This window comes from Chenopodium album, chromosome 10, assembly GCF_948465745.1.
Source record: "Chenopodium album chromosome 10, dcCheAlbu1.1, whole genome shotgun sequence".
Classification (NCBI taxonomy): domain Eukaryota; kingdom Viridiplantae; phylum Streptophyta; class Magnoliopsida; order Caryophyllales; family Amaranthaceae; genus Chenopodium; species Chenopodium album.
Window position 1 is genome coordinate 42,115,691 of NC_137843.1, and position 72,089 is coordinate 42,187,779.

Consider the following 72,089-nt stretch of genomic DNA (forward strand, 5'->3'; position numbering starts at 1 on the left):
GTAGTTAAAGGAATCAATAATAAACATTGCTTGTCACTAATAAATCAAGAATTGAATTGGAAACTTGGTTTACTTGATTGAATTGATATTGGATTGATTGTATCGTTTTGCAAACGAGTCATCACCAAGTCTAAACTTGTATATCACATAAAGTGCAAGATGGATGAGCAATAAAACTCTGGATTTGTGCACATCTAGAGTAATGACAATCAGGGGTTGGGGTACACGGCGTATTAGCCGTGCACTTTTCTAGAGACCGTCTGATCTACGAGTCTCTTGTTTCAAATACTTTTCAAAAATTATGAGTTAGATGAGATCTCATACTAGCTACGGTCACGGAGTCGCGCCCGTGGTCGTTGGATGTTTATTGATGTTTCCGAAAGGAGGCATGGGGTTTTCTTATATTAATGTTCCACATGGAGCATGGGGGGACAACCTTATTTATTGCTTAATCCGAAGATAAAATAAAATGATTTAACTATTATTAACTAATGAAGTCTTAGTGAAGTTGACAGTTGAGTCGTGTGTTGAGTTTATAATTTAATTGTGTGCGATGATTGAATGTTAGTAGCATGCTAGGGATTTCTTATTATTTTTCGTAGCTTGTATGTACTCAGCTTTGCTGATTGCGTGCTTATGTGTGTCTTTCTTTGGTCATGGTCTTCGCCTTTCAATGACCTTGTGACGATCCAATTTTTTACACTTGTAATATTGGGGAGCAGATTAACCACAGGTTCTTACACATTCAGCATTCACATCAAGGTTGTGGGATTTTGAGTGGAGTGTTGGTTACTTTGCATAATATAATTTACTACTTACATTTGAATTTATTTAAACTCGGTTTTATTTTCATACTACTTCTTCTAGTTTGGATTTTGAATAAGGGCCTTAACGGTTCCAAGTTATAAGACTTAATTTGGTTTTGTTTGTTGGTTTTGAAACTTATTTATAACTGAATTAATTTTTCCACTGCTAATTTCTGATATAGCCTTAATGTTTGAACATGTGGCGGTAGCACGCCAGTAATTCTCTTGGATTTTGTTCAGGGTACTCACAGGTTTAAAGAGAGAATTATTGGGGTGTTACAATGCAACATAAGGGGGGATGGAATAAAGAGAATGATTCGGTATCAGAAGATTAAAAAGGGGGATGAAGTGGTGGTGAAGATGCTTTGCAAATCTCCTCCGGTGTTCAAAGTGACCAGGGTATGAGACCTTGTGTAAAAATGAAAGTTCGTTTTGGTATGCTAAACTTCTGATGTGTCTATTCAACAACTTTTTCTAACTATTCAACCAAATGTGGCACAACTTTATGCCTGTGATAGCGTAAACTAATCTTTTGATGTGCTAATCTTTTAATTTGCTAAACTTGGTAACTTTTGATGTGCTAAACTTTTGATTTGCTAAACTTGGTAACTTTTGATGTGCTAAACTTTTGATTTGCTAAACTTGGTAACTTTTGATGTGCTAAATTATATCCAACTTGCTGCGTAGTAGCCTCTGGTAGGAGCTAGAAGCTCTTTTGACATAGAACTTGGTAACTTTGTAATTATGGCGATAGCCAGCTACTGTGTTTTATGTTAATCTATGGTCAGTTTCATGCGGAAAAAAAAAATGTCTTACTACATTTTGACTAGGTGTGTTTCACTTGAACTCTAGTATGTTAGTTCTAACTTGAAGACATGTTAATATGTAGGTTAGGTTAATTTAAGTCCACCTAATGGGCCAACAATCATTGATATATTTGTACACCCAAAATGAATTAGTTTAGTCCAATTAAATGTGCCTAAAATTTTTTTTACAACTGTATTGTACATATTGAATAATATGAACATGGTATTTCATCCAATAGGCCTAAAATGTCTTTATTGTTTGATCATCACAATATCTCATATAATATGAAACTATGAATAGGCTACTGCATTCAATCCAATGGGCTAAGGACCTTTAGATACTTGAAAACTTCTAACTAGACTAATAAGATGTATTGGCGCTTGTGTTTGGCCCAGTTTTTAATTGAAAATGTAGACTCAATATACAAGGCCATATTATATTTTTTAAAGCCCTATGTTAACTTAGAGTTTATTATTTATTAGTAGACTTTCAAACGGCTATGTACAACATATTTTTTATAATTGCAACAAGGTAAACTACACACAACTAATAAGCAATATATTTTGTTTATAATTGCAACAAGGAAACTACACACAACTATTAAGCAATATTTTTTTTTTATAACTGCAACAAGGTAAACTACACGCAAATAATAAGCAATATAGTTTCTTATAATTGCAGCAAGGTAAACTACACATAACTAATAAGTTTACTCGTACTACCTAAAACATATTGGCCTTTATCTTTAGGAGTATTATAAAAAGTGAATGAATGTGGATTTGGGTCAAAACATAATGGTCTAAATTCACAATCAACTGCCCATTACTCACAGCTAAATCTGGACCCAAAAATTACTCACAACTAAATTTGGCACAAAATATATAAGGTTTGACATACTGGGTTTCCCCTTTAGTGATGTCTGGCCCACATATCACCCAAAAATTGCCATATTGGAGTTCTTAAAATTCAACTACTCGTATAGGCACCCAGATATGTAATTGATTTTTTTTTTATTCATAATAACAAATAAATTTTTTTTCATGCAAATTTTTTTTAAACATTGGATTAAATACTTCTATAAAATTATTAACCAAAATCTGAATTATAAATATTGGTTTAAATAAAACATAGAAAAACCAAATCTGAATAATTAAAAAAAAAATTTAACACGTCAAGTAATAGTTTTATACAATTATTAACCAAATCTGACAATAAAAAATTGGTCTAAGTAAAACATAGCAAAGCCCATGTATACATAATAAAAGTCGAATACAAATGAACTGGATTACATAATACATATCAAAGCCCATATATATTCACAATAGCAGTTTCAAAATTAAATTGCTTCACAATTTAAAGTGGGTTAGGTGCATTGATAATTTATTGGGTATGGGCCATAGGGTAGCTGAAGACATAACGGACAAAATTGACGTAACGGTGCGAGACATATATTGGGGAAACGTCGTTACAAGCAAAACACACGTAGACGTGCATGTGTGGCAAGGTTGCTGAGTCAAAATACGTACAATTACCCAAATGCCCCAGGTTTAATGATGGAAAAGACGATTTTACCCTGTTGATTGACAGAACAAATTAATCAAATTGATCAACTTGTATTTTGCACAATTAAATTGCCTAAAACTATGTGCCGGTCAAACTGTAACACTTAAAAAAACACGGAGGGAGTATAAGCCAACTGATCATTTATATAACTTAACAAATTATTGATATAAGCCAAAAACAAAAACAAATACTTGTATCATATAAAACCCAAATATTATGTTATATAAACCAGCTATTCAATATCAGTCATCAATATTATTATACAAGCTATTAATATCCACGCATACAATTTCGGATCAGTCATCAATACTTAAATTTAATTATGAAACATAAATTTACTCACCAGTATTAGCTTCTTTGTCATAATTTTTTGTGTTTGTTTCTGATTTTTTTTCTTCTGTATTACGAGTACAAAAATACATATAATCAGATAATTTTTAACTGCTTAAAAATCGTAGAAAGAGTAATAAAGTAATTAAAATAAAATTACCAGGATTTTCAGACGTGATTGTAGATTAATTAGGTGAATTCGAATTTCTTTTTCTTGATTTAAATCAAATTGTTGAAAATTTGTTTCGTTTTGCTGATCAAGTTCTTCATTTTGATGATTTATTGATTTATCTTTTCGATTTTCTCCTTCCATTGTTTTAAATTTCAAAATCACACGATCGTGTTTTTCTCTTTTTCTTCGATTTTACGTAACAAAATTTCGAAATTTCTCGATCGATCTTGCGTAAAACGTAGTATTTTGCGTGACCTAATTCTGAGCTTCTATTTCCAAATTGGGTTTTAAACTCGCAAAGACCGTTAATACCGGGTTTAAAACCCACGTTCATTTTGGGCTTTTGTTTAGTAGCTTGTCCGCACGCAATAGATTCTCATAATCAAATACTCATATGAAAAAAACCATCAATCAAGTAACCCAGAGATAAAAGTCAAATCTTTTTTCACAGACCATAAAAAAAAAAAAAAAAAAAAAAAAAAAAAAAAAAAAAAAGAGAGAGAGAGTGAAAATGGTGGTAAGAGTAACTATACCTAGCAGCAAAATGAGGCATAAAATAGAGAGAGAAACAAAACTAATGTTATACCACCAGCAAGTAAATAACAACCTACAAGTTTCCCTAAAAAAAAATAACAACCTACAAGCCATTTCAAGCAAATATTAATTCAAATTTCTCATTCTATAACAACAAAATCGTTTCATTTGCAAAATCAACTTCACAATCTACAAAATTAGTTGACAATGCAATTCATTAATCTAACAAACCATCAACAAAAGTAGTTACCAGGGGCGAAGCCAGGATTTTCAAGTCCTGGGGGCCGGACTGTTTATAGATAATTGAAAAAATTAAAATGTACTAATATTTTGTTGTTACTAAAAAAAAATAGTTAGATTTTACTCTATGTTTTTTCATAATAGCAAAATCATCAATAAAGATTCAACACTAAAATTTACCTCAATCTCTTATTAACTTTTCTATATAAAAAAAATATAGTGTTTTTGATTTCATGATATCAATACAAAAACAATAATAATTATCAAATTAACTAGCATATAACCCTAAAAGTTTGATATTTTCATATTAAATGTAAGCAATTAGCCTAAAGTTCAACTCAATTGACAAAAAATAGCCAAATTTATTAAATATAATATAAATATATTAATCTTTATTTAAAAAAAAAAACCCATGCCCAAGTTGAATAAACAAAGCCTTAATAAATAAAAAAAAAATGTTTGGGATAGAATTTGATCACAACTCCCTTGTGAAAAAACACCACTCCTTAACCAACATAACAAGCTTTGTTTACTAAAATTTATGTCTCTTTAATAGTATATGTAATAATTTTATGGGGGCCATAGCATTGAAAACATGGACTGCAAATCTGGGCTAGGGAGGCCGGGCCCCCACTAGCCCCCCCTCCCTCCGCCCCTGGTAGTTACTAATCCAAAATATACTTGAATCTACAATGATTAAAGCAATAATCCTAAATCAAAATGCATTTGAAGCCAAAAATCACAAAATACAAACCAGATTATTAAACAAGCGAGATAGAAAGAGAACCTGAAGATCTTCAGGAAGGTATTCGTGCTTCATAGAAAAGTTCATAGCACGCAAAAGACGCTGATAACGAGCGTCAACAATCTCACGAGGAAGCCGATTTAGGGCTTCTTTGATATCATGAACTTCCATTGGATCATAACAATCTCAAACCTAAAATCAAATCAAATCAAAAAACACAAAATCAATCACAATAATTAGGTCAAAATCAACCAAAAAAGAGGAGAGAAAAAGGGGAACAAAACCATATTAACTCTTGTGCATAGCAGCCAAGACATTCTTCTTAGGATTAAGAATAAACCCTAGATTGTGAAATTGATATTCGACTATTACACAAAGATGCGAAAATATATTTACCTCAGTAGCGGTGTCGACGAAAAATAGATAGACATACCAGAAGCCGCTTCAATGGAGAACACGGAGGTACGCTTCCATGGAGGAGGCTCACTGAGAGTATGCTTCTTGTGTTCTCAAACGAACAAAATAAGAGGATGAGAGTAAAACCAGGTAAAACAAAGAAAGGAAGAGTCAATGTTTAGTGGCAAGACCGCAAATAGCATCCCAAGCCGAGGGTAATTCCAGAAGGACACTGTCCTACTGTTCATAAGGAACAATATTGGTGAACTTCTCACTTTTTAAAGATTGTAGATTTGCCAAACACATGACATCCATACATTTATGGTGGTAACTTTCCCCAAAAAAACATATTCCGTGCCTCGTTCTCGTTTTGCCAGCATAACAGTGAGAAATTATTAAATTGCTTTTTTCTTTTGTTTTGAGGATAGTACTTTGTGCGTCGATTCAATTGCACACTTTTGCCAAACACTATACGAGTATTAGAATAATAAAAATAAAGTGAACAAAATAAAGCTACCACAAGTTGAAAAATAAATAAAGAGAGAAGAAGAAAAGCTCTATTGAGGAAGAGGCTTGCACATTGCACTGCATAAGCTGACCGATCTGCTGCTCATTAAGATTGCGATGAGAGTTAGGAGGAACGGGATCGAAGCTCATCTCATAAACCCTAGCAGATCTTCCGCAATGAAACCCTTCTTCTCTCTCCACTCAATTTCAACTACATTCTCGATCACATTATTATTACTTGCTCATACCACTTCAGTGTTTGCTGATTCAATCCATGGATGTGGCGGATTTATAGAGGTAATCTATTGCGAATTCGTTCAATATTAGTTGCTAAACTATGTATTTGTAATTAGTTTTGGTCTGTTAATCGAATTGGATCAGTTAGTTGACTTCGATTTTTTTTCAGATGAAGTTTTCACTAAAATTCGAGTTTTTATTGTTCTGATTTTAGTTTTGTTGTTGTAGGCGAGTTCGAGTTTGGTTAAGTCGAGGAAATCAAGTAATGCGAAATTGGATTATTCACATATCACGGTATTGATTTGTGCCTGCTCTTTCTGTTGACTTGTTTTTGGCATATTGTGTGGGTTTTACCTGGATTGAGGTGTTTGTGATTGAGTCATTAATTCTCATCAGATTTTATGTTTAATCGAAACGAATTGCTAAGTAGGCGGTATTCGACAGTATGTGTATGTGTAGCGCTGACGATTTTTATTAGAGCTTGAATGATGTCCCATGTATTGCATATATGTGTTTGAGAACTATGATTTCATTTGAAATGCAAATGTTAGACTAACCAAGTGTTTGGATACCCAAGAATTTCTAATCTAAAATTTGGTATAAATTTTGAAATAGCTCAGTAGTAAGGGATTTGAAATTAAACTAGTCTTTGTTTCTGGGTTATTGTATGCATTTTGAAAATTAACATCTATTAGGTGAATATTAATTTAGATTGGTTACATCTATTTTGAGATGATATTTTTATAAAAAAGTGTAAAGTTTTCTCATCTTATGTTAGCTTATCTAATTTGTTGAAAATTGGATTTTAGTTCTTTATTAATAATAGATAATTTCATAAAATTCGACGTATTATGTGGAAAAATTAGCTTAGAAAAAACAATACATTTTTGGGATACATGTATTAAATAGCTATAGCTTAGCTTGTACGGCTATATGTATGAGCAAATGAAAAAGATAATTTTAATATTGTATTATTGTTTTTAACTTGTTATAGATTGTTGTTAAAAACATAGATGCATAAGTTGGACATTAAATATATAATATTTATGAACGTGATTAACTCTTTGTAATATGACTTAATTGACATAATATGTGAAGTTAAAGTGGTGGTAAAACTTAAAGGTTTAACCATCACAAGGTCATGAGTTCAAGTATTAATGTAAACAATAGTTATTTTTTTGTGAGGAAACAAATATGATTAGTAATTATATGACATGGCGCCATATTATTTGCCTAGTAATGGTGCATGTGGCGGATAGCATGCCTTGCCATTGAGTTTTAATAATATACAGATATTTCGCCATGTAATGTGTAACTACCAATCATCCCATCAAATTAATTCTCATTACTTATGTTCTCTTTCTAACAAGGCCCGTATTCGGGATTCTTTCTCCGGCCTTAGTCTTCAGAATTGTATACTGTCTCCTTCAATAACCTCTACTAAACCCCTTCTCTCTTTCCTTCATGCACCATTTCCACCAAAATAATTTGCCACCCATCTGCTGTCGCTGGAATAAAAGGCTCTTTCCTTTAGTTAGTGGAGGCAATAGAGGTAGCTATAGATGCCAAAGGTACGTATGTTTTCTCTACACAACACTTGGACAGAGGCATCTTATATGGAATGAAACATTCATCCTCGTCGGCGGTCTCTTTATTCAGATGACACAAAAAATAGCGTCAGCACATATGAAGATCCAAAACTTTAATTTGAGATTAATTAATACTATTGCCGAAATATCGAATCATTGATCTGTCTTTAGTTTCTTATTTTGCTTCTGATGTTCAATCTATCGTTATTTCAGAAGTAAACAGTTAAATTTATAATTATGGAATTGGAATTCCAAAGATTTTCCAAACTACATACTGAATTTTGAATGATGGATATAAATTCTTCAAATTTCCAAACATATAGTTTGGAACTGATGTGAGGAATTGTATTCCCAGGAAAAAAAATGAATCATTTGAAATTATATACTTGTATCTAAACTCTACCTAATCGAATTACAGGGTGCTCCTAGAACTGATTTTATTGCATTCTTTTTGTAAGTGGGATGTATGTAAATAGTTGATACTTGCATGCCTTATTCGGCACACTTATCCATGCTGTGTAAAATGTCGTGTACCAATTATATGCATGCATATATGTTGATTGTCTGGATTTTTGACTAGCTAATTGGTCATACTAAATATTCTGCTACAAAGGGAGAAAATGGCCTGTTTTATTTTTAATACTCCCTCTGTATTTTATTACTTCCTCCACTTTCCTTTTGCGGCCGTATTTTATTACTTGCTCCATTTCCTTTTTTGGAAACCTTTCACAATATTTTACTATTATCATACTTTATTCTTCCACCAACCCCACTTCCTTCATGTTTTATTACTTTCTACTATTTCTCCTAAAACTCCACGCATGGAGAAATGGAGCAAGTAATAAAATACGGAGGGAGTAGTTTTGAACTCTTGCTTCTACATTTGGTGTTTTTGTTCCCAAATGTACCTAAATAAATCAGGGCTTTTGCTTTTATTAGTAATGAACTTATCTTGAAATATGATACTTTTCATGTTCTCAATTTTATAATTTTACTATATTTACCTTTTTTTTACCTATTTTTATAGGTTACATACTTATATGAATGCTTACTTGACTTCTTGTTGTGATCTTTTAGCTTTTGATGGTGTATTATTGACCTGATAGGAAATTCTTCCTTTGTTTTGCCTTCTCAGGTTGAGCTACAAACTTTGGATGGGTTGGTGAAGGACAGTACTCAGTGTGCACCTAATGGCTACTATTTTATCCCTGTCTATGATAAGGTGAATTTAAAACAATTTTGTGATAGTAACAAGAAAAAGGGAGGGTCAGGGGGTGAAAAATAAAAACATTTGGTTCATACTTGGTAAATTTTGTACTCTTTTGGTAATTGCTGAAGGTAAATCTAAGGATTTGCAGATTGTTGGCAGCTAATTTAGTTATTCAATCTGAAGTTTGAACTGTTATCTAAGTTTCTTAGAAGAGTAATTTAGCTATATGGCTGTTTGTTGGAATTTTCTTCTAGAATTCTGATTTAGGGTTTGTTATTTTCACTTGAAAAACTTTATTGCATTTGTCTTAATTTATCTGAACTCAATAAACCTCATCAAAACTTGTTTAAATTTATTGTTGTTGCAAATTGGCCTAGGGTAGCCCTCATTGGAGTTTAGTCTCTTGAAATAAGTATTTATAAAGTGAAAGAACAGAGGCATAGTGTCTAATATTTCTAGGACTTTCTACCTGACTAAAAGACCAACTCAAAGACTAAGCGAGTTAATACTTTCTGCTTCTTATACTACACATTTCATGCAGGGATCCTTCATAATTAAGGTCCGGGGGCCAAAAGGATGGGCATGGGAGCCAGAAAAGGTTATCTAATTTTGATCTCATTCAAAGTGAATTTTGGTTGCAGCAGTTTCTCTGTTGTTTATTGATTCTTTAACAATCATCTTTCAAATTGTAGGTTCCTGTAACAATTGACCATAGGGGATGCAATGCAAATGAAGATATCAACTTTCGGTTCACAGGGTTGGTCCCTTTTTGGTTACATTGTTGTCTTCATCTGTCTATTTTAGTACTTCTCTTTTGCATGTATGAGCTTATCTAAGAGTTTAGCTGGAAATTCTTAGTGATTCTCTTGGCCTGTCATAGGTTTTCCCTATCTGGAAGAGTTCTAGGGGCTGTTGGTGGTCAGAGTTGCCGGTTAAAAAAAGGAGGTCCATCAAATGTTGTTGTGGAGCTTCTATCTTCAACAGATGATCTCATTTCCTCTGTATCAACATCAACGACGGGAGATTACTCTTTCAAGAATGTAATTCCAGGTTTGTACTTTTCCTATCTATGTGTAATGTTTTGTCTCTCTGCAACTGCTACCTATGTTTAATATCCACTTTTTAAGCTATAATATTGGCTTGCTAACTGAACATTGTTTCACCTTGTGTAATGCTATATTACTGATGCTCTAGCAATTTGTTGCATCATGGGTGTTGATTCTTCATGGGAATTTAAAGGGAATCATATATATTGTAATTGCCGACTAAATGGCCTTTTGTCAGAGAAGCACTTGTTTTAGTTATTCTTTTAATAGTTATAGTTAGCAAAGATTGAAGTTTATGAATGAGATATGTTATTATGTGAATGAAGTTTTTTGCATAAAAGTGTGGCAACTCTTAATGAGATGAAAAACTTGAGTGAACTATTCAACTGGCAGATGTGTTTGTCGTGAAGGAATTATAACATCTCTTGTGGATGATTATTCAGGAGTTTTGTAAAAGACTGATTGTAGTGGTTGTGGTGCTCCAATCTATTATCCCTAAATTGTAGTTTAGTTGAAATCACTATGTCAATAACTCATCTGCAACTAACTATCAGCAAATCCTTGACACTATTTTCAGCTTTAAGTTTACTGACTCTATTCTCTCCATTCGCCAGTATTTGTTTACTTAAGTAACTTATTCAATATTTCCTTTCTTTCCTTACACAGCAATGCTCTATTACTTTTCATTTTAATATGCCAGTGCAATACAATCTCTCTGTTTGAATAGCAACAAGATGACTAACATGCTCTTAATATGTGTGGATAACTTGCAATGACCCTTAAGAAAGAGGGGAGGGAGTGTATTTTAGATCTGCAGTTAAGGAGGTGCATCTTTTTGTTTTTTTCAATAAATCTTGGTTTTTCCACGCAAAACTTACGTGGAACAGAGTTTTTTTTTTTTTAAATTTATTCTTTATTTTTTTTTATTCTGCATATTAATCTCTTCATTTTAATCTGACATTCTTTCTATTCTGCATATTAATCTCTTCATTTTAATCTGACATTCTTTCTGAAGCTATTTCCAAATCCTTTTTGTTATTTCCTCTACAAAAAAAAAAAAAAAAAAAAAAAAAAACAAAAAACAAAAAAAAACAAATCCTTTTTGTATTTTGACCAATTCAATTGTACCAAAGTTGGTTCTTAGTTTTTCATATATTCTAGAAACCTCTATTATTATGTCATTGCTTTAAGTCGAAGGGTTTTAAAGTCACAGAATTGAATCTTCTGGTCATTTAAAAAATGAAAATATATTTATTCCATTGTTCCATATTTAAGTAACATAAAGCTCTTTTCTTTTGTGGCTGGAGATGAATGTTTTAGATCTTATCCTAAGCATCTTGACTATAAGACATCTTGCTCTATGACTTTAAACACAAATTTAAATGAACAAACTTTCTTTGTCTACAATGAGGTCAATGACCATATTGACTAAGTCACAATTTCAAATTATGTGCGTCTCTGGAGCAGGGAGGTACAGATTACGAGCTTCCCATCCTGATTTGAATGTGGAAGTTAGAGGTTCTACTGAGGTAATAAGCTTCCTCCTTAATTATTTGGTTCAGTTTTCCATTCCTTACTTCCAGTAGCCTACAGATAGAAGAGATCAGAAATAAACTTACTGAAGTCCTTGTCGTATGCAGGTTGAGGTGGGGTTTGAAAACAGTGTCATTGGCGATATTTTCTCGGTTGCTGGATATGAAATCCGTGGACGTGTTGTAGCTCAGGTAGATAATTTCTTCTCTGGCACTTTTAGATGTTCCTAAATTAGAAGTAACCTTTTGCTTCTTTAGTTGATGTTTGGACTCTTGTCTTCGAAACTATGTTACTACATTGAGGTATAAGTGGTATCATAGCAGTTGTAACAATTGTTGTTTTTAGTTATTATGAATGTCTTTTCTGAATATTTCTGTATTTTCTTTGTTTCTTGTCTAATTAACTTTTGCAATCTTATAATTGCATGCTTATGTCTGCTTCTAGGGAAATCCAATCTTGGGAATCCACACTTACTTATATTCAGATGATGTTCTGGAAGTTGAATGTCCCCAGGGTGCTGGTCATGGTCCTGGGGATAGGAAAGCCCTCTGTCATGCTGTATCTGATGCAGATGGAAAGTTCACATTTAAGTCTATACCATGTGGTAAACTTCGTGTTTCATGTTGTCTTTTATATGGCTTTGTTCTTTAATAGGTGCAGCACGTCGACTTTGCTTGTAATCCTCCAGTGATTTGTTTGAGCTCTGAAAATGCATCTTTATCATCTTTATTCGTGGGATTGAAATACCAACTTATTATTTCTAATGTAGAGGTTTATAAGAGATTAGAGTGAAGCATGCCTATTCTAGCTTTATTGTTGATGTTTCCCTCTTTCCTTTTTTGAATTTAACTTTTCTAATTGCTAGGTTTTTGGATTCTAGTTAAGCTCAGTGATATTTAATAATTCGTTTCCTAAAAAATTATTACAAAACAAATAGTATCACTCTTTCCACTTTAGTTGCCCCCCTTTCCCATCTTAGGATCTCACAATTAGTTTGCTCCATTTCACTTTTATACTTAGTAGATTATTCCATATATGCCCTCACTAAAGGTTAAACAATATAACCATTGTATTAGTAAGAAGGTAAATTTGGAAAGTGCAAGTTATGGTTGACATGGAACTACTACTCCTAGTATACTTGTCTACAACTACAGTTAATATTATTCTTTGTCAGACACTCATATTGTCATAGTCAAAGGCCAGAGACAGAGTGAAACAGTGAGTTTATTGCAAAGTATGTCCTTCAGTAGTAGGAACAATATAGTATATTATTGATCTCAATTATTTGACCAGACTGCCTCTTATACCTAATCTTCCGGGGACTGCTACGAGTGTTATCCTTGATTCTGATTCTTGTCAATGGTCATTTTGCTCTTGTTTTTGCAGGGGATTATGAGCTTGTTCCTTATTACAAGGGGGAAAACACAGTTTTTGACATATCACCACCCACTGTAGCTATAGCTGTTGAGCATTCCCATGTTACTTTACAGCAGAAGTTCCAGGTACCATGACTTTAATGGCATGTGTGTATCTTTAGTTGTTTACAGTTCTATACACTCACATGTGCGCGCGCACACACACACACACACATGCATGGATGTGTGTGAGTGTTTACTGGTATATGCGTGTGTTTACATATATATTTTTAGCTCAGAAACAAATTTGGATTTTTCAAGGGGTCTGGCCTCCTGGACGTGAATGGCAGTATTGTAATTTGTCTCAATTTATTAACCCAAAATATCTGTCCTAAAATCCTAAACCTGCAATCTCTTTCCCTCTTTTCTGAACATGTTTGCTTCCATAAAAGTTTTGCATTTTTGAGTTATTCTATGATTACCTGATTTTTCTTGGGTCTATAATCGGAGATTATGCAGTTTTTTATTATTTTGCTTTGATGTGTATTTGATTTATGAATTTAAGAAGTGTGTTCTAAAATTTGTTCTTTTATGAGTTTCAAGCTTTTTCCGTGTGCTGACGTGCTGAAGTTTCAATGATGTAGAAAGAAATTTGCAGAGGGGATTAGTGAATATTAAGGTCTAGTTCTGAATGTATTGCTTGCAAAATCAGTTTTTTGTTTTGGAAGAACAAGGACTTTGGGTACTCCAACCCTTGCCAGCCCACAACTCATGCCTTGTTTAATTTTCTCTCCTGTATACACATTCATATTTCAAAAAAAATTTATTAGACAACCAACACCCTAATTAGGGTTGAATTAACCTATCGTGGATTGAGTATTATTGTGGAAAAGCTTGAAACTGATTGGATTGAAGACACATAAACATTTCATGGATCCTTAAAATGCTAGTGAATGTTGAAAACTGGTGTCATCACATTGTTTAATGTTTCCTGGTTCAGGTGTAGGCTACCTATGATTAGGTTATGCAACTGGTAATGGCTTATTGCTGGCAGCTGCATTGGCAGCTTAGCTACCTCGCTGGTTCTTGTGTTGAAGGTGAATGTGAGGGCATCTATGTGCACTGAGCTTGAGGGGGATTTTGAGTTTTTGATGTTTGATTAACTTCATAACAACCTGTTTTATTTACAAGAATGCCGTATCACTATTTTCATTTTGTGAAGTGATCTTACATGTACCTAGATCTCATGGCCTTGTAGGCCACCAGTATCCTTTTTTTTGTACTCTTGTTGATAGAGGGCGTGCACATTTTTGTAAGACAGATTTGAGAACTTAGGTCTCCATAATAACGTGTTATGGAGAAATACATTAGATTAGCAAGAGGAAATTGGGATATTGTCAATTTATGTCAATTACTAAAACTATGAATATCTCTTGAGGCTAAACGTCATCTGCTTTGTTGTGCGATGAATATTCTTGAATTTTCGTAATCCTTGATTTATGATTTTTATCTTTTCACTTTTTGGTTCAGTTGTACAGGATTCTAAACTAATGTGTGGTTTTCATATTATTTCTTTAGGTGACTGGATTTTCAATAGGCGGCAGAGTAGTGGATGGAAATGGTGCTGGAGTGGATGGTGCTAAGGTTTTTGTAGATGGTCAAGAAAGATCTTTCACTGATGAAAATGGATATTTTACTCTTGATCAGGTATCTCATGCAAGTAACATGATAATTATACCTCTCATATGGATGTTAATTTTCCCTTTTTTGAGTAGTATGCTTGAAATGTCCAGCTGTGTTTTTTTTTTAAACTTTTTTTTAACTTTTTTCCAGAGCTTGTATGATATATTGTTCAAGATTCTATTATTAAATTGTGAGACTAGTGGTTGTTGAGATTTAATTGGAATAGACACGAGTCTGCACTAACATGTTCATCAAAAAATTTGCTGAAATTTAATGTGTTTCATCTATATTTCATGCACTATAATTTTCTCATTCATTTGGCTGAACATGAACTTGGCCTTTACTTGTTTTCCAAGGTTCAATCTCCTGCCTTAACAATAATATGCTTTGTTGCCTCTTAAGTGCTTTCTAGTAGCTACCAGCTTTGTATTTGCTGATGTTACTAATAATTTTCGTTTTTCATTAAATTTGCTGACTTTTGTTGGGTGCAGCGTTTTGTTATGCTGCCATTGGATATTTGTTTTATAAGTAAAACTAGCACTATATGCACGCATGACGCTATTTTTTTTTTTTTTTTTTTTTTGTTGTTTAAAAAAATATATTTTTTTAACTATTTATTACGATTTTGTCACACATATATAAGGGAAAAAGTGTTAAAGATAAAGTATTATATGAAAATAAATATATTAATTTGCGAATATGAAATGATGATGGTAGATAGTTGGGCTTAGTGCCCCGACTAACAATGTAGATGGTATGAATTGGATTGACCAGTATTTCATCATTGGCATATGAAAATCAAATACTAATGCGGGTCTTGTAAAACAATATCAAAATTACTAATATTTAATCATATATTAAGTTGATTATTTATGGAAAATGATTTTGATGGTAAAAAGTACTTGATTGATATAAAGTTTTGATTGATGGTAAAGACATGAAATAAATAAAGTTATATATTTATTTTGGACTTAATTCAAGTAATTATTTTTTATTTTATGTAAGTTTTTGCTGATTGATTAATCTTTCCTTTTAATTTGCTACTTGATTAATCTTTCCTTTATATTTGCTGATTGATTAATATTTTTTTTTTATTTTTTTTTTTTATCTTTGCTGATTGATTGATTTTTATTATCTTTATTCCAATTTTAAAGGAAGAGGGGTGTTGTGGTCTTTTTAGGTGGACACCACAACCCCACCTTATATAATAGAGATAATACCCCCTCTCCTCTTTCAACCATGCTTTATCACATTTTCTTGCTATAGTTCTAACAGTTATCATATATACTAACAAGTATTATTACCACTGTCTATTATTATTTCCCAAAATGGATGTCTGTTAATATTCTTGCAAGTTTCTAGAATGATTTAGCAGAACATCTTTGACACCTCAAAATAAATGATGTTCAAGGGGAAGAAAAAAAGTGTGATAAATAATAATGGACAGGGATTGTAGATGTTTAGACTCCAGTTTAAGTCATATTTGAACCTTAAGCTATTGCTCTCTCTTTGCTGCTTTATATTCTTTGATGCTGCAAAGAATGGTCATGTGTTTGATATAATTTCTAAGATCTTCTTTATGATAATTATTTCAGGTTACTTCTAATCATTATGCAATTGAAGCCCACAAGAAGCATTACAAGTTTGAAATCTTAAGGGATTTCTTGGTGAGAAAATCGTACAACCCTTTTGGTAGGAGTTCATAAATGGCAGTAATGGTAATAGATTTATATATAATTTTGTTAAGAAAGTCCCATGTCCTTATCCATGGTAATGCTTGTTCACCACCAAATATCACTTTTTTATGATAAAATTTTATTACCATTCATTATCAGTATTTATCACTTTATTGTTGGTATTAACTATTAAGTGCTAATAAAAAAATATGAAGAAAATCGCATGTTTGGGTCAGAATTTCATTGCCATGGACATTGTATGTTACTTTTTCTTACATAAATTAAGCACAGATCTATTGCCAATTAACACCTACTAAACGGGCTGTTAATTTTTTTTAGCTTGTTTTGAGCGGAACACCTTTATCTATTCATTTTTCCTTCTTTATTTATCTGGGTGAAACACAATTTTATTTTTGTAATACATGATTACGGGGTAATGATTAACAGGTTTCATGATTACTTATGTTAATGCTAGGTTCTACCCAATATGGCTTCTATCCCTGATATCAGAGCAGTTTCTTATGATGTTTGTGGTTACGTGCGGATGGCTGATGCTGGATACAAGGCTAAGGTAGGTTCAAATTTTTTCCTATGTGTGCATAGTGTTAGAAGCCAAATGACTTATTATTATATCACTTGGTAAGTGGAAGCTGTCATATGTAATCTTCTTCATATCATGGTTAATTGGTTATTTACTTCTTCTTTGGTTCCTAACCTTGATAAGTTTTTGGGGATGTCTGAATGAAGCATGAGAAAAACATATCATCTTCACTGTTCTTTTTCTTTTGTGTTGAGAGAGAGCTTTACAAGCTTTACTTGAGCGCTGTTGAAATTTTGGTTGCATATGGAGTTTCTGGATGTGACTCTTCAAAGTAAAACATGGCTAGGCGAGTGTATTTTAAAACCTTTTTAGATCTCATCTTATCTGATATTTTGCTGGAAATTCACTATCTTCACTTTTCTGCTAGCTTTCCTCAATTAGCTTGATTTAAAACCTCATACCTCTTTTCTTTTGGTGTCCTCATTGTTTTCCTGATTTGATTGATTATGTGAATACCTGAGTGTTTTTAATCCTGAAGACACACATGTGTGCAACCAAAACCATCCTGATTCTCATTGCTGTCTTAAAACCATCCATTTCATCGACTTGCCAATTGAGCATGCCCTTTACAGTTACTCTATATTGCTAATCAAACGAGAAAAGTAAATGAATTCAAGGAGGCATATATGTGACTGTAAATCTTTAACATCCTAGACTATTATGTCCGTAGCTAACTGAAACTGGAACTTTGTAGCCTTTATGCTCCTTGTTATGGAGACTGGAGAGCATAGTCAGGATTAAATGAGCAAAGAATCATACCGTATGTATGGACACTTAAGTTATACGAGGGAGGAGATTTGGGCTAAACCTGTTGGGCATCACATCTGAAGTTATATTGGAGCACCCAATTCCAAAGGATTACTGATGCTCTAAATGGCCAAAGATTTCTTTATTTCCTAAAGGCAGATCTTTTCTTTTTAAATAATACTTCCTCCATTTTTAATTACTTGACTGACATTCCTAAACTAGAAATATCATGTTACATGACCAATACTTTATTTGGTAAGCTTTTAGTAGTCACATTAACTGAATTACCCTTATACAGTGTATACGAGGACAATCTTTTATGTGCTCTCAAAGGGTGATAAAGTAACCCATGTGAACCAACAACAATTTCTTTCTCCTCTCCTTAAATATTGTGTTTGATTTTGTGGCTCTTTTAGAAGTACTCTATCAACTGGGTTCCACTAGCTAGAGTGAGATTGTGTAAATCTGCATCTCCTTGAAAGCTGTCAACACTGGTTTGTAATGGGATTCAAATTTGCCAATACAAAATTTCCCGGTTTGTAACGGGCTTTAATAAGGGATGCATTTTTGGCTAATTCACCTGATTCAACTCTGAATTGCCCGAACCAAGGCGTTAGATCACCTGAATTGATCGAATCCAGATTTGTATGGTTTTCAGAGGAATGAAGCGCCTGCTCTAGTTTTGTCTTCCATGGCTTCATCTTGTAAAATAAGGGTGGAGATGAAGGCCAGTGCTTTATTGGGTAGAAGAGAGAGAGAAATGAGTTATCTTGTGAGAGAATAAGGTTGTGATTTAAAGAGTATTCCCGATGTGAGGTTTTCTGGTCTGTACACCTGGTGGGGATTTCTTTCCTTCACAGAATCAGGTCTCTCCACATTTAATGAATTGTTATAATGGAAATAGCAAAAGCAGTTAGACCGTTAGTGTCACTTTCAAGTTTGACCATTTAACTTTTTTTTTTTCTCCTTTCAAGAACACATTACTCGGGTGTATGAGATCATTTAATGCATGGTATTCAGAGAGTTTACTTCCACAATATTTAATTTGTTCAAGGACTAAGTTTATTTTTTTTTCTCTCAATAAAATTTCATTTTTCCTAAAGTACAATAGTACAAGTATTACACACTTATTTTAATTAAACTCTAAGGCTTAATTAGAAGTATTTAGAACCGCAACAATCGTGATCCTAACTGTGTCTACCATTACTGCAACTTTTTCCACAATATTGGCCAAACCCGCATTTTGAACCATTTTCAACATCAGCTTTTTTTGTTTGTGCTCCTGTTTCTACTTATGGTTTGACAAAAGAAAAAATAAAGCATTTCTTGTTCCACTTGTACTATGACAAGTTGTTCAGAGCATTTGCTGCATAATAATGTCATATCCTATCATGACCTCATGACATGGGTAATAGTTGTGTGATAATGTGATATCATGTTTTTGTGTTTTTCCCCTATTGGCCCTTTAACTTATTTGGTTGAGGATGTTTTTCTCCTATTGGCCCTTTAACTAGTTTTTCCCTTACTGGACAAATCCTTGGCTTTGAAATATTCAGGAATAGAGAGATATTCAGAGGGTTTTAAGTTTTTTTTCTTCATATTTTTGATGTGGGCACACCTGGTTCTTATATTGTTTTGTCAGGAAATTGTATCATCCTTTCTGATTGAGCATGCATTGGTATCCTACTAATGTCTATTATTACAATTGTTCAAATTGCTGATTCTACTTATTGTATTTATTAAATTGTAGGTAGCTTTAACCCATGGACCAGAGGATGTTAAGCCTCAAGTGAGACAGGCAGATCAAAATGGAAATTTCTGTTTTCAGGTATGCCTAAAATGATTCAACTTCCTTTTACCTATATTTTGAGCATATTTTTTCCTGATAATTAGATGTAACATGTTGAGAAGTCCTTCTGGTTATGCAAACATGGATTGTCAGCAACCTGATTATTGCATGAACCTGCATAGTTGCTTGTTTTCACTCTCTTATGTGTGGCATCAGTTTCTTTCATTCCATTCCAGTAACAGAAAATGGAAGCTATAACTCTACTTGGCATTTAGAGTTGATTTTTGCCCTGCCGGTTGAAATTTGACTGACAGTAAAGAAATCAGTGGTCTGAATATTCTTGTTTTTATAGCTTTGCTGGAAATTAGACATGTTCTTCTTGTTTAAATTTGAAAGGAAATTATTATCTGTGAATTTGATCCAATTGCAGATGGAACCTGGAGTTTCATGATAATTGTGAAGATTTCAGTATTTTTTTAAAAAAATTCTTTCAGTTTCTATTTTTTTTTTTTTTTTTTTTTTTTTTTTTTTTTTTTTTTTTGGTAAAATCCCATTACAAAAAAGTTCTTTTAACTGGGTGTGAAATAAATTGGCCACTGCCTAGGATATTGGGCCAATAAAATTCTTTGCTTTGGTTCTGATGCTAAGATGTGGCTGATTGCCTGCTTGGCTTAGCAATGATGTTGATGGTAACTTAACTATGTCTATTATCTGAAATATGTAGCTTTTAACCTTTTGTTTGTCTTATTGTTGCTGTCTGGTTATGAACCATTCATCGTTGCATATTTGCAGTCCTAAACTCCTAATTGATCTTCTGGCTAAAGTCAAATTGATTTTCTCTGATTTGACCTATTATATCTGACTGACTTGTTTTAAACAATCATATCTCACTTTTACATTATGTAGGTTCCACCAGGTGACTATCGTCTGTCTGCCATGGCATCTACACCGGAGAATGCTCCAGAACTTGTGTTTTTGCCTCCTTATACTGATGTCAGTGTTAGAAGTCCACTTCTGAATATTGAATTCTCTCAGGTAGGTCATTCTCCATAAATTTCTAGTCATATGACATGTACATGATTTCTTTTGGTTTGTTTCCCTGAATATATACTTATGCTTTTAGCTTAATTATTTGAGCTTAACTTATGCTCTAACCATCTCCTCATAACACATATAAGTACAATTTTGATGCTGGCTGGAGTGCTAGGGGCAAGTATGAAATTTCATTGGAAGTTTGTCCACTTTGTTTTCAATTGATGCTTTTTAATGACCTCTGCTTTGAGTTCCTGCTTCATTTGAGTAAATCTGCTCTTATTAAGCAATAGAATGTTTTATCAGCATTATCTGATTTACAAATTAACAAACTTTCAGGCACAAGTGAAAATTCACGGAGAGGTCGTGTGTAAGGAGAGATGTGGCTCATCTATTTCCGTCACACTTGTGAGACTGGGTAAAAGTAACAAAGGGAGGACAGTCAGATTGACTGATGAGCATAACAAATTTACTTTCTCGGATGTCTTCCCTGGAAAGTACAGGATTAAGGTATATTACTTGCATTTAGTCTGTCATCCTATGAGGTTAGAAACCATCATTACTGAAACTCATCATGAATTGAATTCACTCCTTGCTAATGCAGAACGTATTGTCATGTTGTTTTTGTTTCACACTTTGCTTTTAATTTATGCTATGCGATTTGTTTGGTGAAGATATATTTCAACTATTTAAGAGGGTGAAGTAGATTGCTATTTTTAGGGTACCTGTTAATTTTTTGTTGGATTTTATTTAGTGCTTTCAATGATTATTCATTCAGAATAATGTGAATATACCTCATATTTCTACAGTGATAAAGGGTTCTTTTCCTTTTCCTTTTTGTTTGGCTGTTGGGATGCCAAAGATCCACACTCTCATGTTTGGAGATAGAAAATTGCTATTTTAATTTAAAATTAATTGTTTTTTTTCCTATCATATGCAATATTAGTGACTTCGTACAAAGTAAGCTATTATTTTCAGGTGAATGTAGATATCTAATTGAAAGCAAGAACCTTGAATTGATGGTAAAATAAATTCTGTTTTAACAACTGTACAAAAGCCATGCATGTATCTGTGCTAAGTTGTTACGATCTAGGTTGAAGAATGTCTGATTTGTAACGTATCTGTCTCCAACCATGGAACACATGTGTGTGAAGTGCTTTCAAATTCCATTTTGGCATGGATGCAATTCTTTCCATATTTTTATTATAACTTGCAGATCCAAACTGTGTTACTTGGTTATTTTGTAATTGTGTAGCATGGTCTGCAAGGACTACATGACACAGCTGATACCTGATTTAGCATTCTAGAACTAGTGATTAATTTTGAAATGAGATCATGCTGTGATTTTCTCCATAATTGTTTTGTGTTTATGCTCTATATCCATTTTACGCACATACTGTGCATTACTTTGTCCTGATACCTTTGAAATTATTTAGTATGGACATGGTTTATTTCACTTTAACCGCTATGGTGGAATGTTCATAACAAAATAACTCATGTTTAAGGTTTTTTATACTACGTATTTATTTAATTTTATATCTTTTAATTTTTTAAAAAATTTATGTGGTACTTAACTTCAAACAAATGCTGTTTAATTATAAATTTATAACCTTTTCGATTAAGGTGTGGGACAATTGTAATTGTGATGATTTTGGCTCAGATGTGTTCCAATTGTATATTTAATTGGAATTCTTTCTTTCTGGTAATGTATCTATACACTAGGTCAAGTTTGCTCCTGCTGATACTGCCATAGAAAAAGATAGATGGTGTTGGGAGCAGAGTTCTATCGATGTTGATGTTGGCACAGAGGATGTTGAAGGGATTTTGTTTTCTCATAAAGGTTACTGGGTTGATGTTACTTCTTCACATGATGTAGATGCTCTGATGATTCAGCCAGATGGAGAGTCTCTGCCTTTGAAAATTAAGGTTGTTGTTATGAGCACTCAGCCACATACCCTTATGTAGAGTTCTTAAGCCTTTATTGATTGGTCATTGACTTACTGTAACCTTAAATAGTTAACTTAAAATTTTCTCCTACAGAAAGGCTTGCAGCACTTGTGTGTGGAGTCTCCAGGGTTAAATAGAATAGAGTTTGTCAACTCTTGCATTTTCTTTGGGAGCTCTTCCATCAACATTGATACAGCAAATCTGATGGTGTGTTGCTTATTTAACTGTTTCATTAAAGTGATTTTTTCACTTCTTTCTGCTCAAATTATATTTGTGACCATTTTTTTTTAATCAACTTTGTATGCAGCCTGTTCACTTGAAAGGGGAGAAGTATCTTGTGAAAGGACAAATCAATGTTGATCGTACCTCAGTGACATCTGTTGAACTTCCAGAGAGTGTTGTTATTGATGTCTTTGAAAATGGCAATGTTCTTGCTGATGGGACAATTGCCAAGCTTTTACCTGATCAAAGTGATGAAACAGAGGTTGCTCTATATGAATATTCTATGTGGGTAAATCCTGGGCAGAAAATTACAATTATTCCAAGTGACTCGAGGTATATCTCCCATTCCAATGTATATGTGGCATGTACATTCCCATGCATTTGCTTATGGTTAGGAATGTCGTATATTTGTAAGATTCTTTATTTATTTACTTTGTGTATGTGTAAATTCAAACAAGGCTTATGTGTTATGTCTTAATTTGTGACCTTATGTATAATTCATACTTAAACTTAGTGTCTTGCTTTGTCAGCTCCTTAGACGAGCCATGAAGGTAAGAATATTGAAATTAAAGAAATCTCTTCTGGCAGAAGGTGATAATTATTTTGTACTTGGGAAGTGCTGGTAAAAGTGAATCTGATGAAGGGTCTATTATATATTCATGATATTTTCTGGTCCAAAAGTTTCACTTTTTAAAAAAAAGGAAAAAATTGGAGAGCTGGTTCTATCCCAACAATATCTTATGTGGTTATCAATAGAGAGACACTTTAGAAAGCTCTTAGCCAAGAACCACCAACTTTTTCTTAGAAAGCTAGTTCTCTCTCTTTCATGTATGACATGTGCACGTCTTTTCAAATTTTTGGCCCACAATTGGATTGATCTCCATGGTAAGATAGAAACATTTTTTTGGGGGTTTTTTTGGGTATGCATCTTCAGGATATCTTGTAGGGAGAGTGGAGATATGCATTATTTTTGTAAACGTTATAACACAAAACAGCAGGAAATACGGTTGCCCATCTAGTGGCAAGATGGGATACCCATAGTTGTTCTGAATTTGTTTGTATTGGAAACATGCCACAAGGCCTCCAAGCCTTAGTAGATCTTGATTTGGAGTAAAATCCTGCTATCGTCTTTCCTCAAAAAAAAAAAAAAAAAAAAAATGTCTTACTCAAATGCAGTTTGTTTGCCATGATTCCATCTATTGAATCACCAATTTGAAATTAGAATGCCATGTCATCAAGCTAAGCTGTGCACTGAATATCCTTAGAAACTTTGTTTTCTTAGTTTTAGTTTTGAAACATTAGTATAACTATATACATTAGCATTAAGCCATACACCTTCACCTTATTTTTACTGGTTCTATGGATAAAAACTTATTCGTACTGATTGAAACCGATTTTCACAGATTAAAACTTATTTTTACTTATCGGAACTGATTTTTTTACTGATTTAATGTTAAATTTGTTCTTTGAAGTTATTGATTGTACCAAATACAACTTATTTTTAATAATTCAAACAGATTTTTTACTGCCTGAAATTAATTTTTAATAATAATAAAAATAAAAATAAAAAATAAATAAAAAATAAAAAAAAAATAAAAAAAAATTGATTTTTACCTTTTAAAGGTGAAGAGAACATAATCATAGTGAGCATGACCTGTCCTTGGATTGGAACCATGGAATGACTGGTTTTTACGAAGGCCAGGGTTTAGCTCTTTTTAAAGATATTGCCCATTCTAACCTATCACAAATATTATAATGTACAGTAAACGAGTGGGAATTTTACCTTGGGTACATGTTCATTGATGATCAAAGAGAATAATATATGGGATAAACCTAAATAAAAAGGTGGTTGATTTGGATAGAGTGTAACTTAAAATACAAAGTACATAATTCTAATCTGGATTGAACTTATTTGGTTCCAAAACATGTTTTAACCTTAATTATGTTTCTGTAAGTTTCATGAAAAAGGTCTCTGACCAGTCATCATTTGCCTTAATTCTTCCTTCCTCTGTTATAATTTTGCTCCTTCAAAACCATTTTGTTTTTGATTGACTTGTGTTTGCTGCTGCAGAACCTTGACTTCAGCCATATCTTCGAGTACAAATGGTTTAAAGAAAATTTTGTTCTACCCTAGACAACATCAGGTAAGCTGGGAGTGGTATGTTATAAAGATTTCTCTTTCATGGCTTCCTAACCACCTATATTTTTCAGATCGCAGTTACACATGATGGTTGCCAAGGCTCAGTTCCTTCATTCACTGGTCGATTGGGTCTCTATATTGAAGGATCTGTTTCGCCCTCTATTTCTGGTGTAAGTGTCAGGATAATAGCTGCTGGAGATAGCCATAATGCTCCACTTAAGATGGGTGAATTAGCTCTTGAAACTTCAACTGGATCTGGTGGTGTCTTTGTAGGGGGTCCTTTATATGATGATATAAGTTACACCTTGGAAGCTTCAAAGGTTAGTTATCTCGTATAGTGATTTATTATTGTAATTGTGAAACCAATGTAATTAAGTTAATGTTGTGTTTAATGAATCTGTAACACTAACATCTGTAATTACCTTTAGATATATATTTCTGTGTGACACCTCCTACCCCAGTATGATAATCCTCATTGTTTTGGGTTAGTTTTGTCCGAATCATCTGCGTTTTGATGCTGGTGCGTGTGCTGCTAAGATGACAATTGCCTATCTTCTTTCTTTCATGGATAATATTACACATGATAGCCTGAAGTATCCTGGATTGTATGAGTGACACCCTCCTTAGGTTCTTATTATAATAAAATAAAATATAAAGAAATGAAATGAATAGCTAATCCACTTTTAATCCTTTATTGTTGAGGTAGGAGCTTTGTGGAATTCGTTATAAGGGTTTCTTGAGGTCATCAATCAGGCCCCTGGGTAGAATATTAGTGATGGATTGGAATGGTCAATGTGTCCTTATTTATTTAGTCTCATGACTCATTAGACTATTCTCTGGAAAAACCCAATTGTTTATTAGATTGAAAACGAAAAATACAATTATAATACTTGACACTTTGACAATATCCTGCAGCGACCTGATTATTATGCACAATAGTTCTATTTTTAAAAAATGCACTCTGGTTTCGAGAAACAAACACTGCTTATTCCGCATTCAACCTCATGCTTAGCGTATTAGTAATGGCTTTATATGGTACAGAACAAACAATAGGTCTAAAGTCCAACATTGACACAGGGATAACAGAATATGGAATATGGTGAGTGCAGTAGTGTTAATTTGACCTAAATCTTAACACTGGACAAAATAGCAAGCACTGCACGAGTCGCACTATCTCCCACAACTGGCCTCTGAGGAAGATGCTATCCCATGTTTTCATTGTGTTTTATTTAGTCATCTACTGTTTGTATATTGTAAATTCAAAGACATGATGAACATTAAAAGATGACAGTTTTTTACTTAATAGTTTAAACATTATGTTTTGCCTACTTATTCATTAGTAGAGTAGTCATTATTGGGTAATTATCTTTTGCCTACTTGGTGGATCATAATGAGTTTCCTATTCCTTGCAGCCTGGCTATCATCTGAAAGCTGTTGGACCTCATTCCTTTTCCTGTCAGAAGCTTGGTCAAATATCTGTGCATATATACTCTAAAGAAGTCACCGAAGAGCCATTTCCTTCAGCTTTATTATCACTTAGTGGTGATGATGGCTACAGGAACAACTCCATAACAGGAGTTGGTGGTCATTTTGCTTTTGAGAACTTGTTCCCTGGAAGTTTCTATCTTCGTCCTTTGCTAAAGGTACATCCTCGTAGCTCATTGTCCTATTAGAGATCTTATGAGTAAGTCTTTGTAGTGGTTACAGTTAATAACTTAAATGATCTGTTAAGATCTTTTTCTTTTCTTTTTTTATAAAATATTTTTTTTATTGTTATTACTATTCATCTAGATTGTGGCATATTTTAAATATGCTATAGTTTGAGAGTCTTTCTAGTCAGGACTTAAGCTTCTCAGATTGAGATTATTTCCTTTACTTGTTTCTGTTGAGTAACTTCATCTCGAGGGGGTGGGATGGGGTCATTGGGTTCTATTGAATTATGCTTTATTCTTGAAAACCAATGGCGTAGTCATTATAGGAATGATAATTTATTGCATCAGCTGTTCCTAACTTGACAATTGGCTGCTGGTTTCTTGATTTGTATGCATTGCTCTTTGAGGCTTATGTTTATGCAACCTTCTGCCCCTGTCTACTAAAAAATAAGTCACTTGCAGGAATATGCTTTCTCTCCACGTGCACAGCCAATTGAACTTGGATCAGGAGAGTCTAAAGAAGTTGTTTTTTATGCCACTCGTGTTGCTTACAGGTTTGACATTATCTTTGGTGGATTTGCATCATATGTTTAGTTAACACTTTGATAGAGGGGGTGCTTATTATTCTTGGTAAATTGCCCTTCAGTCCATGTAAATATATATTTCTAGTACCAATCACATTTATGATTGCAAAACACTAGTGTGTGTCTCACAAGCTCAAACTAAATAACCTGTTGGTTCTAATCATAATATGGAAACTTGGACATAAATATGATAATTTTGAAACGGAAGAATTTGATGATCATTGGAGTCTGAATAAAATAGAATGAAGAGCGCTAGAAGATCTTACCTAACCAGTGTAAACCTTCTGAAGTAGGAGAGCTCTTTGTATGTGCTGCATGCGGATCAGCATGCCTGCATGATGGGTAGAAACAAAGGAAGCTAACCTATTTGATATCCTTTGTTCTGGAGGACAGAAAAGGGCAGTCTGAAGGTTTTCATAGCGAGTGCAAGAATCTCAAAATTGGTCTTTCCATGCTTCTTTCAGATGATAGTTTTTCTTTTATATGGTCTGAACTAGGACATTGGTTAGCAATTTGTCGTAACACCTATGAGAATAACCTAATTTTCTTTATTAAGATGATGAGGTTGGCTCTACCAGGCAATTCGATTTGCGTTTTACTTGTGTTGGTTTTGCACTCCTTAAAATCCTATCTCATTTCTACTTTTAGTACCTACATTCCCTTGGATCTAAAAGTTTGCTTCCTGTAGTGCTATGGGCGTGATTACTTTGTTGTCCGGCCAACCTAGAGAAGGTATCTCAATTGAGGCACGAGCAGAATCAAAAGGCTATTATGAGGAAACAACTACTGATTCATTCGGATTCTATCGATTACGAGGACTTCTACCAGACACGACCTATATAATCAAGGTAGCTAAAAAGAATGATTTACCCGGGGCTGGAATTGAGCGCGCATCTCCAGAATCTATCACTGTGAAGGTATGTCTTATATCATTTGCAACTGGTAAAGTCGAGCCCTTTGTTATGGATGAAAAACCTACCCCACCTCTCTTGTGTGGTTATAAAACTAATGAACACTTTATTATTGATTATGCTTGTTCAAAGTGATATTCGTTCTTGTTGACTTGAGTATATTCTGCTATGGTTTAAATTGGGATTTGAAATTTATGATCCTCTTACAGCTTTAGTGTTGACTTCACCTCCTACCAACAGATATACTATCTTGGGTTTCTTGTAGAAATTGTATTTGCCTATGACCCTATAGTATAGCACAAGTGAATCTCCATTCTGAAATCGTAAAGAGAGCGCGTGTTTTATACTAATAAGCTTTCCTTGAGACTTTATCTAATATACGTAGTATATTTGTTCTTCCATTCATTGATGTATCGATTTGCTTTCCACTGATTTGATCTTAGGTTGGCTTTGAGGACATCAAGGGGTTGGACTTTGTAGTTTTTGAAGAGCCTGAGAGAAGCATTTTGAGTTGCCATGTTGAGGGTGAAAGAAATGCTGAATTAGATTCTCATCTTTGGGTGGAGGTCAAGTCAGCTGGTGAGCCATCAAAAGTCAAGTCTTCCTTTCCTCTGCCACTATCACGCTTCTTCCAGGTTAAAGACTTGCCCAAGGGTAAGCACCTGCTGCAGCTTCGATCTGCTCTCCCTTTAAGCACCCACAAATTTATATCAGACGTTATTGAGGTCGACATAGAGAAGCATAGACATATACATGTTGGCCCTCTCCAATACAGAATAAAAGAGGATATTCAAATACAGGTTGGTGCCAAGCTTAATGGACTCCTGAGATTTGAGACTAGCTCTGTTTCATATCTGGGGAACTAATGTTTGTTTTTACAATTTACTTGGTACTTTTTTCTTACAGGAATTAACGGCAGCCCCAGTTTTCCCTCTTGTTGTTGGAGTTTCGGTGATACTTCTTTTCATGAGTATACCAAGGTAGTGCTATCCACCGGGTGTCCCTCCCAAATTCCTCTCCCTTCACTCCTTAGAGACTCATTGTCCAGAGATTCCATCTTTAGTAACTTTTTTTTTTTTTATTTCCTGGTACTCTACAGAATAAAGGATTTAGTCTCAGGAATATCCATGCCGGGATCCACTTCAACTACAAAGAAAGAAGTAAGGAAGCCAGTTGTGCGAAAGAAGACATTTTGATAACTCTTTCTCCTTATCCTTGAAAAGCAACTGCAGTATACAGATAAAGAATTATGATAACCTGGTTTGATGAAGAGTTGCCTTGGGTGAGAAGACTGGATGAGCAGACAAGTTCTTCGAAAGAATGAACTCAGAGAAGTACTCAGGTACTCAGTTGTGGCTTCTGTTAGCCGAAGACCTCAAAGGGAAAACATGAAAGCTGGGACCTCCCAAAAACATGGATTTTGTTTCAATAGATTTATAGAATTTTTTCTGTTAGATTCTGTAGACATTTTTTGTAACATGACTTATTTCCCAAGCCATTTTGCCAACAAGGCCTACAAGGGACCGTAGAGATTAGATGACTTTGTACCTAGCCGCCTCCGCTGTAGCCATAATGTAATTGATGGTTGAGCCAATCCAAAAAATTAATAATTGATTAATCATGTTTTGATTTATTCTCATGTTGAGGAATAAAGGAAAATACTTCCAATATTGCAAATATGTTCCTTTTTTTGAAAAACATCTAACACATCCCACCTCGTAGGTTTTTTTTTTTTTTTTTTTTTTTTTTTTTTTTTTTTTTTTTTTTTTTTTTCCGGTTTTTTTTAACCTTACCCTTCTCATAAATCACAGTATACCCTTTTCTCTCATGGAGATAGGTCCCCGTAAACCAATTTTTTTTCCCACTAAACACTTGCTACAATACTTTTAATTTTGCCAACGATTACTTTGTTTCTATCTTGGTACTAATAACTTGTGATTTTGTCTAATATTCGTCTAAGTAGCACATATATAATGATTTCAATAATTTACCTTTAAATTAAAGCATTAATTTATACTATATATTAAAAGGGAGGAAGTAGAAATGGAAGAATGTTATGTATTTGAACATTGATTAAAATATTTCAAAAACACATGGTAAAGAGAGAAAAGAGGAGAGAGATAGGAAGAAAGAGGTATGTAGGTGGACTCCACCTATTTTTTGGTCGGATTGTATCACGTGATGGGAGACCACGTGTTGATTGTTCCACTGAAAGCTTATATAGTACCATTGAATCTTCAGGCGTTCCTAAGAACGTTGATGTGCCATGTATTCCCTTTTTTGTTGCGCCAAGTCATCTTCCAAATTTCTCATGATGCCACATCATCACTCAAATAATGCCACATCACCCAAGCAACTAATATTACTCCATATAAAAAATGTAAGGATAAGGAGGATCGAACCCTCAACCTCTTATAATAAGAGTAACTATTTTACCATCTAAGCCATTTATCAAGTGTGTTAATAATAAGTAAAAAAAAATACCATATAAGTGCAAACCACAAGGTTCTATTAAAAAAATATATAATAAAAAAATACTCAATTTTAGTTTGACAATGACAATTACAAATTTAAAAAGCCTTTAAAAAAATTTATCGATTGCACGTCTACAACAGTAGCAACCCGGGGCAACGCCCTGAGCTACTCACTAGTTTAATATTGAAAAGAAGATAGGTCAGTTGGTTAGAGCTTCCTTCTTGGTTTCATGGGATCCTGAAATTGATTTCCATCATCTGCCTTTGTGGCTCTCTGAAATTACACAACAACCAAAAAAAAAAAAGAATTGAAAAGTATAAACAAAAGTTTTAATAAAATTATAATTCCTCTCTTTTTTTTGTTGCCACACTTTGACTTTTGCAGTTTATCTAAACTACACTTCGACTAACGAATGTGATTTATAGCTACGAAAAAATATTGACTCATGAGATCTTATTTGGATTGTCTTATATTTCAATGGGTGTAAAATTGAGAGTGAGGTATATCGCAAGTAGTTAGAGCTCCCCTCCCAATTTTAATCGATCTTGGGATTGATTCTCATCACCCGCCCATTGCGGCTCTCTAAATACCAAAAAATAAAAAGGGTATAAACATGTTTAAATTGGAAAATATTTCAATATTTGTGGTAATTGTTGCAATTGTGGCTGTCAAAAACTGACCCGAACTGGTGAATCCGAACCGTTTCGAACTGTTTCGAAAAGGAACAGAACCGCTAAGAACTTGTTATTTTAAAACCTTAAATCGACTCAATTCGATTTTTTAAAACTTGAAACTGAACCGATCCAAATGTTTGAGAACTGTTATTGAATCGTACCCATTATCAAGTTGAATCGATACAACCCGAAACTGAGAACAACCCGAACCGAAGTACTTTTGAACCCGATAGCAACCCGACCCATTGTAAACCGAAACTGTTTAAACTCGATAAACCAAATTTGTTTACAACCCGTAACTGGTTAGGATCGAACCATTTATAACCCGTAATCAGTTATTATCAAACTATTTACAACCTGTAACTGGTTATGACCGAACCATTTATAACCCGTAAGTTCGTAACCCGTTATGAGATAAAATTGTGAGAGAGAAAGTGTTTTGCCTAAAGCGGTACAAGTGAGTGTAAGGAATGAGATATGAAGACTTTAGGGTTTGAATTTGGCTTGGCCGATTTTGATTAGGTTTTAGTGATTTTGGGGAGGTGAATGAGAGGCATTGGATCAAAGATAGGTTTAATCAACGATTGTGAGAGTATTTTGTTGAGGGGTTTGGATTGCGATCTGTGTTTTAATTGAGCGACCAATGAAAATTATAGCTTAATAATTAATAGTCGTATTATAATTTATAAACTACTTGTAATAAAGAAATTATAACTAAGTAATTACTATTTATTAGTAACTTGCTAGTTAAACCAAAATATAAATTTAAGTATACAACTAATAAAGTGATAATTATTATTATAACGTGTTTATGACCCGACCAATTACAAGTTTACAACTCGACTCGTTCTAATTCATTACTTAATCAATGTAACTTGTTTATGTCTTTATATTTATGACATGAACCGATTTTACTCAATTTGTTTTGAACCAAACTCGTTTTAAAATCGATCGAGTTTTATCTGAATCGATTATAATCCAAAACGATTACAGCCCAACCCAATTAGGATTTGATCTATTTTCACCCGAAACCAGGCTAATTATAAACTGACAAAACCTGTTTTCAAAACGACCGAGTTCAACTTGAACAGATTATGACTTGAACTGATTACAACCCGACCCGATTAGGACCAGATATGCTTTGACCCAAAACCCGCCTTAAACTGACAAAACCTGTTTTTAAACCGACTGAGCTGAGTTCAACCCGAACCAATTATGACACTAACCAATTCCAACCCGACCCGAAAAGAAACTATAATAAAAATACCAAACCAAACCGACCCAAAATTATTTAAAACTGACCCGAACTGACCCGATAATGATTCCAACCCGTTATAAACCGACCCGTTACAAACCGATAAATCGAACCCAAAACTGAACCATAAAACCGATTTAACACCCCTGGTTGCAATACATAGAACGGAGGAAGTACCATACCTATACATCTTCGAGTTTTATTAATTAAGCCCAAAGTTTACAACCTTATAATACGCCCCCATAAAATCCTGTGTAAATTAGCCAAATTAAAATAGTAAATGATTCATGTATTTCATTAAAAAATTTCAATTCCTTAAGATTTGATGAAAAGTAAATTTGTTGAGGGAGTTATTGGTTTTAAAGCTGATTTAGGGTAAATTAACCAAGCGATGGGGATTAATATGAAGACAACGATTGGCCCAATCCCACGTTGAGACGTGTCGACCAGCTCAACCTTAAGTGACCACTCAAAGCATGACATAAGGAGATTGTAATACCTAAAATTTTTCTATTTTAAGTTTCGGGGACGAAACTTGTTTTAAGGAGAATAGATTATAATATCGGTTTATTTAATTATTTATTAAAATATTATTTTACAATTTTTATATATTTAAACCTATTTTATTAGTAGGATAATTTTTTTTTTTTTAAGCACCTATACACATGTATATATTCATTAAACCCTAACTTTTTATTTTGTAACCTTAATTTTATTTTGTAGTTTATCCGTAATCTTATACATGCAATCCTACGCCACTGTGCGTGAAGAACTATGACATATTTCTTGTACAAGCCTCAAAAATCAAATTCAACCTCTCAATCCCTTATGTACAACATCTTTGATTATTTCCCTAGCACTTGATTGTCATGCGGCAAATAAATCATCATTATCAAAAAGGAGCTCTAACATATATTAATCTCCCACCATATATAGATCTTATTTTACAACAATCATACTTGTCTTATGCGAGTACACTATTTGTGTTAATGCAGGGTCTCGATCAGAAGGTAATAAATCACACAATCTATTTTGGAGTTGTTTGTATAATTGTTTTATATAATTATTGTATGATTTGCTATTCGTATGATTAATTATATAAGGGAAATTCTCAACGGTAACCCCCAACTTTTGCTACGCACCAATGGTAACCTCCCTTTTTTTTTATTATACAAAATGACCTTAATTATGAAATTTAACTCACTTATGATATTAATGAGTGTTATTTAGTTAAAAAAAACTAACTATGGTTAGCTTGAAAAAAAATAAAAAGAAAAAGAAAAACCACCAACCTAGCCACCACCCCCACCCTCATCCCCACCAAACGTAGCTCCACCGTCACCAGAGCCATCGAACCTCGGCCCTCATCTAAAACGCCGACCTCCCACCAAACCGTCGAACCATTGCCTCCACCATTTCCTCCGCCTAGATCCAAAGGCGAGGGATGAATTGCGAAGGTGTACTACTCTTCGCTTTCTTCCTATTTCATCTACCACCAGCCATTTTAAAAGTTCTCCGGCAAGGTACGAGTTGCGGCCAAAGGGTTTTAAACCTAGATCTCTAAAATCCGAAGAAAAAGGGGACGAAGGTGAAAGAAATTACCTTATGTGAACGCAAATTTGCCGACCTCGTCGAATTTCTGCTAGGAAACCTGGCCTGAGAATTAAGCAAGAGAAGAATTTGGTGGTCTAGGGGTTGTGACGGTGAGAAAGAGAAGACAGAGGGAGGGTTGCGGGTGGGGATTTGGGAATCTCAATTGGCGGTGGTTGAGGTGAAGCTGGAGCGGCGTCACCGGCGGTCGGGGAACCTGGGTAGCGTCGCCGGCGGTCGGAAGAATCTGGGGTAGTCGCCGGAAAGGGAGATGGTGGCTGGCAGGTGGTTGCTAGTTTTTGGTGGTTGAGTTAATTTTTTGATTTTTTTTTTTAAAAAAAAATATAAATCTAAACATAGTTAATATTTAATGAAATAAGATTATGAGTGAGATGAAATTTTTAACTAAGGTCATTTTGTATAATAAAAAAAAAAGAGGGGTCACCATTGGTGCGTAGCAAAAGTTAGGGGTTACCGTTGAGAATTTCCCATTATATAATTATATAATTTGATCAGATTTAATTGTCTTGTTACTATTATTGTATATGATTGATTGTGTTATTATGTTAGGTTTTTAGTGTTGTTGCTCTAGGGAGTATTGTTGTTGAGGTTTTAGAGTTACTAATATTATAATTTTTGGGTTCTGAGTTGATCAATTTTGGGTATTAGTTCGATTGCCCTATTAGAGTTGAGATATTTTATGAATTGAGTCCATCATGTTATATTATTTGGGAACATAGTGTCATTATTAAGAGGAAAATTTGTCAGAAGAAACCTTTTAAATGGCTCATTTTGCAAGAAAAAACCTTTTAAAGCATTCTTTGTTAAAAAAAAACCCCACGATGACTTTTTTTTTGTATAATGAAACCTGAGACCTCTTTTCCGGCATTGACTATCAATTTCTGGCGTTGACCCTTTTGTTTTCCTACTTGCTGCCAATTATTTGTATATTTGCACTCTCACTTACTTTCTCCTCTTAATTTTCCCTCCAAACTTTTTTCCCCTTTATTTTCTCTGTCATACCTCCATGAATGCTCTGCTAAGCTGTCAAATCAATTTGGGTTTCTCTCTCTCTCTCTCTCTCCTCTGCTGCACGTAATTTGGCTCATTAAGTAAGGTAAGTTTATAATCAACAATTTTTTACTGGAATTAGTATAAAAATTGGGGATTTTTTTTTACAGGAAAGCAAAACTCACTCCTTCACTGTTGTCAATGGCTAAAGGAGGAATAAAGGGGTCGTTGGGACAAAATTCGAGGTTTTCTAACTATAGAGTGAACTACAAACCCAGGTAAGGTGTTCAATTTAGTGTTGAATTGCATGAAATGCGTAAATTTTTTTAGGGTTCAACAAATTTAATCGATAAAAAAATAACCTAAATTACCTAATTATTGCATGTTGTTGTTGAATTTGAACTTTGATGCTTAAAGAACACCCAGAAACTTTAATGAATTCCTGAATTTGTTGAGTAGAATTGTTGAATTGTTGGACTTTTGTTGAATATGTTCGATTTTTTTTTTTTTTTTTTTTGTTTTTTGTTACTAGTTGGCAAATATACAAATAATTGGCAGCAAGTAGGAAAACAAAAGGGTCAACGCCAGAAATTGATAGTCAATGCCGGAAAAGAGGTCCCAGGTTTCATTTTACAAAAATAGTCATCGTGGGGTTTTTTTTTAACAAAGAATGCTTTAAAAGGTTTTTTCTGGCAAATTTTCCTTATTAAGATAATATTTATTAGTTTGTGGATGGTTATTTTAAATTATGAGATCAAAAGGTTGAGAATTATTATTTTGTTTTTGGTATGAGGCTCGGAGTTAAGTTCTTGGCATGTTGGTAAGGAGATAATGATCATCAGTTAAGAATGAGGTACAATCTTTATTTTTTCCATGGCCCCCTACAGTGGGATTTGGCTCGTATGTTGGTCATGGTTATTCAAGGTGGTTTTCTGGTTATTGAGAGTATTCAAGTTTTTATACTTGTTGGTTTATTAATTCGAATTACCCATGTCCAAGGCTAGGTATAAAACAAAGAGCGTGGCACACTAATGGGATAGATGAGTTAATTGAGTGCATGTTTGTTTTATTATTTTAGGTTAGGTTTAGCAAAGGTTATTTTCAGAGTACAATGCATGTGTAATATAGTTTTGAACTACATTGAGTTAGCTTAGATGCTTAGTAATGTTAATTATTTCATTATTCTCAGTATTTTGATATGTGGTGATTATTCAGCTTTTGCTGACGCTTGTGTGTTGTTTTGTTGTGCTATTTGTGTTTGCGGTCATGTCTTTTTCTTATGGTGGCCTTGCGAGGATCTGTTTTTGGAATTTGTCCTTAATGATGAGTAGTCAGGATCATTTAAGTAGGTTAATCAATCGATCGTAACTAAAAGAGCTCAAATGTTTTGATTTGTTTGTTATAACAAGTTTGTAAAGTTGTATAAATAGCTCACCTAATTTATTGAGTTGTAATAATTGGGATTGTATAAGCCTTACACTTGACAAGTTGTCAAGTGTGGCAGTTATACCTCCGATTTAGGTAGATGCTTTTGCAAATTTTACTTAAAGGTTGTTTAATTTCCTTTAATTCTTGTTTATTATTAATTCGTAAATTGGGGGTGTTACAGAGACACCGATGATGAATTCTCAAAAGCTCACAATTTCGAAACAACCTCGTATAACATAGCACACCGAAACACATGTCACTCAGAAAGGCAATCAACCATTGTGCACGTTTTTAGGTCACAAAACCCTAGGAGCATACACTCCGAAACGTTATTAATACTCCAATCATTATTTATTGATGGGACAAGTTACATTCATTACAACATTCAAGGCAAAGTGCGCAAGAGTTCTCACTTCACCCTACTTTCGCTCTCCAAGCAATATTACCAGAATGTACGTTGTTTTAAAGTAGGTTCGAGGGTTGTGTTGCATCTATGATTGTATAGTTTTTCGATAGATCTCCAAAAAAATCCGAAAACAAAATGTACATTGGGGTTTTAAATTGGGGAAAATCATACTTAAATTTGAAATCAATTATTTTTTAAAATTTAGCTTTGATTTATGGTTTATACTATCAAAATTTATTATTGAGCTGTTTAAATTGAGTCCTAATGTGATAAAATGAGTGCAGTGAAGTTTAATTAGGTTACAAATTGTTAGATATGGGTCGATTAATGGAAATTTTGATGAAACTAGGGTGACTAACGCGAGCGCCATAGCTAGCCATTTCCGAAGAGCTCTCTCAGTTGTTGGCAATATAATGAGGAAAAATATATAAACAAATTTTTTATAAAGGATATAGATGTTCGCACACTATTTTTAAGAGTTTTTAAAAAAGGCATTTAACATTATTGAAGACAAGTAAGTAAATAAACATTTTAGGGGACTTAATTTTCCCAATATTATTCAAGAGTTTAATTATTGAATCACACAAGGAAAATCTTAGAGACAATTAACATCATATCAATATGGGCATATACGTAAACAAACATTTTAAGAATATAATTGTCCTCATACTCTTCATAATTGTTTTTTCATATTTTTTAAAAGGTAGGGATATAGATGTACGCACACTTTTTTAAAAAGTTTTTAAAAAAGGCAATTAAAGTTAATAATAAAGGCAATATAAGTAAATAAACATTTGAGATGATATAATTATCAAAACATTATTCATAAGTGTTAAATCATTAAATCACACAAGGAAAAGATTAGAGTCAATTAACATTATATCAGTAGGGCCTGGGTATAGGTAAAACATACATTTTAAGGAAATAAATGTCCTCATAGTATTAATAAGTGTTTTCTCATATTTTTTAAAAGATAGGGATTTTTTACAAGTATAAGGTAGTGGTACCAAATAAGAAATAATAAATTATAAGGTCCAGAGTAATTGCATATAAAGTTTAAATTATTTACTTCTTTTGTTCGTTTAATATTGCACCATAAGAGTAGTGCACAATTTTTATTGTAGTAGATAAAAAGGTGCGAGAGAAAGGAAAAACAAAGTACGGGGTACAAAATTGTTTATGTGACTGTAAGAAATTATATATATTAACATGTTTTTACTATTATTTATGTGACTGTAAGAAATTATCTATATTAACATGTTTTTACTATTACTTTTTCTTTTTTTTTTTTTTTTTTTTTTTTTTTTACGAAGTATGAAAGATGATCAAATAACATATCATCTAAAACTCTAGGCAAACCGTCCCTAAATTATTTAATGAAAAATGATAATAGATATGTATAAGAAGCTTTAAAAAATTAAAAATTAAGAAATGATAAGTAGGAGTATTAATAACACACATTTTGCGAGAAAATTTGTCAAAAACTCTCAACTTTATTCTATTTCAAGAAGTATTTGTAATGAATAATTTCCATTCCAAAAAAAAAAAAAGAAAAAGTAATTTCCAAGAAAAAAGACGTGTGCTAACAAAAGTGTGCATGACTTATTGACTTATTGTAAACATTAGGGGTGGGTCGCACATACTAAAGGTTGAGATATATAGAAGACAAAAGAAGTGTCTTCCTTGTTGTATTTTTATACTAGAAATAATACAAGTGTCCCAAATGCATGTGGTGAAGAGATGCCGTTATGAAAAGCGAAATTGAAAGGATTAAAGCCTTGGAGGCCATGATATTAAAGTTGAAACTTTTGTCTTTGACATTTCAAATTTTGGCAAAATCTTATTATGTCTACTTTGGAAAAATGAAATTACCCCATAATCCCTCAGTCCCTTTTTAATTGCACTATGAGCTCACTTATTGCGAGAGTTTTATGACTTATACGGTGTAAATAAATGGGGATACAGGAGTATAATTTGTTCGAAAAATAATACACTCATATTCATTTTTACTTAAATCGTGATTTGACACAATTAAAATGATTTTACATTTAAATGGAATAGTAAAATTAAACTAAGGCCCTCTTATATTTACCTTATTTTTACTTATTTAGTTTTAAGTTAAGATAAAATAAGGATTAATATTTCCAATAAGCTCCTATAAGATAAGTTCAAAGAATTAAGTGCTAATAAGGGTTGGTACTTGGTAGGGGAAAGAGTTGTCAAAAGCAACCGACCTAAATAGTTGAACCCAATCATGATTCGACTTATATGAACCCAATGATATAACCCAATCAGCTCGACCCGATGTAACCTGGATTATTAAGAACTGAGCCTTAACATGACCCAACCTAGAGTTGACCTGCTCAAATATGACTCACAAATTATTGATCTAAATCGAACCCAATCCGAACTCGAGAATGATGCAAACCCAATTTAACTCGTTGAAATCCAAATTCTACCTGAGTTGTTACCAACCTGTCCCAATTAAATTCAACCTAACTTACTACTAACTTGACTTGAAATCGTCTCAATCGACTTTTCAATGACACGACCCATGTTCAACTCAACTCAAATTCAACTTAGCTTTAACAACCTTGACCTTATACAGTTACACCCTCCTTTCTATTAAAAGCTAGTGAGTAGTCTGGGCGTTGCCCAGCAGGTTGCTACTGTTGTAGACATACAATTAATAAATTTTATTAATTGCTTTTCAAAACTGAAATTTTCGTTGTCAAACCAAAATTGAGTTATTCTTTGAGTATTTTTTTTTAATTGAAATTTGTGGTTTGCATTTATATAATTTTTTTTTTACATAATAATGACATAGTTGATAATTGACTTAGATGGTTAAATAGTCATCTTTGTTATAAAAGGTTAAGCATACGAATCTTCTTATTCTTATGTTTTTATACGAACTAATATTGGTTTCTTGGGTGACATGGCACAATGGCTAAGATTGTTTGAGTGATGATGTGGCGTCGTGAGATGTTTGAAAAGTGACGTAGCTCAATAATAAGAGACTACGTGACACATCAACGTTCTTAAAAACGTCTTTTAATATATAAGTATAGATGGATAGATAGATATGTCATTCTTTATGTAATATAGTATAGTATGTGGAATTAATGTCACACACGATACCGTTTGTGTCAAACCCATGGATCTTATGACATATATAGTTATACGAATCTTACAATCAATTACATAATGTAATATTGTTTCTGTCTGAATCTTATTCCCCCAAGAACTCGGACCTGAGATCCTGATACTCCTATCGGCAAGCTGAGAACCTACACAATGAGAAGAAGTTAGCTAACCCCGGGGTGGTCCGGGGATAACCACTCCGATGACAAAGTCAGAAAATGTTTAAGAGAAGAAGATAAGTAAGAGAGAGAAGGTAGAGAGAGAGAGAGAGAGTAATTCATGCCCTTATTAATGAGGTCTTACCTACTATTTATAATGATCCACCTTGACAGGTGGCTCTCATCCATGCAAAGCCTCCTGTGCCAAGTGTCGAGCTTCTGTTGCCACGTGCCGAATTCCGACAAGCCGATATGTCTGCTTTCTGGCTCATATCGGCGCCTTCTCACAATTGTTCAAAGTTTAGTCACGTGCCTTTACAAGATATCGGTCATACCCAGATATCATCCCATACAATTAGCCCCCCAAGTGAGAACGCATGATCATACATCATCGTTCTCAGTTAATGTAGCCAATAAACTTAACCTAGCTAGACAAATTTTGGGTTCTACTTCTCATTTTTCAAATTTTACCTTATGTTGGAAGTTTCATGTGATAACGTTTCTTGTACTCTGTCAAGCACTGTGCATTAACAAAACTTTATTGCTGACCTTGCCGTTGCTGCAGTTCGTTATACCCGCTTGGCTTATACTCAAACACTGCATCGGACGAAGCTTGAGGACACCTCAGAGACTCGCATTTTGTACGTAGAAGATTTGCCTCTATTTTTAAGCTCTATATTCTTTTGCTGAGAAGATTTATTTTAATTTATTATTATTAAATAATTTTTTTTTGTTGTAACTTTCAGGATAACTTTTGTATAGTTTTATAATCCCATATTGTATCCATTCGCATTATCTTTGGTATTAGCTTTTAAATTTATATACTTTTTATACCTCCTCGTTTCATACCTCCTCGATGCATTACTTTGTTAAATTCTAGTGACTCCGTTTTCCCCCCAAGTGACCTTGTGTGCCGACAGCAGACAAGGTCTACTTGTTACAAAATACCTGGGAGCGAATGACTCCGTTTTCCCCCCAAGTGACCTTGTGTGCCGACAGCACACAAGGTCTACTTGTTACAGAATATATGAGAGCGAAATACTCCGTTTTCCCCCCTAAGTGACCTTGTGTGCCGACAGCAGACAAGGTCTATTTGTTACAAAATACCTGGGAGCGAAAAACTCCGTTTTCCCCCCTAAGTGACCTTGTGTGCCGACAGCAGACAAGGTCTACTTTTTACAAAATACCTGGGAGCGAAAAACTCCGTTTTCCCCCCTAAGTGACCTTGTGTGCCGACAGCAGACAAGGTCTACTTGTTACAGAATACCTGGGAGCGAAAAACTCCGTTTTCCTCCCTAAGTGACCTTGTGTGCGACAGCAGACAAGGTCTACTTTGTATAAAATGCACGTTATGGTAACGTAACCGTTTTTCTTTCTTTTTTTTTTCCTTTTTTTTTGGAGCGGGAAAATCATACACGTGTCATAAATCCCGCCGCTGCTTTTTGAAATTGGCTGTCGATTGAGATCCGTCGGATCTCTGAACCGCCTTTCACTTCAACTGGCCATTCAGTTTCCCCTTTTAGATCAAAATTATGCCATTTCTTCTTATTTCCCATTTTTTCTAAGTTTTCTCCCAGAGCTAATTTTCTCGACCAAAGTTCCTACCTTTCTTTTCTTCTTTGTTTTCAGTCTGTGCACTTCAGTACTTCAGGCGTGCTTTTCTTCTTCGTCGTTTCTTATCACTTAAAGACACCAAATCAACGATTTCCGTCGAAGGTATTGTCGTACCCTAACCTCTGATTTTGCATGTTGTTTTTATTTTCTTATTTTTAATTAAATGTCTGAAGATAGTGTTGAAGAGAACTTTCCTAACCTTAGTACTGCTAGGCGTCGTTTAATTAGACAATCCCTAGGCAAAGAAACCGGTAGTAATCAGGGTAATCCATCCTCCCTTTTTGATAATATAGATTACCCATTTGAGACGTTATCTTCTGAAGAAGAAAAACGCGCTTTTATGTTACATAGGACCATTGCTCATCGTGAACGTGCTTATTACCCTACTAACCCTGATATCCCTGCCGATACCGAAATTCTTGACGTTGAGCCTGTTAGTGTTCGTTATCACTTACGCAGCTTTGCCGGGAGGCGGTATTTTAATCAATACGGCACTAACATTGGCAATATAGGTATAAACACAATGCCAAGGGTAAAGAGTACCAGTTATCAGCCTCGAGCTACTGCCCGTGAAGCCGCTGAGGCTGCTAAAGCCGCTAAGGCTGCTGAAGCCGCTAGGGCTGCCGAAGCCGCAAAGGCGGCTGAATCCAGTAAAAGGCCTGGTCAAGGACAAGTCGTGAGTTCTTCCGAAGAGGAACAAGGAGATGAGATTCCTGTAAATACCCAAGAAGGTCCGTCATCTCCCGTTCATGAATCAGCCGTTAATTCGGTTTTAGGAGATGACTGCAGAAGTTATCCAGGAAGAAAATCTGGATGAGGGTTATAACTCCGAGACAGATAGGGCTGAGTTCCGACAACCTATTGTTCTTGCTAACAATGGGAAAGTGGCGAAGGCAAAAATAAGTGATGCTTTTAGGAAAACGGCAATTGAAAGAGATTATTGCCGTCGCGCAAAAAGGTTCTTTAACCTACCTGATGGATATGAGTTATCTCTTCCTTCGTCTGGGGCTTCAGTGTTGGATTGCCCGGTTGGTTCTGTGACCGTTTATATGAAGCATTTTGATTTTGGCCTCCGTTTTCCTCTACATCCCTTCGTTGCTAAAATTTTAAAGGCTTGGAATGTTTGTCTGGTTCAGTTAACTCCTCAAACTATTCGCGCCGTTATTGCTACGGTCTGGGTCATGCTATATCGGAATTTCCCTCTAACCCTTAACGCATTTAGACGGTTAATTACCCTGAAGAGGGATGGTCAGTCGGATGGGTGGTGGTCGTTATACACTCAACCCCGTAAGTACACCGTTCATCCTAAGCTATCCAGCTGCAAGGGTTGGAAGGATAGGTTTTTCTTTATGTCGGTCCCAGAGGACTTTCCTTTGAGGAGAACTTTTTTCAGGCCTCATCCTCATTTCGACTCGATCCCCGAGAGAGATCTCGGTAAACATGAAGAAAGGGCTGTCAATCACTTTGACATCTCTGAATTTGATGAGGGTGACGGCAAGGTTCGTCTAGTTCCTGCGGTGTGGGTGCCGAATGTGAGTTACATTCTGGGCAACGCACCGTTATCCCGTGTCGGTCTCTGTTGGAGTGACCAACACGGTATTACTTATCTCACTAAGTTTTTATTTTTCATCTTATTTCTGATGTTGTTTACTCGTAGCTTATTATTGTTTTTCTTGTCCTTTGTTTTTAGGTACTGACAAGTTGGACAACAAGTTGTTGGGCCTATCAGCAGACGGAAAGAGGGTTCTCAGGCGTTGCTCCAAAGCTACAGCTTCTTACGACACCTTAGCCTCAATTTGCGGCCGTGCACCTGCTGTTAGTGCTAAGAGGAGAGCTGAGTTAATGGCTGACGACAACGCCAAGAAGAGAAAGCTGACATCCCTCGCCAATCGGCGTGGTGGTGGTGTGGTGATTTCGAGCCCCAGGCAAGTTGAAGGGCGAGGTGAGAAGAAGAAGGACAAACCGGAGACCGAGAAGTCTCCTCCCACCAAAACAACGAAAAGCCCTGAAGCCATCGTTAAGAAGGTTATTCAAGGGATCGAAATCGAGGATCTCACTACTGCTGAGTCTCCTCGTCAACCTCAACCAACCACCACAGTCGCCCCTACCACTGTTGAATCTGATTCAAGCATACCGGCTTTAACCTACCGGTCCAATCAGTGGATAGAAAGAGTTTCCGGCAGGTTTCCGGATGAAGTCCTAAGAGGCTTCGCTGTTCCTGCTGGCCATTCTGGGGACCGCTGGCAGCCCAACATGGATGTCGGTCGGAATGAATCAATGATTATCGACGATCCAATGCAGGGTGGGACCCTTGGTTACCGGCTTCTGAGTAACCTTACTCTTCCAATGGACAGACCTGCTGGTCCAATCGGCCCCCTCGCCGCTGCTCATATGCACAACATAATGAAGGTATACTTATTTTGCTATTGACCTTAACTGGTCTGTTTTCTTTTTTGCATATCGTTATGCGGTTTACGCATTTTTATTGTTTATTTCCTAGTTTTTGTTTATCCTTATTTGTAAATATCTTCCTGTTCGCAGGCCGTCATGTCTGGTACGGAGCTTGTGGAGATGTACCGTTATTATCAAGAGAAGCACCATCAAGCCTCCTCCAGTCAGAACGCTATGCAAGAAATCATCAATAATGCTGAGAGGGCCTTGGATGACTTAAAGAAAATAAAAGAAAGAGACGACAAGGAGATGTCGGAATTGAAGATTAAGGCTGAGAAGGTTGCTGGCTTGGAATTGGAAGTGCAGAGTCTGAAGACTCAAATTGCTGAAAAAGATAAGGCCATTGAGCGCCTTCCTTCAGTTGAGAAGGATCTCGGCGATGCCAGAGCTAAAATAGAAAACCTTGAGGAGAAGGTTAAACAAATGGAAGCTGATAAGCCTGGTATTCGTTAGAGAGCCGTGGGCCGTTATTTAGCTTCAAACGAGTTCTGCTCCAAGCTCCAAGATCGTTTCGATGGAGGTTGGACTGCTGCTCAGAGATGTGTGGCTCATGCTGCCGGTTGGAAGAAGGAAGATTGGGCAAAAGTTGAAAAAGCTTTCAACAAGGAAGCTCACAAAATCCCTTCCGGCTTCGAAACACAGCAATTCTCTGAAGAGGACTTGTACAATTTGGTGCCCAGTGCTGATGACGGCCCTGAGGATCCCAGCATTTTAAACTCCCCAGTGCCTGAGAATGCACAAGCTTGAAGGGACGGGCAGTCATCACCGACATCTTCTTGTGGGTCTTGTGTTATTGGGCCTTATCAGCTGTAACTCTCTTTTATTGCCTTTTGTATGTGTTAACATTTATTTTGACAATGCTGTTTTATCGGCATATTCCCCTTTTTTGTGGTGATGCCTGTCGATTGTCAACTTTACCTGTCATGTAAACTTATTTTTATTTTCGTTGTTTGTTAACTGTCTGCAAATTTTAACATCCCTTATCGTAACTGTGTTATCTTTGCTTATCACTTTCTAATTTGCTTATTCTAACAATGTTATCATAACTATTTTGCCTTGTAATTAACAATATGCAAAAGACCGTTTGCAAAAAATAAGGATTTACCCGATGGCTTGTCTGATATCCGACAACTTTCAACAATCGTCAGCTTATGAAGATATCATATCATTACCCGACGAATTAAAAATTATTATTTTTTTTTAAAAAAAATTACCAATGCATTATAGATATCATATCATTCCTTACCCCCCCCCCCCCAAGTGTACATAGTTCGTGTTAGAGCTATGTAGACTGAGCAGTAAACATTCGTTGCTGGTCCAGATTATAACATCGGCCACCTACTGCTTTGTTGTTTCAACCAGTTACGTACCCTCTCGGCGATCACTTTCTGAGCTACGCCTCATATCGGTGTATACTCGAATTGATTTGGCCGGTATTATATTTTGAACCAGCAACCTCGTGAGTTAACGTATACAACTAATCAGGTTGTATATCTATTAACTTCACGGAAGCGGTTTTGAGCTGTCCGGAGGATGCCTATTCCAACACATGTTGTTTGAATACTTCTTCATTCATTGCTGATGTCCTTTTTGATATCAGTTTCACATGGAAATTGTACATTAAACGTAGTATTTTTTCAATAAAGCTGAGTTCCATACATTTTTTAAGGGTGTCCCATCCAAAGTTTCCAGATAAAACGATCCTTGGATGACAATATCTCTAATCCGATAAGGTCCTTCCCAACTTGCAGTCAGCTTTCCATCTTCATTTCCCTTACCGGTTGCCGCTGTTCTTCGCAGTACTAGATCTCCCACAGTTAACGGTCGATGAGATACTCTTCTGTTGTAGGCCCTCGACATTCTTTCCTTAAATGCAGCTGACTTAACTGCTGCTTTTTCTCTGAGCTCTGGCAAGAAGTCTAACTGTTGTCGTAGAAGTAAATCATTTTGGTCTTCACAGTAATGCTGAACTCTAAATGTCGGCAACCCAACCTCTGCTGGTATCACAGCTTCTGTTCCAAAAACTAAAGTATATGGTGATTCACCTGTGGCCTCTCTAATTGTTGTCCTGTTTGCCCACAATATCTCTGGTATCAAATCTGCCCATAAACCCTTTGCATCTTCGATCTTCTTTTTAATTGTCGTTATTATTTGCTTATTTGCTGCTTCTGCCTGGCCGTTAGACTGTGGATGGCATACTGCTGCATAAGCAAATTTCACCTTGTACATCGTTAAGAGATATTTGACTGGCTTACAGTCAAATTGGGTTCCATGATCAAAAACCATCGCCATCGGCAACCCAAATCTTGTGAAGATGCTTTTCCATATAAACTTCTTCACCTCTGATGCCGTTATCTTCGCTACCGGTTCTGCCTCAATCCATTTTGTGAAGTAGTCAATCCCCACTATCAGAAATTTTCTTCCACCCGTGGTCGATGGGAATGGGCCTACTATATCCATTCCCCATTGGGCAAAAGGGATTGGACTTAATATCGGAGTCAGGTCGTTAGGGGGCAAGTTGATAACTGGGGCAAACTTTTGACACTTCTCACATTTTTTAACATAAGCTATTGCATCTGCATTCATTGTCGGCCAGTAGTATCCCCTTCTCATTGCCTCTCTGGACAGGGCTCTTGCTCCGAGATGATTACCACAGCTACCTTCATGCAATTCTTCTAATAACCTTGCTGATTCAAAATCCGTTATACACCTTTGTAACGGCAGTGAAAATCCCCTTTTGTATAACTGACCTTGGTATATGACAAACCACACGCTATCTTTCCTTAGTCTTTTCAACTCCCCCTTATCCGTCGGCCCCACACCATGGACGAGGTATGCTAGTATTTTATCATACCACTGGTCCCCAAAATCAACACACAAAACTTCTGCCGACATCTCATCTATGCTTCTCTGCTTTAAAACCTCCACCATGACCGTCCTTTCCAAGTCGTTAAAACTTGAACTTGCCAATCTTGCCAGCGCATCCGCTTGAGCATTTTTCAATCTCGGAACCAGTTTTATCTCAAAGTATTGCAATTATGCTGCTAACTGTTTCATTTTCTCCAAATACTTCACCATTGCCGGCTCTCGAGTTTCATACTCGCCACTGAATTGACTTGATACCAGCTGAGAGTCAGTTGTTAAAACTAGCCGTTTTGCCTCTGCTGCTATTGACAGCTGCATCCTAGCTACTGCAGCTTCATATTCGGCTTCATTATTGGTTGCCTTGAACTTGTACTTCATGGCATATTCAAACATTTTCCCGTCTGGAGCCGTTATCACAATTCCAGCCCGTGCCCCCGTTGCTGTAGCTGATCCATCAACTGATACCTGCCATGTTCCCAATTCTTCCTCCTCATCGGTGTATGTGGTTTCAACAATGAAATCCGATAATGCTTGAGCCTTAATTGATGTTCTAGGCTTGTAGCTTATTTCATACTCCGACAACTCAACTGCCCATGCCAGTAATCTACCGGATGTATCCATTTTATGCAGTGATTTCTCTAAGGGGTGATTGGTTAGCACCTCTATTGAATGTGCATCGAAGTAAGGCCTCAACTTCCTGGCTGCCACTACTACTGCTAACGCCATTTTCTCTATCACTAGATATCTGCGTTCTGCCGCATTCAATACATGACTGACAAAGTATATCGGCTGCTGTCGCTTCTTCCTTTCCACTAACAAAACGGCTGCCACCGTTTTTGGCGATGCTGAGATATATAATTGCAACACTTCTCCCTTCTCGGGCCGGGCAATTGTGGGAAGAGATCTAAGATGATTCCTTACTACTTCCAGGGCATCACTTTGTTCCTTTCCCCACTCGAATGCCTTATTCTTTCTTAATATCATGAAGAACGGGAGTGCCTTATCAGCTGACTTGCTGATAAATCTGGTTAATCCTGCCATCCTGCCGGTCAGTCTCTGTATATCACGAATGGTTTTTGGTTGTTTCATTTGAAGTACCGCATTCACCTTATCTGGATTTGCATCTATTCCCCGTTCACTGACCATAAAGCCCAAAAACTTCCCTGATCTGACCCCAAACACACATTTCTCCGGATTTAGGTTCATGTGATACTTCCTTAACGTCTCAAATGTTTCCCTCAGATCCGCTATATGGTCCCCTTTTTCTTTACTCTTCACTATCGTATCGTCCACATACACCTCAACATTCCGACCTTTCTGCTTCTCAAATATCTTGTCCACCAACTTCTGATAGGTTGCCCCTGCATTTTTCAACCCAAACGGCATTGGCTTATAACAATATACACCGACATCTGTTATAAAAGTCGTTTTATTCCTGTCAGCCTTATGCATGCTGACCTGATGATATCCTGAAAACGCATCCAGAAAACTAAGCATAGCATGACCAGAGGTTGAGTCTACTAGCCTGTCTATCCGGGGTAATGGGTAGCAATCCTTAGGGAAAGCTTTATTTAAATCTGTAAAATCCACACACGTTCGCCACTTCCCTGTCGGCTTTCTCACCATTACTACATTCGCCAACCACTCTGGATATGTGCAAGGCTCAATGAACCCTGCCGCTAAGAGCTTATTTACCTCATCCTGAATTGCTTCTATTTTCTCAGTTGAGAAATTGCGTTTCTTTTGCCTTATCGGTCTGAATTTTCTGTCAACATTCAACTTATGCTCCATCACCTCTGGATGTATTCCCGGCATCTCACTTGCTGAGAATGCAAAGACATCTGCGTTCTCACGCAACAAGCTTATCAGATTACACCTTGTATCTACATCCATATCAGCCCCAACCTTCAGTGTTCTACTCGGGTCACCTGGTTGCAATTCAATTTGGACAGTTTCTCCCCCCGGTAATGGCCTTGGTGTTTCCTCAGGCCTTGCATCAAAGTTTTTCATGGTTAAATCCTGAACTGTCGGCTCACCTTCCCTTATCGGATTACATGGTATCGTAGCACTACCAACCGGATTCTTCAAAGCTGTCACATAGCAGGCTTTTGACATAACCTGACCCCCATACACCTTCTCTACAGCTCCTAAATTCGACACATAAGCTATTGCCAGATGGTAAGTTGATACAACGGCCTACATATCATGTATTATCGGTCTGCCGATAATTGCGTTGTAAGCCGACTTAACATCCACCACCAGAAACTCTGCCATCACATCTCTTGCCTGTGGCCCATCATTCAGCCTTACCGGTAACACAATACTCCCTTCTGGCCTTACAGTCGATCCATTAAACCCGATTACAGGATATGATACCGGTTTCAGGTATTGCCTTCCTATATTCATCTCATTGAAAGCTTGCATAAACAACACATTTGCTGAACTACCTCCATCTACCAGCACTCTTTTGATGTCAGCCCCATTTATCTTGGTTATTAGGACTAACGGATCATCATGCGGGAACACTAAACCCCGTGCATCTTCTTCCGTGAACACTACCTGGGGTATTGACGCTGGCCGAGGACGGTTGTCTACATCCAAAGCACAAACTAGATGACGGTGCTCAGCCAAATGCTTCTTTGCCCCACTAATTGTCCCTCCATGAATTGGTCCCCCCGTTATCACATCTACCCTTCCAGTAGATAACGGTGGTATTCCTGGATCCTCTTGTCGGACTATTCCTCCTTGCGCCCTTTCAGGCCTTGCCTCTATCCATTGCCTCTTAACTGCTTGTGCCGGTTGCTGATTCCTGCCTGCATTCAACAGGTACTGTGTTAAATGCCCTTTTCTGATCAATTCCTCAATGTTGTCCTTCAATTGCGTACACTCCTCCGTATAATGCCCTACATCCCTATGGAACATACAATACTTCTTCACATCCCTTGGCCTTGCCTTCATGGGAATCGACTTTGACCAATCCTCTCTGTTCTGATTCACTGAGTAGATTGCTGCCCTTGGTGTATTCAGTGGAGTGTAGGTGCTATATCTCATTGGCAGCCTTGTCGGTCTGGAATCTTGCCGGCTTCCTCCTCCCCTTCCCGGGGCAGGAGCTCTCGGCCTACTTCCTCCGGACGATGTCCCTTCATACTGACTTTGCCCCTTTCCGGCAACGACATGTCTACTACCTGCCTTCATTAATTCTTTACTCTTTATGTAATCATAAGCTTTGCTAAACGCCGCTGCTAATGTTGGCAAATTTTTCCTCGTAAGGTACCGTTTGAAATCAGAATCAACCAAGCCATTCATTAAAGCCATCACAGCTATTTCTTGTTGCAGTTTTGGGATGGTGTTTGCCTCATTGTTAAATCGCCTAATGTAATCCCTCAAGGATTCATCTGGTTTCTGCTCCACGGCCATCAATTCTCCAGAGGTTCTCTGCCTCACACTGTTGTTGACATACTGACCCACAAACATCTCAGTCAATCTTTCAAAACTATCTACTGACCCAACTTCAAGGTTGTTAAACCAATCGGCTGTAGCCCCAATCAAAGTAGTCGGAAAGACCTTACACCACTGCATCCGAGTTGGTATACAGCATCATGTGCCCTCATAGGACGTTATGAATCTTGCCGGATCCCCTCTTCCATCATACCTACAAGTCGGCATTTTCACCTTTTCCATTGGCTGGTCCAAAATATGCTGGGCAAACGGGGACGCCCTTAACTGTACCACTGTTCGCACTGCCTGCCCATCTACCTGCGAACTTCTCTGCTGCTGGGTTCTGGTACTCACGGTGCGACTTGAGGATTGTTCAACCCGCCGTGACATTGTGTGCGATCTTATCGGCGATTCATGTCGGGATCTTCACGGCGAGTCCATCAACTGATTGTGTTGCTCCTCCTGGTTACGGTGCGGTGCTCCTCTATCGGCTTGATCGGCCCCCCTTTCAGCCTGTGCCGCCTCAGCCTCCTTTCTCTTCCTACTCATTGCACTCATCACCCTTGCTGCCGTTTCCAATTCATCTGGCGTGAATGCCGCCATAGGATCTTCTGCCTCCCCTCCACCTGCGGGGGAGGTTATCGGCATGTGAAACTGGTTTTCCTCTAAGGCATGGGTTTCATCCACTATTTCCACCTGAGGTTGTTCTACTGGTATTTCATTGTTTCCGGCCATGATTATCGTTGTTATATATATATTTTGTGTGAGGTTCTTAGGCGATAGAAGTGATCAATGCCCCTCCTTCTAGCGCCAAATTGTTTCTGTCTGAATCTGATTCCCCCAAGAACTCGGACCCGAGATCCTGATACTCCTATCGACAAGCTGAGAACCTACATAATGAGAAGAAGTTAGCTAACCCCGGGGTGGTCCGGGGATAACCACTCCGATGACAAAGTCAGAAAATGTTTAAGAGAAGAAGATAAGTAAGAGAGAGAAGGTAGAGAGAGAGAGAGTAATTCATGCCCTTATTAATGAGGTCTTACCTACTATTTATAATGATCCACCTTGACAGGTGGCTCTCATCCATGCAAAACCTCCTGTGCCAAGTGTCGAGCTTCTGTTGCCACGTGCCGAATTCCGACAAGCCGATATGTCTGCTTTCTGGCTCATATCGGCGCCTTCTCACAATTGTTCAAAGTTTAGTCACGTGCCTTTACAAGATATCGGTCATACCCAGATATCATCCCATACAAATATCTTTCCTTACCATTGGTGTACATTATAATAAGACTCAATAACAAGATTGTAATAAAACACAATAACAAGATAATGACCCGATCTTTACTAAATCTTACATGAAAATGAATCAACTCAAAAACCGTCTAAAACCTAAACCGAGTTGACCCAAACTCAAATTGCATAATTGAAAAGACCTAAATTTTATTTGATTCGAATTCCGTCTAAGATCATAAGGTTGCATGACCTAATATGACATAACATTACCCGACATGATCCACCAACATAGAAAAGTCGAACAAGTTGACAAGACTTGACCCGAGTCAGACTTGGCCGACATTGCCTCACCCCAAACCTAAATTGAACAATCAAATTGACAACTCTAATAAGGGTTACTTAAGCTAAATTTACTATTAAAATAAGTTCAAATAAGGATTAGTTAATTTAGATAGATCCAAGCTAGTTTAGATAAGCTCAGATAAAGATCTGATGTGTAGTGTACTAGTGTGTACAAATAAGATAAAATAAAACGTACACATGATTTATACTCCATTTAATGTGTAGTGTGTACAAATAAGATAAAATAACACATGATTTAAAAAAATTGAATCGTCCCAAGTGCATGACTCCAACTAGAAAAGAACCGGATTGAATTATATCAATTGGTCAAACATGACCTATAGTTTAGAATAACTCGAGTAAAATATTTATACTCCCTTTGTCTCATACTATATTGTCTATATCTATTTTAACCCTTTAGTTTTGAACTAAAATTCTAAATAATGGGGTATACAAAAATATATAGTCATGGTGAGATGTCATTTTTGTTATGAAGTTTTAGATCATTAAGTTCTTATGTATTTTTTAATACTCCATAGGTAATAAGAGATATTGATGGTTAAATGTATATTTTCAATAAGGAAAATGTTAAAAATGATAAAAATAAAGAAAAGTATAACATTAATTATATCGATTTGTGCGTGATTTTGTCATAAATTTCTAAATTAATACTAAATAAAAAAAATATATTAAATGCTTATTCTTAGCTCTGAAGGCTATATATAACATTACTCTTTGATTGACCAATTGGCTGTTGGTATAGTGGTGATTGAGACTACATTTGGTAGGGAGGACCTGTGTTCGATCCCCAACAACAACAATTGGGAGGAGACTGAAACCTAACCACCCAAAACTGGTCCCCGAATCCGGATTAACCCAAAGGGTGAACCAGGTAGAACACCAAAAAAAAAATACTCTTTTATTTTAGAGAGTGCTTTAATTTTGGATGCAAGCTAGGGAGAATTTGTTAATTAACTAGGAAACCTTTGACACATTTGTCCAATCCAAATTATACAATTTTGAATTTCTAACCAATAACAGTAACTAATTTTTTTAAAGGTAGTTAAAGCTAAATCAATTTAATTGGCATTGAGTGCAAACTTAAGTGAAGAGAATATGACCACATGTCCACATTACTTTTTAGAATCAGTAACTCAATAACTCATGATTGGCCAAAAAAATGACTTTTATGAAAAATGTCATGGAACAACAAAAAGTAGTACCAAAAAAAAAAAAAAAAACAAAATCGTTAAATTGCTTTCTAAGTTCTAATTAAAAAATAATATAAGATTCAATTATTTGTTCCAAATTTCATGCATTCTAATTAAGAATGATATGAGATTCCATTATTTGTTCCAAAATTCATGCATTCTATAAAAAATGAATTAAGATTCCATAATGTGTTCCAAATTTCATACTTATCTAACTAATTAGTAATTAAGAATATATGAGTGAGTAACTAATCACTCAATTCTCTACCAACTAAAGAGAAACACATGGGTCCTTATCAACAATACAAACTCAACTACCATCCACTAGGTTTGCTTGAGCCTGTTGCCCATTCTTTATTTTATTTATTGACAGAAGGTAATTCCACTTCATTGCCTTTTCCATGATGAGTGTACATATTTATACATGAGTTACAAACCGTTACAAGATTATTACAAGGCTAAAATCATGGTTAATCAATCACTATCTTTGACTTCCATGATAGTTGCAATCCTATCAACTTAATATTTGCTACCCATTAATACAATTATATTTACCAAATGTAATTAACTACAATAAGATATTTACATATATTCTAATACGCCCCCTAGTCGAAGCGGATGATCGTCAGACGTTGAGACTGTCTCGAAAATCATCAAATAATATCCGCGGTAGTCCGTTAGAGAATATATCAGCAATTTGTTAATGAGACGGGACATGTAGCCGATGTAGGACATGTGCTTCACCACGTTTTACTTTTTCACGAACAAAGTGAATGTCCATCTCAATATGTTTTGTGTGTTGATGTTGAATTGGATTGCTAGAAAGATACATTACACTTATATTATCACAACAAATTCAGAGATGCACGAAAATTCGTGCGTGGGCATATAAGTAATCTATCAAGATCAATCATCTTTTTTTTTTTTTTTCTGAGATGGATTTTTCTTAAATGGTAGCTTATTTATTATTATTATTATTATTATTTCAACTAAAAATAAGTCTTTACAGCATAACTACATGTTTATTGTATCTAAGATAAAGGGTATTTTTGACAAATGAAAATTCCCAACTAAAAATGGATCTTCACTCTAAAGAGTAACATAGATAGACCAATGTAGCCTTGTTTATTGGACAATGTAGCTCAAGGAGTAAATTTCTAAGCCAACAAGACTCAGAAACTACATTAGCAACCCCCTTTATTCTGCTTCAGCACTAGACTTCCAAAGAGTGTGTTGTCGTTTTGGAGACCAGGAGACAAGATTATTACCGAGGAAAACACAAAAGATATTTACATATATTCTAATATTTATTGACCAGAAATTTGCAGATAATGACATTTTTTGCTGTTACTCGAAATCTCGAAATTATCGATCATCCATGCAAATTGTTGACACGTTGCATTACAAGTCCACAAAATAGTCTTGTTAGTATAGAGATTAGAGACCATAAAATTCCAAAAGACCAAAACTAACTGTTACTCCCTTCTTTTCTTTTTCTTTTTTCCTAGGGTAAACTAGCTTAGGAAATTCTTGAGAGTAGTTATGCTAGAATTTTAAATTAATACTCCCTCTACTTTGTAGGAGTATAATTCTTCCAAATTGGCCAATTCTTTAAGCACGTAACTTCCATATTTGGACATATATACCTAACAATCCTGATTTGTATTCAATTACTTGACCCAAATGACTCAGTCTGTGACCAAAATTAGATCCGAAATATTAACCCAACTTGAATAGAAACCTGAAATCTATTCAGCTATAAGTGGAGTTAACCCAATTTTGACACGATACCCAAAGTGACCCAACTAGACCATACCTGACCCAAAGTAGACCCGATAGGCCGATACCCATACTGAACTGATTCAAATTTGCCTCGAAGCCCGAAGTGAACTGAACCAATTTTTGCTAGAGTTAAGACCTTACTCAAATAATTTCTGCGGCCAAAAATATAATGACATGCAATTTGAGACATTTCTTAATATGCAAAATGAGGTATTTATGTTATTTTTTTGCCACATCCGAGCTTAATTTAGATTCATAAGGGCCTTAATGACCCCCAAGACTTTTAACAGAATATTTTTCAACACGTAAATCGAGAAAATAACATTAATAGGTGGAGAGTGGGCCCACTAACGGTGATTGAATAAACAAAACGAAATTTGTTAACGACAGGATCGGATAACAAGAAGATCAATGTATGGTTACCACTTACTAATTATATTTGAGAGTTACATGTGTAACTTTCAAGAAGAGAGGGCATAAGATGAAAAACGCAATATTAAAGGCCAGAATTACTACGTAGAATTTTCCTTTATTTTTTAACGTGTTATCTATAATTTGTATATTTTGAGTATTCCTATTTTTTATCCTCCTATTTTCTCCAAGTTATAGTAATTCGGTGAAAAGATTATAAACTAACGAACATACTACTAGTCTACCAGATTAAGACAATATGACATGTTAATATGTTATGTTATAAATTGATAAAAGAGTTTCATGTGGCATATAGATTTATTTAGAAGCATATAATTATTAACTTAATTTTATTTTTTGACACATTTCATACTTAATTAACTTTACATTGATTTGGTTAACTAATTAAGGGTCTTTTTTGTTCACTATATTTTCAGTTATTTCAGCTTTAATAAGTTTAGATAAGTTTAGTTCAGGAAAAGTAAGTTCTAATAAGGGTTACCCAAGTATAAATTATAACTAAACTAAGTTTTAAGAACTTCTAGAAAAGTTCATATACAATCGGATAAGTTCAGATAAGTGAAATCAGGTAAATAGAACCATACGCAGTTCATATACTATGATTCCATCCAAGGTTGTTAGGATCGGGATCCTACCTTGGATCGATGAGGGGAGTGGGATCGAATCGATAGAATCAGATCGTAGCATCGTAAGATTCTTCTTAATAACGAATAATATTATATATTATGCTATAAATTGACTTAAAAACATTGCTTTTAAGGGGTTTTAATGCTAAAAGACATTGATTTACTTAAGAAGAAAGGTCGATCTTCATTTAGCTTCGTCTGTATGCTAGTTAGAAGATTAATAACACAAGTTTAAATTGATAAATTATGTGCAAATTTAATTAGTCAAGAATTAGACCTTAACTATGACAATTACAAGTTGTCAATTGATAAAATCATATTAATGTCTAGATTCGCTAATTTTAGCGATAAATATTGTATACATTAACTTAAGGTGCATATAACCTAATGAGTAATAAATAATATGTTAAAGTAAATTAAAGTCTCATATTATAGTGAAAATTTTGGATGGGATTGTAGGATTGTAATAAAATCGTAGGATCGTGTTGAGATCCTACCACTCATAATTAATATCAGAGTAGGACCGTAAGATCCTACAAACTTTAAGATCCTACCAAAGATCCGGACCGATCACGCAATTTTGTATCGTTGAATCGTAGGATCGTAAGATCCGAATCAGGATTTTAACAACTATGATTCCATTCCTTTCTTTTCTGTGCCTATCTCACTTCGATTATTCTACTGTGTCATTTTTCAAAAAAAAAACCATAACATGGTGATGTGTCATTTTATGATTGGTCAATTTTGATTTATTTTTAAAAACCTACATGTACTATACATGTACGTATAATTGTAAATACATGTATTTTTAAAAAAAATGCGTAACTATAGTTTTTTAAAACCTATTTTTATCTTTTTAAAATCATTTTTGAAAATTAAATTATAATTAAAATTTAGAAAATAAAAAAATCATCATTGTTCTTCATTCATGATCTTAATTAATTACGTACCCCAAAATCTTGTATAATCTATTCGGAACTCAGACTAAAGATCTGATTCATTGGGTTTCGAATCTGTTTCCATGATCTGATACAAATTTCGTTTTAGGGTTTGATTGATAATTTTGATTTTATGTAAAAATCAAGTTATTTTATAGTTTTGAGGAAAATTTGAAACATACTACCATGTAAAGTAGTGAATTTTGACATTACCGCCTCAAGTTTTTTTTTTATTTAATCGTATGATAGGTTGTCGTATACCTGTCAAAAATAAATTCCTAACAAAACCAACTAACAATGTAGTAAAGTAAGTAGGGTCGAATTCACAGAGAGATGACTATTTAATCTAACCTCTAAGAATTTGGTGAAACTAAACTATGTCACGAAATTGGGATAGAAAAATAGTCTAAGTGAAATAAGAAATAAAACAATTAATAAAAAGACCTAGGGTTATGGTTCACCATTTTTATAGTTCTAAATCTATCAAATATCAATAAGAATTCAATCAATCAATTATCTAGAGAAATTGCTAAGCCTACGGTCGGGTCTTAACGCTTTCAATTCAACATATGTAGTTCGGTCGCTAACATAATCAGAATTGCTAATTGTAAGTAAGCCTCTAAAAGTAAGATCTTTCAATTCAAACTCTTATTAAAAATAATTAATCAAACAATTGATCAGGTTGCAAAATTAATAATAAAAATACTATCAATTAGAGAAATCAATGATTAAAATATCAATAACATCAATCAAGATTTATAATACAAACATAGATTCCCAAACCCTAGAAATAAAACTACTCAAACATGAAATAAATAATTAAAACTAAATCTAAGGAAAAAAAACATAATTAAAATAAAGAAATAAAACACTAGTAGAAAAAAACAAAAAGGCAACCCTCATTTGCCACCGGTTCAGTCCAAACCAGTGGCAAAAACCGGCTAAAAAATGGGCGGGGTTTTAGACCAACCACAATGGCACTGGTTCAGTGCAAACCGGTGGCAAAAATATATAGGCCACCGGTTTGAACCGGTGCCTTATTCAAAAAAAAAAAAACCCGCGTCTTCTTTCTTCTTTCTTCTTCCTTCTCTTTCTCTTTCATTTTCATTTTCGCCTTTCTCTTTCTCCACTATTGCATTCCCGAAACCCCTCAACTGTAGTCTCCCCATTTTCCCTCCACCAGAGCCACCACTGTCGCCGGCCACCTGCACTGCCGCCTCCACCAGTGCCCTTCTCTTTCTCCCCTGCCCTTTTCTTTCCCCTTTCTTTCTCTTTCAATTTCAGAGGGCGAAAACAACAGCCGCCTCCACTAGTGCGCAGCCGCCGCCGCCACTCCACCGCCGCGCCACTGCACCGCCACTGGTTCCTCCACCACCGAGGGTCGGCCTCAAACTCTCCTCCCCTTAGCTTCTTCCACCTCCAACTAGCTTAGGGTAAGTTTTAATTTTTTTGTTAAAAATTGAACAATTATTTAGAAATATGTACTTATATTATTTTCAATAGCATTTTGAACAATTATTGTTAAGCAAATTAAAGTTAAGGTTTGAATATAATTTAACCCTAATTTTTCTTAATTTTTGATTGTTTATTGGAAAATTTTGAATTTTAGGTGGTTGCATGTATTTTGAATTGTGAATTTTAGGTGGTTGAATTGTGAATTAAGCTAAAAAAATATAATAACATTATTGTTAAAATGCCTTAGTTGGTGGTTTTGGTGTTATTAGGTGGTAATTAAGGTGGCAGGTGGTGGTGGTTTTGGTGTTATAAGGTGGTAATTAAGGTGGCAAGTGGTGGTGGTTTTGGTGTTATTAGGTGGTAATTAAGGTGGCAGGTGGTGGTGGTTTTGGTGTTATAAGGTGGTAATTAATAAGGTGGCAGGTGGTTGAAGGTGTGGCAGTAGGGGAGTGAATGTGGCTGGAATTGAGTGGCTGGTTTGGTTGTGGGTTGTAGCAGTGATTGAGTGAGGGGGAAGGGGAGTTTGCTGTTTTGGTGTGGTGGAGGATAAGGTGAATAGAGAGAGAGAGTGTGTGGTGTAGGATTAGAAAAGGGCAAGGGCAACATCATACTTTATGAAAATTGGCATTTGACCCTAACCCGGAAGTTGGACTCACTTGACTTGAAAACCAAAGTCGAACTCACACCTACACACAAAACCGAGGAAAGGATTGGGACAAAGAAAATTATCAAATAAACTATACAAGCAAATAAAAATAAAATTAAATAACAAAAATAAACTTAAAAACTAATAAATAAACCAAATAAACTAAAACACGCCAAAAATACCAAACTAAAAAGAAACTTTATAAAATAGAAAACAAGAGAATAATGTTGATATTTTTGATATTTTATTAAATAGAAAACAAGTGAAATACCTTGTTTGTTTATTGAAAAAGAAACTTTATTAAATAGAAAACAAGTGAAATACCTTGTTTGTTTATTGAATTGATTATTTAAAATATAATGTAGTGGAATTAATGTTGATATTTTTGATGAATCAAGTAATTTTTTTGTTTTTTTTTTAATAGATTCATATGTGAAGCACGAGTTTAGCTTGAGGACTACATATTGAGCTCAAGTGGGTAGTTCATAAGTGTACATCCATTGTACTTGCTATATTGGTATGAATTATAAACTTTACTAAGCTATATTTCTTTCTATTCATCCATTTAATAAAAGTTTATTCATGATATTGCAACTTGTGTATTGTTTAATTGCAAATAAATACAACAATATATAGAATTCTTGCATCATCATATGCCTAGATACCCGTTCAAGGCTTTCTCATTAGGAGAAAGTCTTGAATAGTCCCCGGTTGGGACTGTTCTTGAATGTGTACTCTCACTTAGGTGGTGAATGTATGTCTTCTTTTCGATTTTAAGGAACATCTTGGCTTACCATTTCCTCACTATGTTCTCTGGGTACATATGTGGGTAATCAATTATCTACATCGTGTACTTGGAAAACTAGGGGGAAATGCTGTCAGATTTTCCTTAAAATTGGAAAGTTGACATACATTCACTAGTGACAGTAGACATTCAAGGATGGGTTAGGTTGGAGTGATAAGGACCCTTTGGAAACATGCATTTTTTCACTATATGAATGGCATATTCACGATGTGTACTTGAATTTGATTTACATAAAATATGTAGCAATTACACATTATTCATTATATGTTGCTATATATGTTTAGAGACAATTTACTAAATGAAGAAGGATCGTGGTTGGATGTATGGTAGACGCAATACATTGGAATTTTGGAATGGGGTTCAAGAGTTTTGCGAGAATGCTTTATCTTATCAACGCAAACTGGGTGACAAAGGCCTTTATTGTCCTTGTGTTGATTGTAATAATGTGAATGTGGTCGATAGTGTTGAAATCATTAGAGATCATGTATTATATCGTGGGTTTAGGCATAAATACCATGTGTGGATTTGGCACGGTGAAGATGGAGAGTACAGTGGGGATCTTGATCTGAATGATGTGCGTGTTAGAAGCAATGAGATTCATGTGGACGAGGAATACAAGAATGATGACTATATTGTTGACAATGGTGAGGATGGAGCCGATGATGATCAAGCAAGGATGAACACGTGGATAAGATGTTGCATGGTGTTGAAGGTGGCGTGTTTGAGTTATTATCGGAGGCTTCCAAAAAGCCTTTGTATCCTGGGTGTAAAAAATACTCCAAACTATCGGCCGTGCTAACACTTTTCAACATTAAGTCGAAGCATGGGTGGACGGACATTAGTTTTACTTCTTTGTTGACCGCCTTAAGTGATATGTTGCCTGATGGGAATGAAATTCCAAAATCTTACTATTATGCAAAGAAGCTCATGTTTCCCTTTGGTTTGGAGTATAAGAAGATACATGCATGTCCTAATGATTGTGTTCTTTATCGAAATGAGTATGAACAATTGAAGGAGTGTCCACGATGCAAGCTGTCGCGCTATAAGCGCATGAGTTGCAATCCTGGTACGGAGGGACCTCCTGCTAAGGTGTTGTGGTATCTTCCCATTATTCCAAGGTTTAAGCGTCTATTCTCAATACCAAAAGACGCTAAAAACTTGAGGTGGCATGCAGAGGGAAGAAAGAAAAACAGAATGCTGAAGCATCTAGCTGACTCCCCGCAGTGGAAGAACATTGATTTGAAGTTTGAGAAATTTGGTGATGAAGTCAGAAATTTAAGGCTTGGGTTGTGCACGGACGGAATGAATCCATTTGGCACTCTTTGTACTGATAACTTGTTATTTGGTACGATTTTAGGGTACTTTTGAACCTTGTTTTCGTGATTATTCGACATCAAAGTTCATTATTTATCCTATTTTTATACAAATTTTGTACCATCCATGCTTCATGGGTTGTTTGTGTTTTTGATGTAATGTAGCTATTTTTAGCACCATATATGGATGTGATCAATCATGAGTGAACAAGGAGAAGGGCAAGCTTGGTTGATAGAGCAATGGAGGAAGAAGGATGAGTGCCTTAAAGAGAAATGGAAAGCTTTGAAGGATTGTTTGCACAAGGGTCAACTTCAACTGACTCTAACTTTTGTTCTACTTAACATTTTGAAGTGATTCAAATTGGAGAATAAAGTTCATCTCGAGAGCTTTCCAACGACTGGTCACATGCCTTATTCCGATGAGTAACGAAGAAGTTATGACCTTCCGAAAATAAGCTGTTTCGCCAGAAAAGGGCTGCACGTCCGTGCCAATAAGTGGCACGTCCGTGCAGGTCCCTGCACGTCCGTGCCAAATGAAGCACGTCCGTGCAAGGTCAGGCAGTAGCTACTGCTCGTATTTTAACAGGTCTGCACGTCCGTGCAACCTTTGGCACGTCCGTGCCGACCTGTAGACGGGTCGTTTTTCTCGTTTTCTCCGTCCTTTCTATTTGGGGTAATATAAATACCTTCTTAGCTCCGATTGTAAAAGGGGGAGCTTCTTAGTGTAATTTTAGCTTAGGTTAGGGTTTTTAGAGAGAGAAACTCTCATTTTCTAGAGAGAGAAAGTGGGAAAAACTTGTTGAAAGCTTGGAATATGAAGAATTGAAGGAAGGAGACTTGAAGATTTGATTATTTCTTGCAATATCAATGAGAATTTCTTACTCTCTCTCTTATTTTATTGCTTTAATTACTTATTTTTGCATATTTTCTAGTTTAATTACTTGTTTATGTTAATTTAGTGTTTGATTTCATGCTCTTAGTTGTTAATTCCTTAGCTTTTGCAATTTATAATGTTTTGTGAGTAGTTTATTTACTTGGGATGGTTGAAACCATTGATGAATTCACAAATACTTGTATGCATGTGTTGATTTAGCTAATGAGGGATGTTAATTAGTTGAGCTTAAGTGGTTTCATTGTTAGTTCTTGTAAGTGGCCATTGCTAGAACTATTTATCTAAGCTTTCTCAACGAAGGATCGAGAGATGAACTTGAGTTAGCTCCATTATGCTTAATTAACTTGAAATGCCATGAGAATAGGAATTTCCAGTCAAGGGAATGTTTATGTCATCGTGATTATGCTTTAACACTTGCTTTATGCTTTGTAACCACGAGAGTAGGTTGTATTCATGATTCAAGTAATCCCTCTAGCTTGAGAGAGTAGTTGGGTGCCTTAGATGACTTCCCCTAATTTATTCCCAATTGCTATGTTTTGTATGTTAAATTGTAGTTTGTGAATGACTTAATTGGTGGATACCTTCCCAAGATCCTTTTTATATTATTGTTTGTAGTTTTTTTCTTTATAACTCAAAACCCAAAAAGACTTGTCTTAGCTTATCACAAATCAATATTTGTTAGTGCTCCCCTTAGTCCTTGTGGGATCGACCCTTACTTGCCCTTTCTACCCATTAGAGAGACCAAGTTAGGTTTTTATCTTTGGTAGGCTCGACGACGGCCTATCAAAATTTTGGCGCCGTTGCCGGGGACTTCGGTTGACATTGGTTAAATATTGATTAGATGAGTCTAGGTGTTTGTACATATTTTTTTTTTCTTTATTTCTTTTGTTTTTATTATTTTTTTTTTAATTTTATTTTGGGGTTTCTTCCATTGAAATAAATGGCAATTTTTTCCCTTCCCCAATATGAGAATGAAACATTTTGGAGATATTTCCATAGGGTTAATGATTATATTGGTTATAACTATGGTCATAGACTTTTAAAGGTGGATATTTGTGAAGTAATTTTTGAAGGTTTAAATGATGAAATGCGAGTTGTTGTTGAATCCATGTCCGAAGGTCAATATATGTCTAATACCATTAATGAGAATTGGAGTATGTTTGTGTGGCTAGCTAAAGATACCTATGATTGGGAGATGGCTAATTACGAGACATATGATAATTTTAATGATGCAATTTCATTTGAAGAATGTGGTGATAATGTTTTGGATTCTAATGTTCCGAGTTTTGGTGATGCAAATTGTCAAAATTCTCCAAATTTTTTCTTGGATTCCAATTTTATGTCATATACTCCTTATGATGTGGCTAATGTGCATAATGTTGACACCTCTTCCCAATGTGATTTTCGAAATTTCTCCCATCCTCAAGAACCCAAGTCTTCTTTAGAGCTTGCTCTAGAACGTTTTGTGGAGGGTTGTGAAGAGTATAGGAAAAAAATGGACATAAACAACACTTGTACATCCATGAATCATCATAGTGAAACTTCTAGGGTTCAAATGAATGAAAATGAAAATTTTGAGAAGCCTCTTCTTGAAAAACCATTGCTTGATGACCCTATTTTTCCAAATATCATTAATTTGCATAATGAGCTTAATGTACCATTAATTATGAATGATGACAAAGTTGATGATTGTTTGTTGAATTCCACTAATGATATAGGCCTACTAAAGTCCCAATGTAATGTTGATGGTATTCTTCAATTTGATTATATTGATGAATTTTCAAGAGTTGTTGAGGATAACTATCAATTTGGAAAGAGTAGCCTAGATATTCATGATGAATTTTGGGAAAGTAAGCATAAAAGGAATGAATTTGAGGAAAATCCCTCTTTTCAGGACCATAGAGTTGAGAGTGAGGTAATTGTTGAGTCTTTACCAATTGAACATTCTTTTTTTGAGCCTCATGTCCCTTTCTCAAAAACTCTTGATATTATTGTCTCATTTCCAAACCTTTGCCCCCCTTCTCTTCCCAAGTTCACTTCACATGAGCCTCTTTGTACTTCATTCTATGATTTGCATGACCATTTTCCAACCAATGATACTCAATTTGGTGAATTTGATGTAAATATAGTTTTTGATTTACCAAATGAATCTCCAATGTGTTTTGTTGATAGTTATACTTTTATTTTTCCTTCTTTTCAATCTAGGACCTTTTTTAGATCTTTTCATTTTTATTTTAGGAAGCTTTGTAAATTAATGTATATTCTTTTCTTCTTCTTATTAAATTTTCTTCTTATTTTTATGGTTTTAATTTATGAAATGTGCTCAAGTGCATATGATAAGCTCCTTAGGAGTTTGTCAAATTACTTACTAGCTAAGGTCTAGCCAAAGACCGAAAAGAAAGGCAAATTTTCTTCCCTTTTTTTTTATTTGTTTATTTTTGAATAATGATGTGCATGAATTTTAATTGTATGATGATTTGAACTAACGAGCTTTATGAAACGATTCTCAATTAGGTACTCTCTATGATCTCTCCACTCCAAATTACATCTTATAATCTCAAATTCACAAGAATTTTGGAGTTTTAATTTTGCTACATTGGAAGACACATCTTACTCTACCAAATTTTGAAGATTTTATGAAGAATTTTGCGTCAAATTGAGTAATATCTCTTCCTCTATTCATCTCTTCTCAAGCTATTGATTTTATAATTATTTTTGCCATTCATTGGTTGCTTGTTTAAGAGTTTGGCTTGGGGCTAGATTTTATTGTATGTTGTGGTTTTTCGTTGTAGTTATGGATGTTGGACTAGATGTACTTGTTGAGATTGATTGTGTTCCTTCCCTCCCTCTCTCTTGATTATCTCTTCTAAGCATTGGGGACAACGCTTCGTCTAAGCTTGGGGGGGTACCTTCACGCTTTCATGAAGGGGGGTTGATTGTTAGTTTGATGCTTGAATTTGTTCATAGTTGTACATTTGGATATTCATGCTTTTTCTTCTTTTCTTTATCATAACTTCAAAAAACAAAAAAAAACACAAAAAAAAAAAAGCCCAAGGATGAGACTCAAATGATGATGCTTATATGTTTTGCTTGCTCGACTCTTGAGTGATGAGTACTAGTTCTTTAGATGGGTGTATGCTAGAGTTGGGGTCATTTAGAAGCTTATTAATCTTGATTGCATTAGTGTATATGGAATGAAAGCCAAAGAATGCTCAATTGCACGTCTAGCATAGGATATTGTCAAATTTGCCCAAAGTAGGATATGTTTGAATCGAATTGCGGTCCCTTGTGCCCTTGATGTGCCTCCTCTCCTCCCCAAAATGAAACTCTATTAGGGAATTGGTTCTACTTGTATCATGTGTAATAAGTGGCATAATAAGCCACATGTTTTGAATAAAGAAAGAGCCGCTCACAGTTAAAAGAGGCGAGGGCAATGAATGTTGAAAAAAAAGAACAAAAAAAAAAAAGAGAAACCAAAAGAAAAATTATATAGAAAAAGAAAGGGAGATAAAAAAAAACTCCTCCAAAATTCTCAAAATTTTCACTTTTTCTATTCTAGAGGTCAACTTGTGGATGCCTCCCACACATTATCTATTTTGATGTTTATTGTGTAATTCCCGAGTTAGAGTGTAGTTAAAGGGGCTTGGGTGTGCATTTTGGGAGGGGGACTTGCATTTTGAGATTTTATAACCGAAAGAGGGCTTGTTGCAACTTTGGAATATCTAGATGTGCTCTAATGAACTAGTAAAAGGTATAAAGAAGTATCCTAGTGCAACCTTGCTTAGTTTTCCTCTTTACCCCCAACTCATGTGTACATTTGTATGATTGGTAATTCTTGAGAGTTGCTCACTTGTCTTGCTTGTGTCTCATATCCCGATGAGTTGACTTGGGTGAAAAAAAAAAAAAAAAAAAAATTGAAATTGTATGCATGATTTTTGATGATGTGTTGTAGTTTGTGTGAGTTGTGGGTTAAGCTCAATGGAAACCCTCACGAGATAAAAACTCGTCCTCTTAGGCGACTTAGGGGTTTAAATTGCTTTTCACTTGTGCTAAAAGTGTTTGTGGTTGTTACCATGCGGATTTGTGTTTTTGTGTTTCCTCTTTATTACCTCTCCTTGGTTTGATCATTAGCAAGTTATCTTCCTTCTTGATTTGACATGTTTGTTTTGCTCGAGGACTAGCAAAAGCTTAGCTTGGGGGGATTTGATAACTTGTTATTTGGTACGATTTTAGGGTACTTTTGAACCTTGTTTTCGTGATTATTCGACATCAAAGTTCATTATTTATCCTATTTTTATACAAATTTTGTACCATCCATGCTTCATGGGTTGTTTGTGTTTTTGATGTAATGTAGCTATTTTTAGCACCATATATGGATGTGATCAATCATGAGTGAACAAGGAGAAGGGCAAGCTTGGTTGATAGAGCAATGGAGGAAGAAGGATGAGTGCCTTAAAGAGAAATGGAAAGCTTTGAAGGATTGTTTGCACAAGGGTCAACTTCAACTGACTCTAACTTTTGTTCTACTTAACATTTTGAAGTGATTCAAATTGGAGAATAAAGTTCATCTCGAGAGCTTTCCAACGACTGGTCACATGCCTTATTCCGATGAGTAACGAAGAAGTTATGACCTTCCGAAAATAAGCTGTTTCGCCAGAAAAGGGCTGCACGTCCGTGCCAATAAGTGGCACGTCCGTGCAGGTCCCTGCACGTCCGTGCCAAATGAAGCACGTCCGTGCAAGGTCAGGCAGTAGCTACTGCTCGTATTTTAACAGGTCTGCACGTCCGTGCAACCTTTGGCACGTCCGTGCCGACCTGTAGACGGGTCGTTTTTCTCGTTTTCTCCGTCCTTTCTATTTGGGGTAATATAAATACCTTCTTAGCTCCGATTGTAAAAGGGGGAGCTTCTTAGTGTAATTTTAGCTTAGGTTAGGGTTTTTAGAGAGAGAAACTCTCATTTTCTAGAGAGAGAAAGTGGGAAAAACTTGTTGAAAGCTTGGAATATGAAGAATTGAAGGAAGGAGACTTGAAGATTTGATTATTTCTTGCAATATCAATGAGAATTTCTTACTCTCTCTCTTATTTTATTGCTTTAATTACTTATTTTTGCATATTTTCTAGTTTAATTACTTGTTTATGTTAATTTAGTGTTTGATTTCATGCTCTTAGTTGTTAATTCCTTAGCTTTTGCAATTTATAATGTTTTGTGAGTAGTTTATTTACTTGGGATGGTTGAAACCATTGATGAATTCACAAATACTTGTATGCATGTGTTGATTTAGCTAATGAGGGATGTTAATTAGTTGAGCTTAAGTGGTTTCATTGTTAGTTCTTGTAAGTGGCCATTGCTAGAACTATTTATCTAAGCTTTCTCAACGAAGGATCGAGAGATGAACTTGAGTTAGCTCCATTATGCTTAATTAACTTGAAATGCCATGAGAATAGGAATTTCCAGTCAAGGGAATGTTTATGTCATCGTGATTATGCTTTAACACTTGCTTTATGCTTTGTAACCACGAGAGTAGGTTGTATTCATGATTCAAGTAATCCCTCTAGCTTGAGAGAGTAGTTGGGTGCCTTAGATGACTTCCCCTAATTTATTCCCAATTGCTATGTTTTGTATGTTAAATTGTAGTTTGTGAATGACTTAATTGGTGGATACCTTCCCAAGATCCTTTTTATATTATTGTTTGTAGTTTTTTTCTTTATAACTCAAAACCCAAAAAGACTTGTCTTAGCTTATCACAAATCAATATTTGTTAGTGCTCCCCTTAGTCCTTGTGGGATCGACCCTTACTTGCCCTTTCTACCCATTAGAGAGACCAAGTTAGGTTTTTATCTTTGGTAGGCTCGACGACGGCCTATCATGTACCCAACACAGCACATGGCCGGTATTTTTAGTGATTTATAATTTGCCTCCTTGGCTGTGAATGAAACGCAAGTATGTAATGCTTTCATTGCTAATAACTGGGCCTAGGCAACCTGGAAACGACATAGATGTTTACCTTGCGCCGCTTATTGAGGACTTGAGAAAGATGTGGGACGAAGGGGTTTCCGTTTTCGATGCTCATCAGAGCGAGATGTTCACATTTTGTGCAGCCCTTATGTGGACCATGAATGACTTCCCTGCATATGGCAACTTGTGTGGGTACAAGGTCAAAGGAAAAAAAAGCATGCCCCATATGTATTGATGACACATCAAGCGTATACCTTAAGAATTCTCACAAAGATGTCTACTTGCGGACTCGAAGGTTCCTTAGGCGTGATCACCCGTATCGTAGGCAGAAAAAGGCTTTCGATGGGATAGTGGAAGAGGATACTGCGCCTAGACCATTGACTGGTGCTAAGATTTGTGCTCGGGTGAAAGGTATACGAACGGTGTTTGGAAATTTAGAAAAAACTGTGGTCTCAGCTGCTCTGTTTAAGAAAGAATCAATCTTTTGGAACCTTCCATACTGGAGAGAACATGACGTTAGGCATTGTCTTGATGTGATGCATATAGAGAAGAATGTGTGTGATGCTCTTTTGGGAACTCTTATGAATATCCAAGGCAAAACAAAGGACGGAAAGGGTGCACGATTAGATTTGCAAGAGATGGGGATTCGTCCAGAATTGTGGGCTCAGGAAAAGGTTAGAAAGGGAAAGGAACCGGGAAAAGAAGATGAAAATATTTCGAAAAAAGGGAAGGAGAAGAGCAAGGGAAAGGGAAAGAGAAAGGTCACGGATACGTCAAAGAAGAAAGTTGAGGGTAAAGGGAAGGATGAAAAGACTTATTTACCTCCGGCTTGCTATACATTGTCAAGGGTAGAGAAACGTAGGTCTGTACGGCATTAAGGTTCCATCAGGGTACTCATCTAACATGAAAAGATTTCTAACCTTGAATGGAGAATTGAAGCTGACAAGTATGAAATCCCATGATTGTCACATTATGATGCAAGTATTCCTACCGATTGCAATTCGTGGTATTCTACCGAAGCACGTGAGGGAAGAGATTACAAGCCTTTGTTCGTTTTTCAATACAATTTGCAGCAAAGTGCTTGATCCTTGTACACTGGATGCTTTGCAAGCAGATGTGGTTGTGACTTTGTGCAAATTTGAGATGTATTTCCCACCTTTATTTTTTGACATAATGGTTCATCTAATTCTTCATTTGGTATGTGAGATTAAGTTGTGCGGTCCAGTGTTCATGAGGTGGTGCTGTCCTTTTGAAAGATACATGGGTACATTGCAAAATAAAGTACGGAACCGAGCTCACCCTGAAGGAAGTATGATGCAAGGGACCGTGGGTGAGGAGATAGGTAACTTTGTGGTGGACTACATAGCCCTTGCTCAACCTATTGGTCTTCCTACTTCTCGACATGAAGGGAGACTTGATGGTCATGGCATAATTTGGTCGAAATGAATGTCACCTGACCGAGATCAGTTCTTACAAGCACACCTTTATGTGTTGCAACATGTTGCAGATGTGCACCCATATTTAGACGAGCAGATGGCTAGTTTGCGTGACGAATTTCCGTCGAAAGGTGAAAGGGCACTTATGCAGTTGCATAATAAGAGGTTTGTCAATTGGTTTCGTGATCGAGTAATGGGTCGATTGGATGATACAAATTTGACCGATACAGTACGGTGGCTTGCGTATGGTCCTAGGGATGATGTTCGTTCATTTGAGGGATATGACATCAATGGGTAAACTTTTTGGACTGAGGGTCGGGATTTGAAATCTTCCTCCACCCAAAACAGTGGTGTAACGCTTGTGGCATCGTCAAGGGAGTTTGCAAGTGCTAAGGATAAATCACCTGTCGATGCAAAGTTGTCATACTATGGTCGAATTCAAGAAATATGGGAGCTTGATTATTGTAACTTCACGATTGCTCTTTTCAAGTGTAAGTGGGTTGATAATATCAGGCGTAACGTCAAATATGATGTCTCTACTCTTGTAGATCTTGGCCACTTGAATGATAGTGCGGAACCATTTATCCTTGCATCTCAAGCTAAGCAAGTGTTCTACGTAATTGACCCAGTCGATTCAAAATGGTCTATTGTGCTAGCTGGCAAAAGAAAAATCCTAGGCATTGGAGATGTTGAGGATGAGGAAGAATATGATGCGTTTGATGATTCTGCACCTTTCACTGTTCCCAGACCTGTTGTACTAAATGACATAGACGACGAAGCAGGTTATATGCGATCAGACCACAACGAAGGAATTTCAGATTGAGGTAGTATGATTAAAAGTTAGTAATGGTCATTGCAAATATAGTTTAGTTATCACTTATATAGGAGCATAAGTAGGCGAAAATGACATAAATGACATAAATGAGCTTGTATTTGACCCAAATCCTTTGTTTTGTATATAAACTAACACGTTTGTAGTTTGAAATTGCCTAAGTGTACTCATTATCATGCATATACAAGGTTATAGGACCATAAGTAGGTGAAAATGACTTAAATGAGCTTCTACTTAACCTAAGTCCTTTGTTTTGTATATAAACTAACATTTAATCATTCTAACAACTCATATTCATTATATTTAACATGTTTGTAGTTTGAAATTGCCTAAGTGTACTCATTATCATGCATATACAAGGTTATAGGACCATAAGTAGGTGAAAATGGCTTAAATGAGCTTCTACTTCACCCAAGTCCTTTGTTTTGTGTGTGAACTAACATTTAATCATTCTAACAACTCGTATGCATTATATTTGACTTTTTTTGATGTTTGAAATTTCATAAGAGTATTCATTTGCACTAATACTTTACTACACACTAATATTGTTTTATGTTTGTTTTGACAGGTGCTTATATCTCATGGAGGACGATCATAACCTTGATTGTGTAGAGGACATTGAGGATGATGACTATGATGATGAGGACGAGGATGAGCCTTATGATGTGAACAAGGAGGTTGACTTGGGTGAGCCAGAGGATCAGGCTCAAGATCAGTTTGAGCGTAGGCTTGAAGAATTTGAAATTTCAGCTGAACGTGCGCCGCCTATTGAAAATACAGCATGTGAGATTGTTGGTGAGAACCCAACTTCTGAAACTCATGGCCAAGGACAGGATCAAAACAACACAGGTGGTGGAGGGGGTGGGTAAAGGAACCGGCTCAGAGAAAGGATAGGGGTCCGACGACAAGTTTTAAGAACGGTTTCTCAGTTGCCTTGTCGCGTGAGAAACTTGTTTCGAACTGTCCCTTTTTTTTTAGAAACCTAACGGTCCCATGGTCTTGGAGTATGACAATGACAGGCTAAAGTCGTATCACCTAATCAAAAGTAATTCCTAAAACCGCTAACTAATAATAGAAAGGGAAGAAGGGTCGAATCCACAGGGAAACAAGTCTTTCTATTCCTAATTAATTATTATAATCTAAATTATTAAGTAACCAAAATTTGTCATTTAAAGGAACTATACTACGAAGAATATGAGTAGGGAGAAATCAAATGATAAAAGACCTAGGGCATAGGTTCACCAATAAATAATATTCCAGGGTAAAACATAACAATCAATCGTCAATGCATCAATTAATCAGATCATAAAGGGCTTTCGCTACGTATTACAATCACAGAGTTAATTTACCGGTATTAAATCTCATCTCTCGAATCTCGACCTAACCATTTATAAATTAGTCTGCCTATTGAAACTAAGCCTAAATATCAATTCTCATCTCTCGAATCTCGAATCAATATTGCTAAACTCATACGAATTAAATCTGGCCAAATCTAACCGCATAGCATTAAATCAATCAATAGGAAATTAATCAATCATTGACAATTAACAATAATAAATTACCCCTTCATATTATTTATGGATCCCCATAATCCTAGAAAGAAAACTACTCACACATAATTAAATAT

The 72,089-nt window shown here is 35.5% G+C and overlaps 2 protein-coding genes across 2 annotated transcripts; one reads left to right on the forward strand and one right to left on the reverse strand.

Annotated features, from left to right (window-relative positions):
* The first annotated feature begins 5,980 nt into the window (after window positions 1-5,980).
* Window positions 5,981-29,687, forward strand: LOC145562442 (uncharacterized). The gene is made up of 27 exons (XM_081622725.1): window positions 5,981-6,397; window positions 6,566-6,631; window positions 9,062-9,148; window positions 9,678-9,734; window positions 9,829-9,893; window positions 10,017-10,186; window positions 11,650-11,711; window positions 11,823-11,906; window positions 12,160-12,319; window positions 13,102-13,217; window positions 14,649-14,777; window positions 16,349-16,420; window positions 16,905-17,000; window positions 19,528-19,605; window positions 20,473-20,601; window positions 20,938-21,108; window positions 22,321-22,524; window positions 22,639-22,752; window positions 22,853-23,100; window positions 24,839-24,911; window positions 24,979-25,227; window positions 26,320-26,550; window positions 27,022-27,113; window positions 27,832-28,060; window positions 28,498-28,854; window positions 28,961-29,034; window positions 29,154-29,687. Exons 1-27 carry the CDS (start codon window positions 6,218-6,220, stop codon window positions 29,248-29,250), a joined length of 3,690 nt encoding a protein of 1,229 aa, XP_081478851.1. The 5' UTR covers window positions 5,981-6,217; the 3' UTR covers window positions 29,251-29,687.
* Window positions 29,688-47,296: 17,609 nt separating this feature from the next.
* LOC145565211 (uncharacterized) lies at window positions 47,297-50,953 on the reverse strand. Its single transcript, XM_081625283.1, has 5 exons — window positions 50,798-50,953; window positions 49,412-50,698; window positions 48,749-49,321; window positions 48,224-48,583; window positions 47,297-47,590 (listed from the first exon to the last, which is right to left on the reverse strand). The coding sequence occupies exons 1-5, from the start codon at window positions 50,951-50,953 to the stop codon at window positions 47,297-47,299; spliced, it is 2,670 nt and encodes an 889-aa protein (XP_081481409.1).
* Window positions 50,954-72,089: the final 21,136 nt, after the last annotated feature.

What these genes read in the sequence shown, in the direction of transcription:
- LOC145565211 (XM_081625283.1), bottom strand. Translation starts at nt 50,953, where the DNA reads ATGTCACGGCGGGTTGAACAATCCTCAAGTCGCACCGTGAGTACCAGA. An exon ending in TGGACCAGCCAATGGAAAAG is followed by an intron (nt 50,699 to 50,797) that starts GTGAAAATGCCG and finishes ACTCGGATGCAG; the next exon opens with TGGTGTAAGGTCTTTCCGAC. An exon ending in ATCCAGATAAGGTGAATGCG is followed by an intron (nt 47,591 to 48,223) that starts GTACTTCAAATG and finishes GGAACATGGCAG; the next exon opens with GTATCAGTTGATGGATCAGC.
- LOC145562442 (XM_081622725.1), top strand. Translation starts at nt 6,218, where the DNA reads ATGAGAGTTAGGAGGAACGGGATCGAAGCTCATCTCATAAACCCTAGC. An exon ending in TTATCCCTGTCTATGATAAG is followed by an intron (nt 9,149 to 9,677) that starts GTGAATTTAAAA and finishes CATTTCATGCAG; the next exon opens with GGATCCTTCATAATTAAGGT. An exon ending in ATGGAAATTTCTGTTTTCAG is followed by an intron (nt 19,606 to 20,472) that starts GTATGCCTAAAA and finishes TACATTATGTAG; the next exon opens with GTTCCACCAGGTGACTATCG.